The sequence below is a fragment of the Oncorhynchus keta genome, chromosome 8, assembly GCF_023373465.1.
Source record: "Oncorhynchus keta strain PuntledgeMale-10-30-2019 chromosome 8, Oket_V2, whole genome shotgun sequence".
Lineage (NCBI taxonomy): Eukaryota > Metazoa > Chordata > Actinopteri > Salmoniformes > Salmonidae > Oncorhynchus > Oncorhynchus keta.
Genome location: NC_068428.1, coordinates 7,803,900 through 7,875,988, shown reverse-complemented (window position 1 = coordinate 7,875,988; position 72,089 = coordinate 7,803,900).

Genomic DNA, 72,089 nt, shown 5'->3' with positions numbered 1-72,089 from the left:
GCTATTTTACATCTTCATGTTCGCGTATAATTAACCAATTTGTAATAAACAAGATTTTTTTGACTATTTGCAACTGCTCTTTTTGTTTGTTCGTGTTATATTTTGTTTAAATAATTGAAAAGTAGAGTATCTGAATGTAATTGGGGGTCAGGCCCTGATCTGTTTCACCTGTCCTTGTGATTGTCTCCACGCCCAACTTCCCCATTATCCCGTGTGTATTTATGCCTATGTTCTCTGTTTGTCTGTTACCAGCGTTTTGTCTTAGCTCCTGCTTTCCAGTCTCTCTTTTTCTCACACTCCTGGTTTTGACCCTTGCCTGTCCAAACTATGAGCCCGCCTGCCTGACCACTCTGCCTGCCCCTGACCCTGAGCCTGCCTGCTGTCCTGTACTTTTGCCACACCACTCTGGATTATCAACCCCTACCTGCCTTGACCTGTCATTTTCCTGCCCCTGTTGCTGTAATAAACATTGTTACGTCAACACAGTCTGCATTTGGGTCTTACCTGAAACGTTATATTGGGAGTATACCTGGTTTACTTTAGCCCCATATAAGGTCTAAGTGGAAGCCTGAATAGGGCCAACCTCTGGACCGGGAACCTAGGCGTGAACTCAGCTGTAGCTTTGTGCAGTATGTGGGTCAGACCTGGGCGGCACCATTTAAAAAATAAAAAGTCACTATATGGCCCAGATCCATACCCTTTAGAATTAATCATCTTAAAGTGTGTGTGCCAGAGCTGGACAACACGTTTCTTATTTGATGGTGCACATCGGTAAATAGCCCACCCAATTTACAAACCTCATCCCCATACTGTTTTTATTTATTTACTTTTCTGCTCTTTTGCACACCAGTATCTCTACCTGCACATGACCATTTGATCATGTATCACTCCAGTGTTAATCTGCTAAATTGTAATTATTTGCCTACCTCCTCATGCCTTTTGCACACAATGTATATAGACTCTTTTTTTGTTTTTTTGCTACTGTGTTATTGCCTTGTTTATTGTTTACTCCATGTGTAACTTTGTTGTTGTCTGTTCACACTGCTATGCTCTATCTTAGCCAGGTCGCAATTGTAAATGAGAACTTGTTCTCAACTAGCCTACCTGGTTAAATAAAAAATAAAAAACAGTGTGTGGGAAAGATCTGTGCCAGGCCCTTTTCACTTCGATGGTGATGCAGTATGTATGCCAGTTTTGGGCCGGGGACCCAAGCATATACTGGGCCAGAAAAACAAAGTACGTGGCCCACAGCTGTACCAGAAAAATGTTGCTATCTGGGGCCGAATCTTTAAATGGATGTTTTGAACTTCTAACATGGTAGGGATAATAAGGACAAGAGTGGATTGTGACAATGTCCACAAGAGCAGCCGCTCACCGATTTGTCAGCTTCTACCGCAGTTACACCTCCAACACCGCCTAAACAAGAACTATTCTAACGCTAATTACCGCTGATCTGATTGAATCCTCGCCTAAAATGAACCAAACCCAAACAAATAATATAGAATAACCACCTACTACTCCAGAAAGGGCTCTATAATGACTGCAATGGGCCATATAAGGACATGGACATTCAACAGTGTCAATCCTTTTCTGGCACAGACCAGTCCTGGTGCCTTATTGTAGCTGTGACAGTCTTTGTCTGGGGGCAGAGGTTCTTTGATTTATTACAGTGCCACAGTCATAATCTCTATATTTCTTCACTCGGTTTCATCCCAGTTCGACTGTCCTGGACCCTCACATCCATATCAGGCCCATCTCCCATCTTCTCCCAGTAGCCCAGAGAGATTCATCATAATTACAGCCACGACAGGTCTATTACCTCCACAGACTAACAAAAGGGAGGAAAAGAAACAATATTTTTCAAAGGAGACAAAAACATGTGAGGTCCACCTGATCATGCATTAGACGTTGTATGGTTGGGTTTATTTATTTGGACCCAGTTTCTAAAGCAGGCCTTACATTTATACGATTTGGGATCCACAACTAAATTCTGGGACTTCAGGTAAATCCTAAAGTTGTAGATCGCATAATGTGATGGGGTGAAAGACTAGCGATTATGGGGTCTTGCGCTCTCCCAATCCACATCTTAGGTCCCGATTTATCTTTCTACCATGCCAGAAATGTTCAGTCGTATCTTGTGTAATGAGGAGGTGCTTTGATGCGACTTGCAACTTGTCCGGCTACAGCCACAGAGTAGTAGGCGGGCCAGGACACATCTGGAAATCGCAGGAGTGGGAGGGGTCAAGACAGGTCACAATGTGAACACACCAGTTGCAACCTTTTGTACTGTGGTGAAGATGTGAAACAGCTAGCAAGAAACTGTGTCACCAAATCTAATTGCTGTCGCATGTCCTCACTTCCCACTGTGCACACACTTGTTGAATCAATGTGGTTTATACATAATTTAAATAAAATTACGTTAACTTCATATGGCTGCAGGGGCAGTACTGAGTAGCTTGGATGAAAAGGTGCCCATTGTAAACTGCCAGTTTCTCAGTCTCAGTTGCTAATATATGAATATTATTATTAGTATTGGATAGAAAACACTCTAAAGATTCCAAAACTGTCAAAATATTGTCTGTGAGTATAACAGTACTGATATTGCAGGCGAAACCCTGCGGAAAATCAAAACAGGAAGTGGCTTCTATTTTGAAAACTCCATGTTCCATAGCCTCCCTTTGCTGGATTTAAAGAGATATAAACCAGATTCCTTTTCCTATCGCTTCCTCAAGGTGTCACCAGTCTTCAGACATAGTTTCAGGCTTTTATTTTGAAAAATTAGCCAGAATGATAACATCGCGTCAAGTTTTGCTTGCGCAACAGAATTTGGACAGCCATTGTTTTCCCCTCTCCTAATGTGAAAGACATTTGCGGTTCATATATTATCGATTATATATTTTTAAAACAACCTGAGGATTGATAACAAAAAAAACGTTTGACATGATTCTGTTTACATAATGGAAACTATTTGGAATTTTCATCTGCGTTGTCGTGACCGCTCTTTCCTGTGGAATTCTGAACATAATGCGCCAGACAAACGGATGTATTTTGGATATAAAAAAAACATTTATGGAACAAAAGGAACATTTTGTTGTGTAACTGGGAGTTGTTTAACTTCTTCGAGATAGGGGGCGCTCTTTTAATTTTTGGATAAAAAACATTCCCGTTTTAAACAAGATATTTTGTCACGAAAAGATGCTCGACTATGCATGTAATTGACAGCTTTGGAAAGAAAAAACTCTGATGTTTCCAAAACTGCAAAGATATTATCTGTGAGTGCCCCAGAACTAATGCTACAGGCGAAACCAAGATGAAGTTTCATACAGGAAATGCCCCTGATTTTGAAGGCGCTGTGTGCCAATGTCTCCTTATATGGCTGTGATTGCACAAGAAATGAGCCTACACTTTCTGTCGTTTCCCCAAGGTGTCTGCAGCATTGTGACGTATTTGTAGGCATATCATTGGAAGATTGACCATAAGAGACTACATTTACCAGGTGCTCGCTTGGTGTCCTCCGTTGCAATTATTGCGTAATCTCCAGCTGCGTGCATTTTTCCATTTGGTTCAGAGGAGAAACCAAACTGCCACGAATGATTTATCGTTGAATAGATATGTGAAAAACACCTTGGATTGATTCTAAACAACGTTTGCCATGTTTCTGTCGATATTATGGAGTTAATTTGGAAAAAGTTGTAATGACTGAATTTTCTTTTTTTTTCTTAGCCAAACGTGATGAACAAAACGGAGCGATTTCTCCTACACAAATAATCTTTTTGGAAAAACTGAACATTTGCTATCTAACTGAGAGTCTCCTCATTGAAATCATCCGAAGTTATGCTTTTCTTGTTTTTGTGAAAATGTTGCCTGCTGAGTGCTAGGCTTAATGCTATGCTAGCTATCAATACTCTTACACAAATGCTTGTGTAGCTATGGTTGAAAAGCATATTTAGAAAATCTGAAATGACAGTGTTGTTAACAAAAGGATAAGCTTGTGAGCCAATATATTTATTTAATTTCATTTGCGATTTTCATGAATAGTTAACGTTGCGTTATGCTAATGAGCTTGAGGCTATGATTATGCTCCGGGATATGGGATTGCTCGACGCAAGAAGTTAAACATTCTTGAAAATGCAAGTGTCTTACACCCTTCAAAAGATTAGAATCTTGGTAATCAAACTACGTTTTCCAATTTAAAATAGCTATTACAGAGAACAAATACCATGCTTTTGTTTGAGAAGAGCAATCAACAACAGAAACATTTTCCGCCATGACAGTTTTTACACATTCACATCTGAAGGTAAAATAATGACTTACATTCTGATATCTTGCTCTTCTCTCTCTTCCTGAGGGTCCCAGTGATCAAATGAAGTGCCGTTTTCTTTGATAAAATCCATTTTTATAGCCTAAATCGAAACATTTTGTAAACCGTTTGTGCCGTGAATTCCATCTCTATCAATTTTTTTACGGAGCATTCGACGTAATTACACACCGTAAACAATAATTTATCTAGTCATAGTTGGTTTCAGTGCATTCCTCTGGATGTTTGAAACACAGCCAAACGTCATTGTTTTTTTACGGGGAGTATTGACCGAAGTGAACTGATTTGAAGACAACGAGCAATTACTACCTTGCGCACCAATAATTTTAGCGAAGCTTCGTTGATTGACTGTATTTCTGCCCATTGACCACTAATCTTCTTGACATCTAGCTGGGTAGATAGCCAATGAGCTGAGGTAAACACCAGTATGTAATGGTTTTGGGTTGGACCACCATTCCTGTTTGTAATCGCACGCGTATTGAACTCCATTCTCGCCATTGACTGCAGATTTGTTGCAGTCACACTTCTTATGCACAGCAGTATTTTTAAAAGTGTTTTTTCAACGATTTCATTGTAGACATTATGACGAATAAATCAGGAAAATTCGAAGTCTAATAAGTATACAGATTTGCACCAGATAATAGAAGAGATTGATCGGGAAAGTGAGACAGATTGTTTGTTTGAGGAATCTTTGAGTGAACACAGTTATGATTCAAACATTGAGGAGCTGTTTCTGCAAGGACAGGACATACTTCTGGACTGGTAAGTGCTAATGCCATTTTATGAAATATAAATATATACTTTTTTTTGCAAAAAAAAAATATATATTTTTTTGCAATTTGCAATGAAATGTGTAAAATACACATTGGCTATAGTGTGTGTGAGTATGTATGTGTACGACCCATAACCTGTGTGTGTTTCTTTGTTGGTTTGTGTGTGTGTGTGTGTGTGTGTGTGTGTGTGTGTGTGTGTGTGTGTGTGTGTGTGTGTGTGTGTGTGTGTGTGTGTGTGTGTGTGTGTGTGTGTGTGTGTAATATATATATATACAGAGGGGCAAAAAGGTATTTAGTCAGCCACCAATTGTGCAAGTTCTCCCACTTAAAAATACGAGAGAGGCATGTAATTTTCATCATAGGTACACTTCAACTATGACAGACAAAAATAAAAAAAAATCCAGAAAATCACATTGTAGGATTTTTAATGAATTTATTTGCAAATTATGGTGGAAAATAAGTATTTGGTCACCTACAAACAAGCAAGATTTCTGGCTCTCACAGACCTGTAACTTCTTCTTTAAGAGGCTCCTCTGTCCTCCACTCGTTACCTGTATTAATGGCACCTGTTTGAACTTGTTATCAGCATAAAAGACACCTGTCCACAACCTCAAACAGTCACACTCCAAACTTCACTATGGCCAATAACGAAGAGCTGTCAAAGGACACCAGAAACAAAATTGTAGACCTGCACCAGGCTGGGAAGACTAAATCTGCAATAGGTAAGCAGCTTGGTTTGAAGAAATCAACTGTGGGAGCAATTATTAGGAAATGGAAGATATACAAGACCACTGATAATCTCCCTCGGTCCGGGACTCCACGCAAGATCTCACCCCGTGGGGTCAAAATGATCACAAGAACGGTGAGCAAAAGTCCCAGAACCACAAGGGGGACCTAGTGAATGACCTGCAGAGAGCTGGGACCAAAGTAACAAAGCCTACCATCAGTAACACACTACGCTGCCAGGGACTAAAATCCTATAGTGCCAGACGTGTCCCCTGCTTTAGCCAGTACATGTCCAGGCCCGTCTGAAGTTTGCTAGAGAGCATTTGGATGATCCAGAAGAAGATTGGGAGAATGTCATATGGTTAGATGAAACTAAAATATAACTTTTTGGTAAAAACTCAACTCGTTGTGTTTGGAGGACAAAGAATGCTGAGTTGCATCCAAAGAACACTAAACCTACTGTGAAGCATGGGGGTGGAAACATCATGCTTTGGGGCTGTTTTTCTGCAAAGGGACCAGGACGACTGATCCGTGGAAAGGAAAGAATGAATGGGGCCATGTATCTTGCGATTTTGAGTGATAACCTCCTTCCATCAGCAAGGGCATTGAAGATGAAACGTGGCTGGGTCTTTCAGAATGACAATGATCCGAAACACACCGCCCGGGCAACGAAGGAGTGGCTTCGTAAGAAGCATTTCAAGGTCCTGGAGTGCCCTAGCCAGTCTCCAGATCTCAACCCCATAGAAAATCTTTGGAGGGAGTTGAAAGTCTGTGTTGCCCAGCAACAGCCCCAAAACATCACTGCTCTAGAGGAGAGCTGCATGGAGGAATGGGCCAAAATACCAGCAACAGTGTGTGAAAACCTCGTGAAGACTTACAGAAAACGTTTAACCTCTGTCATTGCCAACAAAGGGTATATAACAAAGTGTTGAGATAAACTATTGTTATTGACCAAATACTTATTTTCGACCATAATTTGCCAATAAATGTATTAAAAATCATACAATGTGATTTTTGGGATTTGTTTTTTCGAATTTTGTCTGCCATAGTTTAAGTGTACCTGTGATGAAAAGGCCTCTCATCTTTTTAAGTGGGAGAACTTGCACAATTGGTGGCTGACTAAATACCTTTTTCCCCCACTGTATATATATATATATATATATATATATATATATTCCATGTCAGATATATATATTTTCAATTTTTTATTCAAATGGAATGGAGTAGAACAGCAAACACACATGGCCACTGCACCTGCTACTCCTCTCCATTTCCATGTGAAATAGCCATTGGGTGCTGTTATGGGGAGGGCAGGCCCACAACAATGCCCGGAGTTGAATGGAACAGCACTTCCCCTTAGTGACTGTTCCCTCTGCTCTATACAATACATATCTGTTTATTTTATGTGATGATAAAAGGCTCATAAAATACAAATATACTTTAATGTTTTATTTCACAGTGATCGCGACTCTGACTGGGAGGCCCCGGTGCCAAGGTGCCCATCCCCCACTGGAGCGGGTTCATCCAGCCGGACTCCTGCTGTCTCCAGCTCCACACCTACCCCCACCCGACCATCTAGAGGTGTGAAGACAGTAACAAAGAAGCGGATGAAGGGAAGTGTGGAACCTGCTGGCAGAGAGGTAGATGGGCAATGGCACTCTGTGCTGCAGAAGGATGTGGAGCCACGTCCTCCAATATTCCGACCAAAAAGGCCACCAGGACCTCAGCTCGACATGACATCAAAATACAGCCCCATGCAACTTTTTCAATTGTTTTTCACCCTGGCAGTTGTTGATTCCCTGTTGTGTAATACTAACAAGTATGGGGCTAGGAAGCAAGCAGGATTGAAAGAGGCATGGAAGCCCATTTCCATGTCAGACCTTTTCTGCTACTTTTCACTGGTAATTTAAATTGGGCTGGTGAAGTTAAAAACGCTAAAGGATTACTGGAAAACATCACCACTCTATCAACTGCCTTTCCCCCCACTGGCATGTTCTATACAAGGTTTTAAATATATCACGGGCGCTTCACATCAGTTACCCAGAAATTGATGAGGAGAATGACAGGAGGAGAGGCACCGCAAGGTTTGACAGGCTCTGCAAAGTCAAACCTCTCTACCCCAGTTTGGTTGAGGCCTGCAAGATACATTTTTAGCCCACCCAGAACTTGTCCATTGTGCTGCCATCCTGTTAGAAGGTAACAGATTATTTTATTACAATGGTTAAATTGGATTTTCATTGTGTTCAATGGTGTTATTTGCCCCCTAGTGGAGCTTTCTGGTACTTAGAAAGACAATGCAAACAGGTAGTAGAGAATTTGTTCTGCACACATAGAAGCAGCTACGAACAACGCTATGGTGCAGGTCTTTCAATGTATTTATTTCTTGTCACGCTTCAGCCTTTGAAAATATTTGTTGTAAGTTTGATTCAAGCATTTAGCTAATGATGATAATCTTGTTATTGGTAGATTTGCTTACATATCAATGTTGGTTGGTTGCATTTACTCACAAATTGCAATGCCTTTAATGTATGTCGTTAGCTGTATTACTTTGCTCGTGCGTCATGCAAACTAATTGTAAAATAATACAATACTGTAGTTTTGTTACTGTTTCTCGTGTAATATGCTTTGTTTTCTACATAGATGGTTGTACATTATTAGAGGAAACAGCAGAGAAAGAGCATGGTGGGGAGCAAGGTGACAATGCTCTTCTATCTGTCACCTCAAAGTGTATCTGTGGTGAGGCAGTCAATCCAAGATCATGTTCAAAAATATGCCTAGTCAAAGCTTATCTGACTGGGAAAAGAGAGAAAGCTGTCAAAATATGTATGTAGTGTATGTATATAGTGCCTGATGAACAGAGTAACAAATCTCTGGCCAAGACAGAGTCTTTCAATCTCTTCAACATCAATGACAACTCTGCTCCATACACCATGAAGACGTGTTCTGGGGTAACAGAGACTTCAGGCAGGAAGAGCCGTCAACTTCATGGTGGAGTCTATAGATGGACACATGCAGCTCACTCTCCCTACTCTGATAGAGTGTGATATGATGCCAGACGATAGGATGGAGATTCCCTCCCCCGACATTGTGTATCATCATCCCCATCTGCAACCAGTTATGGACAAAATTCCAGCTGTGGACCCAGACGCTCCCATCCTCCTGCTCTTAGGACGCGACATATTAATTTTAAGACCTGGCATTTGACATGTTCCATTTGGTGAAATATGTTTTAGACCAACTGCCGCCCATTTGAGTGCTTTTTGCGATTGTCAATATGGTTAGCCCTGTGCCAACAAGATGCCATTAATTTTTGTCCATTTCATTGGGGTCATCCCTTGCCCGACACACTTTTCTAAATTGATGGGTCATGTGAAATATTGTTGATTATAATTGATTATTTAAGCGATTCATTTTATTGCTTTTCTGACTTTCGTGAACAACCTACATTGCTGCTAGCTGTTTGTAATGTTTTGTTTGCTGAGACAGATGTCCTGACATAAACGCTTGGTTTGCTTTCGCTGTAAAGCTTTTTTGAAATCTGACACGCCAGGTGGATTAACCATAATATTTGTTGTAATATTTGTTTAGTCTTTTCTGGTGGATTAAATTGAAATTGCATCCAAATTTCTATAGCTTGTTTAAAAATAGTAATCTTTGGAGATTATTTCATTTTCAAGTCACCGAATGTGAGAGGTTGTAATCTGAATAAAGGGAAAAAGGCCATTCTTGAACATGGGGTGAGACATTCTTACTAATCTGCTGGAGAACTACTTCGGATTAAGTATAACTTTTGTATGACTGAATCCTTTAGTGACAGGTCTAATGCTTTAATATTTAATCATTTCTGCCCTCCGAATTTGTATTCATTAACTTCTTGACGCTACCCATCCCTGATAATTGTCATCAACAACCGCTGAATTGCATAGCACCACAGTCAAGTAATATTACTAAAAATATTTATATTCATGAAATCACAAGTGCAATATAGCAAAACACAATTTAGCCTTTTGTTAATCCACCTGCCGTGTCAAATTTTGAAAATATGCTTTTACAGTGAAAGCAATCCAAGCGTTTGTGTAAATTTATCGATCGCTCAACAAAACATTATGAACACCTAACATCAAGTGGCTTGGTCACGAAAATCAGAAAAGCAATCAAATTAATTGTTTACCTTTGATGACCTTCGGATGTTTTCACTCCCGAGACTCCCAGTTACACAATAAATGTTCCTTTTGTTCCATAAAGATTATTTTTATATCCAAAATACCTCAGTTTGTTTGGAGCATTATGTTCTGAAATCCACTGGAAGGAGCGGTGACTACAACGCAGAAAATTCCAAATAGTATCCGTAATGTCCACAGAAACATGTCAAACGTTTTTTATAATAGATCCTCAGGTTGTTTTTAAAATATATCATTGATAATATATCAACCGCAACTGTCCTTTTCAGTAGGAGAGGGAAAGGCAATGGCTGCCCAAACTCTGTTGCGCCAAGCAAAACGACGCTGGCACCCGGACGTACAATGATGGGATGTTATCGTTCTAACTAATTTTTCAAAATAAAAGCCTGAAACTATGTCTAAAGACTCTTGACACCTTGAGGAAGCAATAGGAAAAGGAATATGGTTGATATCCCTTTCAATGGAGCAAAGGCAGGCTATGGAACATGGAGTCAAAATAGAGGCCACTTCCTGGTTTGATTTTCCTTAGGGTTTCGCCTGCAATATCAGTTATGTTATACTCACAGACAATATTTTAACAGTTGGAAACTTTACAGTGTTTTCTATCCTAATATCTCAATTATATGCATATTCTAGCATCTGGTCCTGAGAAATAGGCTGTTTACTTTGGGAACATTATTTTTCCAAACGTAAAAATAGTGACCAACAAACGGAGGTATTTTGGGTTTAAAAATAATCTTTATGGAACTAAAGGAACATTTGCTGTCTAACTGGGCGCCCCGTGAGTGAAAACATCCGAAGCTCATCAAAGGTAAACAAATAATTTGATTGCTTTTCTGATTTTCGTGATCAAGCTTCCTGCTGCTAGCTGGACATAATGCTATGCTAGGCTATCGATAAACGTACACAAACGCTTGTCTGGCTTTGGCTGTAAAGCATAATTTCAACATCTGAGATGACAGGCTAAGCTGTGTTTCACTATATTTCACTTGTGATTTCATGAATATTAATATTTACTAGTAATATTTTTTGACCGTTGCGCTATGCTAATTGGTGTAGTTAATGACAATACTCCGTGATCTGGAATGGGTAGTTCCAAGAGGTTTTAAAAAAGTGCTTTCTGCACCGTTTTTCGAAATTCTTTCGAATTTTGTGTCAATTATACATGTATAAGAACTGTATCAACATACTTTAGTCATATTTTATTATAATTTTTTAAACTTGTGCTTATTAAGGCATATGTTTTGTCCATTTGCAATATGATTTCATAGGAAGTCAAAAGACAAAGTCAAAAGTCACTTTTTTTGGGGCCAAATGCCATAAGAAATGTCCAAGACTTGTGTAAGTTTATTGATCGCTCGACAAAACATTATGAACACCTAGCATCAAGTAGCTTGGTCACGAAAATCAGAAAAGCAATTCAATTAATATTTAACCTTTGATGATCTTCGGAAGTTTTCACTCACGAGACTCCCAGTTACACAATAAATGTTGCTTTTGTTCCATAAAGATTATTTTTATACCCGAAATACCTCCAGAAATCCACAGGAAAGAGCGGTCACGACAACACAGACAAATTCCAAAAAGTATCCGTAATGTCCACAGAAACATGTAAAAAAAAAAATGATAATCAATCAAGCCCCACAGCCATGAGAATTTAAGGATAAGAGGTTGTAAGGCTTGTAGGATTGTTAGGAGAGGAGGCAGGGGAGGATGTTATGCCACGTACAACAATCTTTCTTTCGGTGTGATGTGGCAACTCGCTGTGGCGGGGACCACTCATGCTGGTGCTGAAAGAGAAAATACCTTTCCACATCAACGGAAGGACGTAAGGGAGAGTGGCTGGACTGTGCCTGGACTGGGCACCGGCGCAGAAGAAGGCTCCAGCCATGGAGCAGGACTGTGGACCGTCGCAGGAAGTTCCGGACTGTGGACCGTCACCGGAAGCTCTGGATTGGGGACCGTCACCAGAAGCTCTGAACTGGGGACTGTCGACAAAAGCTCTGAACTGTGAACCGTCGCCGGAAGCCTGGTGTGTGGAGCCGGCACAGTTGGCACCGGACTGGTGAAACGCACTTCTGGGCGAGTGTGAGGAGCCGGCACAGGACGTACCGGACTGGGAAGGAGCACTGGAGGCCTAGTGTGTGGACCCGGCACAGGTGGTACCGGACTGGTGACACACACTTCAGGGCAAGTGCGAGGAGCGGCACAGGATGTACCGGACTGGAACGACACACTGGAGGCCTAGTGCGTGGAGCCGGCACAGGTGGTACAGGACTGGTGACACACACTTCAGGCCAAGTGCGAGGAGGAGACACAGGACGTACCGGACTGGGATTGCGCACTGAAGGCCTAGTGCGTGGAGCTGACACAGGACGTCCTGGGCTGTGGAGGCGTACTGGAGGTCTGGTGCATAGAGCCGGCACATATGGTACCGGACTGATGACACGCTCCTCAAGGCGAGTGCGGAGAGCTGGCACAGGATGTACTGAGCTGTGGAGGCGTACTGGAGACCTGGTGCGTGGAGCCGGCATAGTTTTTAACCTCTTGCTCCTACCTGACACGCAGGCGTCCCATCTAGACATCTGGAAATGCAAATGCGCTACGCTAAATGCTAATAGTACTAGTTAAAACTCAAACGTTCATTAAAATACACATGCAGGGTATTGAATTAAAGCTACACTCGTTGTGAATCCAGGCAACAAGTCAGATTTTTAAAATGCTTTTCGGCAAAAGCATGAGAAGCTATTATCTCGTCGCTACACAATCCGCACAAATAAAATATAAAACATTCATTACCTTTGACCATCTTCTTTGTTGGCACTCATAGATGTCTCATAATCACTATTGGGTCTTTTTTTCGATTAAATCGGTCCATATATAGCCTAGATATCGATCTATGAAGACTGTGTGATAAACGGAAAAAAATAGCGTCTTATAACGTAACGTCATTTTTTTAAATTAAAAAAGTTGACTATAAACTTTCACAAAACACTTCGAAATACTTTCGTAATGCAACTTTAGGTATTAGTACACGTTAATAAGCGATCAAATTGATCACGAGGCGATGTATATTCTATATGGGGTACGTCTGGAAATAATGTCCGGGTAAATCTCAACCAAAATATCCGGTCGGAGACCTGAACAAATGGCTTGTCTCTTCTTCGTTTGACCAAGAAACAAAGCCTAGGCAAATGACAAGACTGTTGACATCGTGTGGAAGCTGTAGGTATTGCAACCTCAGCCCCATTTAATGTGGTTCGCCTTTATCAATGGGTTGAAGTGGTGGATGGATATATATTTCCATTTTCAGTGATCAGATTTTCCTGCGCTTTTCGATGAAACGCACGTTCTGTTATAGTCACAGCAGTGATTTAACCAGTTTTATAAACGTCTGAGAGTTTTCTATCCACACATACTAATCATATGCATATACTATATTCCTGGCATGAGCAGCAGGGCACTGAAATGTTGCGCGATTTTTAACAGAATGTTCGAAAAAGTAGGGGGTAGGAGTAACAGGTTAAAAAACCTCTTGATGCAAGCCATCCCGGATCTGGGATCGTGACTACGGCTCAAGCTCATTACCATAATGCAAAATGCAAAAAAATATTCTTAGAAATATTTAACCTCCACACATTAACAAGTCCAATAGCTCAAATGAAAGATAAACACCTTGTTCATCTACCCAGCAAGTCAGATTTCTAAAATGTTTTACGGCGAAAACACACCACATATTTATATTAGACCACCACCGAAACAAAAGACGAGAGGCAGCCATTTTGTCCCAGAAAATATAAAATGATAAAAGCAGGATTAAAAAATAAATCATTCACTAACCTTTTGAAAATCTTCATCAGATGACAGTAATAGTACATGTTACACAATACATTTTATTTTTCAATAATATGCCATTTATATCCATAAAGCTCTGTTTACAATCAAAAAATGCTACTCAAATGTCAGAAATGATGATAGCTCCGACAGATAACCAGATAACAAGCAATTTTGTCCCATTGATGTTCTTCGATCAGAAGACGTAGAAGGAGTCATACTTACCCAATACATCGTTTGGTTTCAAGTTGTGTGTCTCTGCATTCATATGCTAACAGCTTCAGCTGAAATGCACCCAAAATGACTTCTGGTCCCGCATTTGCGCATCAAAACTTCAAAATTACATATTATATGTCAGAAACTATGCAGAAACGCTGAACACATACAAACTGTTCCCAGATCGGTAGCTGCTTGGGAAGGGTGGGCGCGATCGCGCTGAACGTTCAGAAGCTTGTCCCAACTTTTCTGTTGCCAAGAGAGAGTTTGGGAGAATGGCTGCCCTGAGAGTTCTGCTTTACATAGATACATCATTTAAACGGTTTTAGAAACTTTAGAGTGTTTTCTATTCAATAATAATTATTATATGCATATATAATAGCAATTTTGGGAAAAAATATTTTCAGTTTACTATGGGCACGCACTTCCTCCAAAGGGGGCAGTAATTCAGCCCTAGCTCCAAGAGGTTGGATTCTCAAATACACAATTTATTTTGATTGGACTTTTTCTGGTTACTATGTAATTCCATATGTGTAATTTTATAGCTGTGATGTCTTTACTATTATTCTACAATGTAGAAAATAGTAAAAATAATGAAAAATAAGTAACTGGAATAAGCAACTGTGTCCAAACTTTTGACTGGTACTGTGTATTTAGGGAACAGGGTGCCAATAGGGTGCCATTTGGCTTGTTGATGGTCCCTTTGAAAACTGATATGATTTTCAGTCAGAATCTAAAGCATAGCGTAAAATAGGCCTACAGTGTCTGTATAGGTAGCCTACTGCTTTGTTAATCTTATGTGTAGTTCATTAGTTACATGGTTATGAATGTTGGCAAATTGTATTTGGCTGGCTTTCGTAGCTGGGTTTTTGTAGGCCTATGTTTGACATTTCAAACAGTACAGTTCCATGCGAAGCAAGGGGAAAACTAGGGTACAGACAATGTTTTTTTGATGGTCCTCCCTCTCAAAGTTCAAAATATCTGTTTTGTATTCATCATCATTGTGTCTGCTGCATCACAGGGCTTAGCCATCCCTGTTCATTTCCATCCTGATGGCCCAGCGTGATCTGCAGGATCATATTTATTATGCAGCATCAATAAAGAAGCTGTATTACTGCAATGGTGTTGGTGCAGGTTTCTTCATCATCTTTCAAATTCTTAGCTAATTGGAAAAGACTCCCTCCCTCTCATGCACTAGATAGGTTAGACAACTGAATGAACCACTATATCTGTGAAGGAAGGAGAAGGAAGCAATGTCCCTTGCTGGACTGTCTGATTATCCTGCCCAACATCACATCATTGGTACTAAAACACATTCCTATAACCCTTAATTACCAATATATGAATACATGCAATTTCTAACTGAATCACAACTTCACATATATTAATATGGTGTACCTATGTTACTACAAGAAGGATACCAAACATATTTTCAAATCAATTAATTCATTTTTTATCTGGAAGCTTTTCAATTATGGCAGAGAATACTGCCAGCAAGACTGGTTCCTTACAGCTGCAGCAGCCTCCCTAGCAGCCTCCCTCTCCTCTGCCAACCCGCTCAGTTCTGCCTCATCCACAGAAACTCTTTCTCTCACTCTCTCTCTCTCTCGCTCACTCTCCTCTCTTCCTTCTTCCCTCTTTGCATGATCCTTTAAAAACTTGAGGGTGTTGCTGCTCTTCCTCTGACCCTGGCCTGAATTCGAGGACTTGGAGCACTGCTGAGCCATCCCCAGATGAGGCAACCAGGGCAGGATGCATCATATAATTCCTTTGCACCAGAACCTCATCCATAAGTCCATACCACTGTCCTCTCTCCCTCTGTCATTGACCCCATTGGCGCTTCCTTCACCTCCTATCAACACAGCACATGGGGTAGAGCTAATGATAAGCAATTACCAATTCGCTTAGAGTAGTAGATGGACATAATTTATCAACCAAACATAAGATAATTCCATTTTGTGCCCCATTTGGCCACCAAAAATACAAAACTTGTGAACTATAAACCATAAGGACAATTGTACTGAGTCTTGAGGTTCTCCCTTTTTTTGAACTAGGGGCCTGTGATATCCCCTCCAGCCTCACGTCCTTTCAGAACATCCTGTCAATGGATACACAGTAGGACAAGGAAATAGAAATAATTTACACGTGAATATGATCACAAACATAACATGCACACACGTTTATACTGACTCCACACACACGCACACTCACATACAATCTTAATTCACGCTCCTGCTACTCTGTTTATCTTACATCCTGATGCCTAGTCACCTTAGCTCTATATATATCTACCTATATCATTCTAGTATTATTGCACATTGTAAATATGGTATTGGAACCGACCCTGTATAAAGATTCTTAGCCTTGAGAATAAGAGCATTGGGCCAGTTACCAATCGGTTGCTGGTTCAAATCCCAGAGCTGGCATGTTAGAAAAATCTGCCATTCTGCCCTTAAGCAAAGCAGTTATCCAACAACTTCTCCCTGGGTGCCGATGACATTGATTAAGACAGCCACCCGCACCTCTCTAATTCAGAAGGGTTGGGTAAATGTGTACGGCACATTTTGGTTGAATACATTCAGTTGTGCAACTGACTAGGTATTTTTCTCATGTGTTTTTGTTCTACCTTGTGTTATGTTTAGTACTACATTAATGCATTGTTGGGTTTTGGAGCTCGCAAAGGCATTTCACTGTAATTGAAAGAGATTAACATGAAGCTGATAAAACGTAAAACTAGCTATCTACATCAAAGCTTCACTGTAACGTTACTCACGACCAGGCAGACTTAGCTGCATTTCTCTTCCCAGTGAACAGCATGTCATTCTGCCCTCTCCACCGAATGAGGCTTTTAATGTCCTGCTCGGTCCTTGAAACAAACAATGTTCAAGTTAGTAAAGATACATTTCCCTTCCCATCTGTGTAGATACTGTAACCTTAGCTTCAGGATTTTAGCTGTCAGGAAGAAATGCCCAGTAAAAGTTGGATCCGCAACAACTCGTTTTATTTACTGTTACCAAACAAAGACTTCTGGCCAATTCCCCAAGCTTGTTCAAAGCGAATCCTTTTTCCCTATCCCTATAGATGGATGGCTGGTGAAGAGTTCATTATCTTAGACAAATCCATATTCCACTCTTCACATCTTCACCCATTCCTCGCCTTTTTCGCTCCTCCTTCAAATTGGTCATCAGTCATCGAAGACAGTCTTTTTTTCTCTCCGCCATTCGAGTCTAATGACATGAAAGCTAATTTTACACCCTCCAATCGTTCCATTTAATTACTGACTGTCCAAAGTCCTTTGCTTCAATCAATAACCACCATGTTGAAATTCTAGAGACGTTTCTGGAAAAAAGGTTCTTCCATGTGCACATAATAATGTGAAGAAGACGTCACGAATCAAGGACATGCAACAAAACAAGAAAAAACTGTGAATAAGTACATTGGACAAGACACTGGTGGTGAAAATTGGCCTCGGTATTAACATCTCTGTATATACATTAGCTGGATTTATACTGCTCCATTCTATATCCAGGGATGTAGTGGCACAAAATGTGGGTCAACACTGATCGTCTGTTGTGATGACAGGCGAAGAGTAACATTAAAGTTAATTTAGTGGAATAGGTGTGTAAACACTTTGCACCACATGAAAAAGGTGCATAACCAATGGAGGGTTCACCAATTAATAAGGGAGGGTTAAAGGGATGTTATGTTAAGGACCAATGTGGAGGGCAGGAGTTATAGTTTGGTACTTTAGAGTTTAGGTTGGTAAGATTAAAATGAGGGCCTGCAGCAAGAAGGAGGAGACAGGATTAAGGTGACAGTTATGGAGAAGATCAATAGAAGGTGGAAGGGCAGGAAACAGCTATGGAGAAAACCAATGGAAAGTGGAGGGGAGGGTGAGAATGTGTTATAGCATGGACCAATGGAAGGTGGTTGGTGACGAGTGATGGTGTAGCTGAGCGGCTGTGGCAGCTGTAATGGTAAGTGAGAGGTAATTAGACATAAAAGTCTACTATGCAGCACTCCATTCGCTGAACATAGTCCAGCAACAACACCGCCACATTTATCTTCATCTATTTAGCAGGCGGCACAGAAGCAGGACCAACATAAAACACTGTCTCCATCTCCCTTTTCATCCCTTGCTCCCTCCCTCTTTCTTTCTTTCTTTCTTTCTTTCTTTCTTTCTTTCTTTCTTTCTTTCTTTCTTTCTTTCTTTCTTTGTATCCCATCCCTGCCAAGATGGCAACTGAACATGTGTATCTTGTGCGCATCCGTTTGATTGGAAGTGTTTTTTGTTGTAATCTTTCGATTTAGTCAACAAATTACTTGGCTTATCGGAGAAAGCAAACAGATATCAATTGCTCCAGTGCCATTGCTGGAAGCTTCTCCACCTGTTTGGTTGAAAGCCTCCTCTCCTACCCAGCCTCTTGACACAAGCCTCTCCCATGTGGGTGTGATACCTAGGCTACTACCGTGGTGTGCTGCACTGGCTCCCACCTTTCAGTCTGCTCCCGACTACCCAGGCCTGCTCCCTCCCTATCTAGTACAGGTACCCCCGCCACTTGTCCAATTCTCCCCCGAGCTTCGCTCACTGCTCCAGCACACACAGCACACACCACAGTCTCTGATCCAAATTGTATCTTTAGCTGGTCTACTTGTGTTGACTATTACTCTGGAACTTGTATGCATTTAGATTTGTATTATTTGGCTTATTTTTGATTAGTGTGCAACCGCATAGGCTTAATATTTTTGATCCGATCTATTTTTGAGTCTTAAAAAAAACGTATGCTCATTTCTCATGTTGATTTATAGCCTAAAAATGAACATGTTGCTTTTGTTGCTATTGTCTACCCTTGACTCTTACTCTGATGATGATGCATTTAGGGCCGGATGCCCTTTAAATGCAGAAAATGTTGAGTGTTTTTCCAATGTTGCATCCTGGGAGAAACACTCCACTTGCTCCACTATTGCACTTGAGAACTCCCATTCGGCATGGGAGAAACCTCGCACTTGCGCTTACATGTCTGGATTGTTCTTTCAGTACATAACCATGTCTCTTGAATGTACACACCTTTTGAAATACGTTGTGTTAAAGATTCTGGCTCCTCTGGACTACGGTTATAAGTGCTGTCTGTGAATCCCAATGTTGTTAAATCTTGACATGCCATTATTTAGCTGCTTTTTACTATCAGGAAATGTGCTATCTAACCCAGGTCTTTTACATTTCTAGCCCATTTGAATAAAAAAATCATAATTGTCTTCTGAAACTTGATTTTGTGAATATTTTGATAAAAACGCAGACCAAGATGTATTTATGGTTTCTGAAACCTGGCTCAGGGAATCTATCCCTGACAAAGACATTGGTGATGGTTACAGTGTGGTGGTGTTAATATATTCATAAAATACATGTTTTCAGAGACCCTTCTGACTTCTGTTACCGAAACCTCATCTAGAATAGCTGGCTCTCTGGATTGTATTTTTAATTATTAGCCTTTTCTTACTTCCATAAAGCATTCCAGGATTGTACGATAAAAACAAGCCCTTTCAAACAATACAGAATTAAGGGTAGAGACAACCCTTGGTCCCCAGATGAACTAGCTGAGATCATAAGAAAACGGAATGGTTTGTGGGCTAAAGCAAGAAGGTCTGATTCCACTGATGATTGGATGGCTTTTAAATGTCTTTGGAATCCGGGTGTCACTATGATTTGAAAGCTGAAACAGACCAAATCTACTACTGATAATGAGAATAATCCTTTCAAATTTTGACAAGAGCTGAAAGGTTTCAAGTGTAAAATAAAATGCACAGCTCCCTAAACAACTGCTGGTTGACTCACAGTTGGAAACTGAAATAACCTTTATTCTGAACACTTTTAATCAATATTATATTGATGCAGGTGGATTATTTAATAGGGTTAAAGGTCAACATGAGTCATCCGCGAAATTACCTGACACTCTCGAGCACTCCTTCTACAGGTTTTCCTTCTCGCCATTCTCTTTCTCTGAGGTTCGTAGAGCCCTGAAAACAATTGAGGTAAAATAAATCATCTGGCCTTGGTGATCTACACCCCCGCATGCGACAATTAGCTGCAGAGATTATTGCTCCCCTTTAACATGCATCTTTAACCTCACCCTATAATGCAATGAAATGCCCAAGTTGTGGTAATCAGCAATTGTCCTACCTCTTTTGAAAGGAGGTGATAACACTCCACTGAATAACTATCTCTAAATGGTATATTCTGGCAAAGGTATTGGAGTCCCTAGTTAATAACCAGTTTAAGACGTACCTCCAGCAAAACAATATTTGAGTGGTATGCAGTCAGGTTTCAAGTCTAGCCACAGCACTGTCACAGCAACTTTAAAGGTTTTGAATGACATTCACTGTGGCCTGGATAAGAAGCTGCATTGTATCTGTATTCATAGACTTATCACAGGCATTTTACACTGTGTGTCCTGGTGCAGAGATTCAAGTGTATTTGGATTATTGGTCATGATCTGGAGTGGGCTGTGAACTGTCAAATTGAACCGAGTGTGTTAAGGCAGATGGTTGTAAGTCGGACACCGTAGAGTTGTGTTCTGTGTGCCTCAAGGATAAATGAAGTCCCCTGTTGTTTATTATCTTATAAAAAACTGATTTAGATAACTGATTTTTTTATGCCGGGATGCTGGCCTTCTAGGCAGAGTTGCAAAGAAAAAGCCATATCTCAGACTGGCCAATAAAAATAAAAGATTAAAAAATAACACAGACACTGTACTGGGGAGCTCTGCCTAGAAAGGCCAGCATCCCGGAGTCGCCTCTTCACTGTTGATGTTGAGACTGGTGTTTTGCAGGTGCTACTTAATGAAGCTGCCAGTTCAGGACTTGTGAGGCATCTGTTTCTCAAACTAGACACTCAAATGTACTTGTTGTTCTCTTGCTCAGATGTGCACCAGGGCCTCCCACTCCTCTTTTTATTTTACTTAGAGCCAGTTTGCACTGTTCTGTGAAGGGAGTAGTACACAGTGATGTATGAGATAGTCAGTTTCTTGGCAATTTCTCACATGGAATAGCCTGATGAGTTTCCAAAGAAATGTCTTTGTATCTGGCCATTTTCAGCCTGTAATCGAATGCTGATGCTCCAGATACTCAACTAGTCTGAAGAAGGCTGGGGGTGTATTACTTCTTTAATCAGTACAACAGTTTTCAGCTGTGCTAACATAAAGGGTTTTCTAATGACCAATTAGCCTTTTAAAAAGATAAACTTGGATTAGCTAACACAACGTGCCATTGGAACACAGGAGTGATGCTTTTCTTCCAAAAACAAGAACATTTCTAAGTGGCCCCAAACTTTTGAACTGTAGTGTCTATATACATTGCCCGTCCAAAGTTTTGACACACTGTCACGACTTCTACCGAAGGTAACTCCTCTCCCTGTTCTGGCGACGTTCGGCGTCGCTGGTTTACTAGCCGCCACCGATCCCTTTTTCATTTTCTGTTTTTTTTTGTCTGTGTTCCTTTTCACACCTGGTTTCATTTGCGTTTATTTCTTTGTGTATATAAGGCACCTGTTGCCTGCCTTAGTTCGTGCGGGATTAAGCTTGTGTGTATTTGCGCTCGATGATCTTTGATGTTTATTGTTTTCACTATCACGCACATGTATGTAAGTGTCGGAGCTGTGGTTGTTCCCTCCGTGCATTTGCACGAGTTTCTGATTCTTCGAGAGCATAGTTTTTGGATTTTCGTCTGTGCCATTTTTGTATTGGTGATGAGATGATATGATTAAACACGCTTCTCAAAATTCCCTGCTCTCCTGCGCCTGACTCCCACACCTCTCACCGAGATGCACCATATCACACACACTTACTCATTCCACTGTTTTTCTTTATTTTTACTATTTTCTACATTGTAGATTAATAGTGAATACATCAACACTATGAAAAAAACACATATGGATCATGTGTCAACCAAAAAAGTGTTAAAGAAATCTAAATATATTATCTTTGAGATTCTTCGAAGTAGCCATCATTTGCCTTGATAAGAGCTTTGCACACTCTGGAATTCTCTCAACAAACTTCATGAGGTAGTCACCTGGAATGCATTTATATTAACAGGTGTAACTGGTTTAAGTTGTAATTACCCATCCCGGATCCGGGAGCGTAATCATCATCTGACACTAATTAGCATAACGCAACGGACATAAATATTACTAGAAAATATTCAGATTCATGAAATCACAAGTTAAATATATTGAAACACAGTTTAGTCTTTTGTTAATCATCCTGTCATCTCAGATTTTGAAAATATGCTTTACAGACAAAGCAAGACAAGCATTTGTGTAAGTTTATCGATAGCCTAGCAAAGCATTTTGCCTAGCTAGCAGCAGGCAACCTGGTCACGAAAATCAGAAAAGCAATCAAATTAAATTGTTTACCTTTGCTGAGCTTCGGATGTTTTCACTCACGAGACTCCCAGTTAGATAGCCAATGTTCCTTTTTTCCAAAAATATGATTTTTGTAGGCGAGATAGCTCCGTTTGTTCTTCATGTTTGGCTGAGAAATCGACCGGAAATTGTGGTCACGTAAACGCCGAAAAATATTCCAAATTAGCTCCATAATATCGACAGAAACATGGCAAACGTTGTTTATGATCAATCATCAAGGTGTTTTTCAAATATCCATTCCATAATATATCGACTGTGACAGCTGTATTTTCAGTAGGACCGAGAGGAAAAATGGCTACCTCTGTATTTTACGCAAGAATCACTCTGAGAGCCATCAGGTGACCATGTACGCAATATAGTCGCTTACGCTCATTCTTCAACATAAATGCGTGAAACTACGTCAAAATGCTGTAGACACCTTTTGGAATACGTAGAAAAAAGGAATCTGGTTGATAGCCCATTCACTGCTCAATAGGGAGGCATCGGAACGCAGAGCTTTCAAAACATGAGTCACTTCCGGATCGGATTTTTCTCAGGCTTTCGCCCGCAATATCAGTTCTGTTATACTCACAGACAATATTTTTACAGTTTTGGACACCTGTTTTAGCTTTGTCGTTAAGGGGTATTGTGTGTCAGTTGTTAAGGGAAAAATAATTTCATCCATTTTGGAATAAGGCTGACACGTAACAAAATGTGGAAAAAGTCAAAGGGTCTAAATACTTTCCGAATGCACTGCATATACAGTACCAGTCAAAGTTTATGCTGATCCCTCCGCTTCTGTGGAACCGGACCGTGGATCATCGCCAGAGGCTCTGGACTGCAGCTCGTCGCTAGAGACCCCGGACTGGATGACCGTCGCTGGAGGCTGCGGGCGTCGCTGGAGTCTCCGGATTGGGGACCGTCGCTGGAGGCTGCGGACTGTGGACTGTCGCTGGAGGCTCCGGACTGGGGACCATCGCTGGAGGCTCGGGACTGTGGCCCGCCGCAGGAGGTTCCGGACTGTGGACCGTTGTTGGAGTTTCCAGACTGGAAACAATCACCAGAAGCTTTGTACTGGGAAATCTGGACTGTGGAGGCGCACTGGAGGCCTGATGCGTGGGACCGGTACAGGTGGAACCGGACTGATGACACGCACCTCAGAGCGAGTGCGGAGAGGAGGCACAGGACGTACTGGACTGTGGAGGCGCACTGGAGACCTGATGCGTGAGACCGGTACAGGTGGCACCGGGCTGATGACAAACACCTCAGGGAAAGTGCGGGGAGGAGGCACAGGACGAACTTGACTGTGGAAACGCACCGGAGACCTGATGCTGATGACACGTACCTCAGCATAACCGCTCTGCAGCGTTCTCAGCATTTCTCTCTGGAATCTTGAGTCGAGTTCCTCACTTGACTCACTGACTGGCTCCATGTGCCCCCCTCCTCAAATTTTCTTGGGGTTGCCTCTCGTGCTTGCTCCGTTGAGCTATCTCCTCATATCGTCGCCATTCTGCTTTCGCTGCCTGTATCTCCTCCTTAGGACGGCGATAACCCCAGTCCGTGTCCAGGGTCCTTTTCCATCCAGGATCTCCTCCCAAGTCCACTCCCCCTGTACACGCTGCTTGGTCCATTTATGGTGGAATCTTCTGTCACGATCATCATATGAGTGAGACCAAGGCGCTGCATGGTATGCATGGCGCTACATTCTCTTTAAAAAAAAAAAAAATCCAAAAGTTAGCGAGCGTGATACATCGTAGGATTTCATATGTGAAATGGTCAGAAAGTCAGGTCTCAAGGGTGAAATGTTAAAAATCTTCCTCCAAAAATGGTCAGTTATGCATATGTAGGAACTGTATGGACATAGGTTTGTCTTACTTCATGAGAGTTTGTCCATAAGGCCTATGTTTTGTCGACATCCTGTTTTTTTCCTGATCTGCCCGAGAACATGGACTACATGTCAGACAGGTCCTTCAGTGACTCCTGGAGAACCAACTCTTTGTGAAAGCCGAGAAGTGAGTTCCACCGCTCTTTAATCACCTTTCTGGGATATGTCATTGCTGAGGGCGATGTTCAGATGGATCCTGGAAAGGTGAAAGCAGTGGTGGATTAGCCTCAACCAACATCCAGGGTGCAATTCTACTGCCATTTAATTTGGGATTACAGCACCCTGGTTGCCCCCCTCTCTGCACTCACCTCTCCAAAGGTACCGTTCAAATGGTCTCCAGCTGTCGACAAAGCCTTTGTGGACCTGAAGCATTAGTTCACAACAGCCCCCATCCTCATCCACCCGGACCCTTCGCGTCAATTTGAGGTGGAAGTTAATGCTTCGGATGTTGGAATGAGGGCCATCCTGTCCCAGAGATCTGTCCAGAACCAAAAGCTTCATCCCTGTGCCTTCCTGTCCCATCGTCTCAATCTGCAGAGAATAACTACGATGTAGGCAATCAAGAACTCCTGGTCCATTGCCTACATCGTAGTTATTCTCTGCAGGATTGAGATGATGGGACAGGAAGGCACAGGGATGAAGCTTTTGGTTCTGGACAGATCTCTGGGACAGGATGGCCCTCATTCCAACATCCGAAGCATTAACTTCCACCTCAAATTGACGCGAAGGGTCCAGATGGATGAGTTGGAAGAGGGGAGGCACTGGCTGGAAGGAGCAGAACAGCCATTCTTGGTCTGGACCGACCATTAAAATGTCTCTGTACAGCCAAGCATCTCAACTCCAGGCTGGCCCGTTTGGCCATCTTGCTTACCAGATTCAATTTCACCATTTCCTACCGGCCAGGGTCAAACAATGTGAAGCTTGACACTCTCTCCCGGCTATACAGTTCCTCTGCCACATCCTTGACCTCCGAAACCATTCTCCCTACCTCATGCCTTGCTGCCACTGTGGATTGGGGTGTTGAGAACCTGGTTCGCGAGGTGCAACGCTCCCAGCCGCTCCCACTGGGAATGTGATGAAAGAAAAAAAGCTGAAATAATATATATATTATTTTAATTAAATATAACATTCAAATAAACGGAAAAGGTAATGTTCTGAACAACCAATTGAAAAATTGCGATAGGGGTTGGTGTTTCAAAATGCACTGCTGCCTTTCAAATACTTCACTCATTGCTTAAAATTAGAGGTCTTTGCGGTTCCAAACAGTTGAACCCTTTCCAAAATTGATCCATGGCTTTACCACCGGACATGCATAAATACATTTTCCAAAAGGCTGTTCGAAATGGTTGGGTCTCTCGGTTCGGCTCTGAGAGACCTGTTCGGATCCGAGAGTAGAAAGAGAGAGAAAGAAACCTTCCGCAAAAAATGGCTATAACAAATTACATAAACGGTTTATTTACCCTAGTTCTCTGTTAACTCCAGGACCACCGACAGTTTTGTTGTTGTTGCCTGATGCAGGACTCTCATGCCAGATGAGAGACTCTTAGACTGAAAATGCCTCCATTAGCTGCCACAGTTTAGGCTACCGATTATGGTGGAATTTACAAGATTATGTTATAATACTTTTATTGCATCAAATTGTTGTTTGTGGCAACAGAATAGAGGGTTCTTATAACTCTCTATTGTGTCTGTGTGATCTGAAAGTGGGCCTCTGGGAGATGACAGGAGATTTACAATGTTTTTGGGGATACCGCATTCCAGAGCATGAGTTAATGTTTCTGTACTGGGGTAAAAGGGGGAGATGACTCCAGTATTGAGTTCGGGGGCCAGACACTGGTCTCCAAACAATGTTTGGACACTGTCTGCTGTAAAATATAAGCATCTTTCATACAAATCTTAACCTTGTGACTCATTCCATGCATCTGTTGTGTGTCATGTAGACTGAAGGAGGTTGGACTTTGCTATAAAATGCTTTGTCTCAAACCAGCTCATTGAGTTCTCATTGATCACCTCCAGGGGTGATTACCGACCAGCTCCATTTCTGCAGTATTTAAATAATAAAGTTTGATTGTTTTGAAGAAATCTAAAAGTCTTTCCTTTTGATTACAATAATTCCACCACACGATAGATCAGAGTTCTAACTCCCCCTTGTGATAGTGTAGTCCAATGACAGAATGGCACCATCTACCACAAACGGTCGCGGCATAAGCTCGTAACTTTTAAAGGAATAACCACTGTAACCCATTTCACTGTTGCTGACAATTTATGTTTGAGACTTTACTATGCCGGACAAACTTCTATCTTCAGACACTTCTCTCTTTGACGAGAGCCCAAGCACCTCCCCAGTGTTTCCCCAGATCAAGTATGAAAACGTTGCTTGTCTCTAGTCAGAATAGCCCTTGCACAAACTTTTTCTCCCATGCACATTTTCTGGCTGGCTGCACTTCATTGCTGTTTTCCTTACAAATAATAACATAGGACATGTGTGCGTTCCTATCAATTTAAGTGCCTTTTTCTGTATATCATGTTGTCATTTCTACTGTAGCATACATACAGCATGTATGGAGCATAATGTATTTACAGTTTTAAGATTTTCAAGTACTGGTGGCAAACTATGCATTCTGATTATTGCATAGATTATAATGGACAGTTATGATGTGTGTAAGCCAGCAGCATACCACCCTGCATACTACTGCTGGCTTGCTTCTAAAGCTAAGCAGGGTTGGTCCTGGTCAGTCCCTGGATGGGAGACCAGATGCTGTTGGAGGGCCAGTAGGAGACATTCTTTCCTCTGGTCTGAAAAATAACCCAAATCCCCAGGACAGTGATAGGGGACACTGCCCTGTGTAGGTTGCCGTCTTTCGGATGGGACATTAAACGGGAGTCCAGACTCTCTGAGGTCATTAAAGATACCATGGCACTTATTGTAAGAGTAGGGGTGTTAACCCTGGTGTCCTGGCTAAATTCCCAATCTGGCACTCAAACCATCATGGTCACCTAATCATCCCCAGTTTACAACTTGCTTATTCATCCCCATCCTCTCCCCTGTAACTATTCCCCAGGTTGTTGCTGTAAATGAGAATGTGTTCTCAGTCAACTTACCTGGTAAAATAACAGAAAAAAAAAAAAAACACTTTTTCGAAGGTTGTACCGATTATGATGAGCTAAGCTATTTTCCAGCCTTGTGTTGCGCCATGTTTGTTGACATTATACAATGCATGCTGGGTGTCACATAATTGTCACTCAGACCAAATATGTTCTAATTAGGTGAAGGAATGGTTCACTAAACTTTTGAGTAAACTTCCAGAAGTGAATGAAGGGAAGTGAATGATTGTAGATGACACCCTCCCTTCAATATGCATACAGCAAACAGACCAGAACTCATTTTGTCTCCTCTTATTATCTTTGGTTGACATGAAAAACATTGTGGCGCTCACGAACTAGCCATTGTCGAATCACTTTTCATTTTTAGATGTTTTTTTTCTAAATTATTTTGATAATTGATGAGCTCACCCGTGATGTGATAAATTGTAAATAGTATTGTGGTTTCTGTCAGATGAGAGTTAGCTAAATATGACCACTTGTATTACAGGTAATTTTTCTTCAGTTAGCGTTAGGACTAATGTAGTCTACATTTTCCGGTTTGGATGATTGCATTATGCTGTCCATACTTCTGTGAATGTCTGAACAACATAACTTTGTGCAAAATGTTTCTGTGAAAAAACAGTTTGGCCAGCTCAAACGTTGACTGTTGTATCAATCGAAACTAGAATTTCTGAATGAGCATTCTAATCACCCCGGTTTGAGCGTAAGCTGCAGGAACCACTATAGAATGATCACACAACAGGTGTTGGTATGTGTCAAAGAGATACATCTTGACAAGGGTAATCTATTTGCGTGCAGACAGTCTGTCTCAACACATTCTACGAGCCCCTCAAGGATACACATGCAGCGGCACCCATAATACTATTTCACTCAATGTTTTCTTAGGGGTAAAACACAATTCACTCACAACGCAATTCACAATCTTCGCAGTCTCAAAACCCTTGACCCCTAATAAAGGTTATTAGTGCAAATATAGACACTAATGTTGAATTGGAGGATAGTGTACTAAAGTAAACTGAAAACATTGTATCGGTTGATGTCATTCACTTAGTAAGTTCTTGCCTGTGGTTAAAATGTCAGGAAAAGTAATCTTGTAAAATGTCCGTCCAGATTGCATGGAGCCAAGTCTTGTGAATCATTTTAGACAATGTGGCGGGGTAGTTCATTTGCTTCAGATGTAGGATCTTGGTTTAATCATGCTGTTACAGGAGAACTTTTCTGCAATGCAGGAAATGTAAAACTTGAGGTGTATTTGAGGTTGAAAAGGCTTCTGAAATGTGTAATTTCCACTGTAAAATGTATGACTCCCTTTATTATTGCTCTGCTCAAATTAAAATCCCATATCTGTTTATGGTAAATTTAGTATTGGATGACAGCACTCTTGCAGCCCTCCCTTTTCAAACAGATTGTGTTGAATATCTCCTTAGGGGAGAGTGGGTAAGTTGAGCCAAAGTTATTTCTAGGAAACCTCTTCTAACAATATTGACTAAATAGCAAAAAATAGTTAAATTACCTTAACTGCTCAGTCCCTTGGTCACTCTCCTGTAATTGGTATTCTCTCCGTTCTAATTCTAATTTAGCCATTTCTTGAAATTGTCAATCACCTCTGGACCTGATGTGTCACTGTGTGAATGTTGTACAGTTCACAGAGCTTAACCAGGTAGATTCAGAAATGTGATTCCATTTTCAATACTTTTGTAAAATTAAGCCGGTTCATAGAGAATATAGTACAAGTCTGTCAAAGAGAGTATAGTGCAATAGTAAATTTACCTGCGATGATTCTCGATATGAGGTCTGTCTCATATGCTGATGAGAAATCATGACTTGTCTAGAGTTTTAGTTCTCCTTATATACCTTTTTTCATGGGAAGCTCGCAAGGGCTGGGGTACATAATTGACATATTTGGCTTGAGGTTAACAATTTACATATTTGGCTTGAGGTTAACAATTTACATATTTGGCTTGAGGTTAACAATTTACATATTGTATTCTCTGTTCCTCCGACTTTTTAGCTATATGCAGGGCCGTTTACTAACCTAACAATGTTGCAACATCTTTCTCGATATGATGTTATTTCAAATCTATACCAGTCAGCACAGAGTCCCATAGTTGTTCTTCCGTGTGTTGATCGGACGTTTCCACTTGATCGAACTACGAGGTTGTCTCCGCTCCGGTGGTGGTGAGTCGAGGTTCAGGAGAGAGAAATCAATGATATCCTCCTGCTGTGTCTCCCCCTGCTGTTCAATGGTCGCTGATGTCGTCCATGGCCCAATGAAGTCCCACTTATGTTTAAGAGGAGCTAGCCTCTTATGGCTGCATCCCTTGTTCTCAATTTCCGCCTGAAGACATAACCTAATCTAACTGCCTGTCGCTCAGCCCCAGTGTCCTGCCCCGGCCTTACTTATCTTTGTTTTCTTTATTATTTTGGTTAGGCCAGGGTGTGACATGGGTGATTTATGTGTTTGGGCTTGTCTAGGTTTTTTTGTAGATTTATGGGGTTGTGTTCTTTTAGGTGTCTAGGTAAGTCTATGGTTGCCTGGATTGGTTCTCAATCAGACGCAGGTGTTTATCGTTTATCGTCTCTGATTGGGAGCCATATTCTTTGGGTATTTTGTGGGTGATTGTTTCCTGTCTTTGTGTTTTATGCACCAGTTAGGACTGTTTCAGCTTTCACGTTTATTGTTTTGTAGTTAGTTCATGTTAAGTGTCTCTTATTAAAGAACCATGAACTATAACCAGGCTGCGCTTTGGTCCGCCTCTCATTCCCAGGAAGAAAGCCGTGACACCCAGAGGCAAGGATATGCATATTCTTGGTTTCATTTGAATGGAAATATTCTGAAGTTTGTGGAAAAGTTAATTGTATGTCGGAGAATATACAGTGCCTTGCGAAAGTATTCGGCCCCCTTGAACTTTGCGACCTTTTGCCACATTTCAGGCTTCAAACATAAAGATATAAAACTGTAGTGTTTTGTGAAGAATCAACAACAAGTGGGACACAATCATGAAGTGGAACGACATTTATTGGATATTTCAAACTCTTTTAACAAATCAAAAACTGAAAAATTGGGCGTGTAAAATTATTCAGCCCCTTTACTTTCAGTGCAACAAACTCTCTCCAGAAGTTCAGTGAGGATCTCTGAATGATCCAATGTTGACCTAAATGACTAATGATGATAAATACAATCCACCTGTGTGTAATCAAGTATCCATATAAATGCAGGTTTTCTTCAATCCAATCTTCCAATGATATGCCTGCAAATATGTCACAATGCTCCAGACCCCTTGGGGAAACGATAGCTCATTCCTGTCGCATTCACAGCCATATAAGGAGATAATGCAAAACGTAGCCTCAGAAATCCTGTTCATTTCCTGTTTGCAGAAACATCTTGATTTTGCCTGAAGCTTTTGTTCTAGGGCACTCACAGTGAAATTCTTTGCAGTTCTGGAAACGTCAGAGTGTTTTCTTTCCAAAGCTATCAATTCCATGCATAGTCGAGCATCTTCTCGTGACAAAGTATTGCGCTTAAAACGGGCACGTCTTTTTATCCAAAAATGAAATACTGCCCCTAGAGTCTGAAGAGGCTAAAAGGATCGGTATCCCGCTAGCGGGACAACTTCCTGTGACACTGGAGGGTACGTAATTCAAATAAATTCTAAGAAATAATATGGATTTTAAATATTTTGGTACATATACTGTAAGTGTCTTATGTCGGCTGAAAGCTTAAATTCTTGTTAACTTCTTGCGTCGAGTAATCCCGTATCCGGGAGCGTAATCATAGCCTCAAGCTCATTACCATAACGCAACATTAACTATTCATGAAAACCGCAAATGAAATGAAAGAAATATATTCACTCACAAGCTTAGCCTTTTGTTAACAACACTGTCATCTCAGATTTTCAAAATATGATTTTCAACCATAGCTACACAAGCATTTGTGTAAGAGTATTGATAGCTAGCATAGCATTAAGCCTAGCATTCAGCAGGCACCATTTTCACAAAAACAAGAAAAGCATTCAAATAAAATAATTTAACTTCGGATGTTTTCAATGAGGAGACTCAGTTAGATAGCAAATGTTCAGTTTTTCCAAATAGATATTTGTGTAGGAGAAATCGCTCCGTTATGTTCATCACGTTTGGCTAAGAAAAAAAAAAGAAAATTCAGTCATTACAACGCCAAACTTTTTTCCAAATTAACTCCATAATATCGACAGAAACATGGCAAGCATTGTTTAGAATCATCCTCAAGGTGTTTTTCACATATCTATTCCATGATAAATCATTCGTGGCAGTTGGGTTTCTCCTCGGAAGCAACTGGAAAAATACATGCAGCTGGAGATTACGCAATAATTGTGACGAAGGACACCAAGCGAGCACCTGGTAGATGTAGTGTAAAATGGTCAATCTTCCAATGATATGCCTACAAATACGTCACAATGCTGCAGACACCTTGGGGAAACGACAGAAAGTGTAAGCTCATTCCCTGGCGCATTCACAGCCATATAAGGAGACATTGGAACACAGCGCCTTCAAAATCTGGGGCATTTCCTGTTTTCAGTTCTGTGGCACTCACAGATAATATCTTTGCAGTTTTGGAAACGTCAGAGTGTTTTCTTTCCAAAGCTGTCAATTATATGCATAGTCGAGCATCTTTTCGTGACAAAATATCTTGTTTAAAACGGGAACATTTTTTTGTCCCCCAAAATTAAAAGAGCGCCCCCTATATCGAAGAAGTTAATCTAACTGTACTGTCCGATTTACAGTAGATATTACAGCAAAAACATGCCATGCAATTGTTTGAGGACGGCGCCCCCATCCAAAATATTTTTCCACCGGCACAGGTTTCATACATTCACATATAAAGATCAAATATTCACTTACTTTTTGAAAATCTTCCTCTGATTTGCCAACCAACGATTCCAAGGGATAACAAGTAGTGTCGTTTTGTTAGATAAAATCCTTCTTTATATTTAGTTCAGATGACACCATTGATTTGAATAATCAACTTGCAGGGAAAGAAAAATGTACTCCTAAACTTTGTTTCAACAAGTCAAAATACATTTCTATTTACTCCACAGTTACCATGAAATGTAATCAAACTATAATATTTCTATTGGAAAGAAGTATGTTCAATAGGAAATCAATTTTAGCAGGTGCGTCAATTTCTTCATGGCGCACGCAAAAACACGGATTTCCAAGACTGTGTCCTTCTACTAAAATTGTTATTTCTTCTTTGTTTTTCAAGTTATAATCCTGAAATCTTGAACGTAGACTGCTGACACCCTGTGTAAGCAATAGGAATTGTGTACACGGAGATAATTTACAATATGACCATTCTCTTGCATTTCTAAGAAGGTGGTCTCTCAAAGAAAATAATATTCTGTTTGGTTTTTCTTTGTTTTTTCTCCTACCATATATATTGTGTTAAATTCTACTACATTATTTTAACATGACTACAAACTTCAAAGTATTTTCTTTCCAATGGTATCAATTATATGCATATGCATATCCTGGCTTCAGGGCCTGAGCTACAGGCAGTTTACTTTGTGCACGTCATGGAAATGGTGAAAAAAGGGGCCTAGCCCTAAGAAGTTTTAACCCAATTGAGATGGTTTGGGATAAGATGGACGGCAGAAATTCCAGAAATGTACTTTTAACAAAGCACACATGTTATTTGAAATGCATTCCAGGTGACTACCTCATGAAGCTGTTTGAGAGAATGCCAAGAGTGCGCAAAGCTGTCATCAAGGCAAAGAAGAATCTCAAACATGCAATATATTTCAATCTGTGTTATTTCCTAGTTTTGATGTCTTCACTATTATTCTACAATGTATAAAATAGTAAAATAAAGAAAACCCTTGAATGAGTAGGTGTTTCCAAACTTTTGACTGGTACTAGATCCCTTGATCACCTCTCCTACTCTGAGAGGCATGATACATATCAAATCAAATCAATATGGCCCTTATCGCTGTCTTGACTCAATTCGAGACCATATAAGTTCTCCGTAGGGAGTACAAATGTGTCTGAGACGAGACATATACTCAAAATGTGACCTGTTTCGATTCTGCAAGACTCATATATATGTTGCAGATGATCTTATCCAAAGCAACTTGCAATAGAGTGCATATTTTTCTTAGTTTTTCCAGGTGGGAATTGAACACACAACCCTGGCATTGCAAGCACCATGCTCTGCCAACTGAGCCACACATGAAATGTATGACTGCTGCATGCACAAAAATGTACATTCAAGAACATGTTGCCTATAAATATACATATATATATACATATACATTTTTATATGGCTCTGCAGTTTTTGAGAACATGTTCTTATTGAAATATTGATCATTTGATGTTACAAGAATGTATTGTGATAAAACCGATCTAACACAGATACAGTAGGACACCAGGGCTATATGAAAATAATTAATTCAACTTAACAAAACCAATACTTCAGCAACCTCCCCTTACGGGGATAATGACACTGAGGCTTTTTCTAAAATGCTTGGAGAACACAACTCCATACGAAATCTTTACAGATCCTTGATATCCTTCGGCTGTATTTATGAACTGCCCTCTTCAATTCAAAACCACAGGTTTTCAATGGGGTTCAAGTCCAGAGACTGAGATGACCATTGCAAAATTGGGATTTTGTGGTCACTTAACCAATTATTTGTGTATTTTGATGTGTGTTTGGGTAATTGTTTTGCTGAAAGATGCAGTTTATATTTTTTATACTATTTCCCCAATTGTTTTACCATACAAATGTTTTGCTCATCTTTATCAAGAGTGCCAATAATTTTGGAGGTGACTGTAGATAGCTCCAATGGGCTGAGAAACCAATGAGTGTAGTAACTTAACAACAAAGTAGAGGATGTTGGACCACAACAGGGGGTCAGATAGTAGACGTTATAGTAGACGTAGATACCTTATTAGTCGTGTCCTGTTCCTTTTTCTTCGCTTACTCCACTTTTTGAAAAGCCATTTTATAAACTTTATTTTCCTTATTTTTTTAGGCAGTCATGACTCCACAACAAACACAGCCAGACACATGCACACAAGTATTCAACATTCAAACACACACACCAAGAAACACACACACATATCTCTGTTCTCTAGATAAGAGGTGACAGTATCTCCCGCGCCAGGTGTGCTGTCGGCAGTGACTGTGATCCCAGGCACAGACGGAGATCTTCAGTCGGTTGCACAGTGGGAAACAATTGACAAAGCTTTTTCAGCCAGTCATTTTCTCACCCTTCCAACGGTCTTTTATCGTTTATAAGAATGGCTTAGTTTTTTAATCTATAAATATCATGTTTATCTAAACTGTGATGCATTTTCTCGTCATTTTGAGTGTTTTGACAGAGTGAAAAACTATTGGGATTTTCCCCTTCATATGAGTGTAGCTAAGCTAGCCAATTTTGTAAGTAAGCCAATGAGACAGGATGGTGTCTCAGATTACATTCATTTTAGTTCTAAAAGTTTTGAGCCGAAAATTGTTTATTTGGTTTATTTAAAGACTCTCAGAACATGAGAAACAAGATTCTCTGGTCTGATGAAACAAAGATTTAACTCTTTGGCCTGAATGCTAAGTGTCACGTCTGGAGGAAACCTGGCACCATCCCTACTACGGTGAAGCATGGTGGTGGCAGAGATGTTTTTCAGTGGCAGGGACTTGGAGACTAGTCAGGATCGAGGCTAAGATGAACGGAACAAAGTACAGAGAGATCCTTGATGAAAACCTGCTCCAGAGCGCTCAGGACCTCAGACTGTGGTGAAGGTTCACCTTTCAACAGGACAACGACCCAAAGCACACAGCCAAGACAATGCAGGAGTGGCTTCGGGACATGTCCCTGACTGTCCTTGAGTGGCCCAGCCTGGGCCCGGACTTGAACCCGATCGAACATCTCTCTGAAGAGACCTGAAAATATCTGAAAATGCAGCAACGCTCCACATCCAACCTGACAGGGCTTGAGAAGATCTGCAGAGAAGTATGGGAGAAACTCCCCAAATACAGGTGTGTCAAGCTTGTTGCGTCATAATCAAGAAGACTCAATGTTGTATTCGATGTCAAAGCTGTGGAGTAAACGGTCTGAATACTTATGTAAATGTGATAATTCCGTTTTTTTTTTAATCAGTAAACATTTTCTGAACTTTTTTTGCTTTGTCATTATGGGGTATTGTGTGTAGATTTATTTAACTAGGTAAGCCAGTTAAGAACAAATTATTAGTCACAATAAATGTCTACCGCGGCCAAACCCTAACACATACGACGCTGGGCCAATTGTGCACCGCCTCATGGGACTCCCAATCACGGCAAGTTGTAATACAGCCTGGAATAGAACCAGGGTCTTTCGTGACAGCTCTAGCACTGAGATGCAGTGCCTTAGACCACTGCGCCACTCGGGAATAAGGTTGTAACGTAACACAATGTAGAAAAAGTCAAGGGGTCTGAATACTTTCCGAAGGCACTGTATAGCCCAGAAAATGATGCTGATTCATGATTTTGACTGACTGAAAAACGCTGCCTGCTTGTCTGTCCGACACATTCATTACTATGCAACAGCTGGAGATCAAATTTGAATATTGAAGCAATGTTGTAAATGTTGAAGAGACAAACAGCAAGATTTACACACATCTCCGCTGTTGAAAACTAAATGTTAGTCTGAAAGAAATGTGACATAATGTATAGATGCTTTTTATAGTGGTGATCAAATTTATAAATTGCCTGGCTGGGCTAACGGGACAGTGGATTGCGAAGTCAGATGGAACTGAGTAAATAGGCATTTTAACGTCATAGATTTAGCCTGTGTGTCACGCCCTGGTCTAAGTATTTTGTGTTTTTCTTCATGTATTGGGTCAGGCCATGGTGTGGCATGGAGTTTTTGTATTGTGGTGTGTTTTGTCTTGGGGTTTTGGTGTGTATGTATTTGGGATTGTAGCTAGTGGGGTTATCTAGCAAAGTCTATGGCTGTCTGGAGTGGTTCTCAATCAGAGGCAGGTGCTTATAGTTGTCTCTGATTGGGAACCATATTTAGGCAGCCATATTCTTTGGTTGTATTGTGCGTGATTGTCCTGAGTGTCTTGATGTCCTTAGTCTGTGTTAGTTTGCACCAGTTAAGGCTGTTTCTGTTTTCACTACGTTTATTGTTTTGTAGAGTTTGTGTTTTGGATTCGTGTTACGTTGTGTGATTAAACATGGATTGCAATATACACGCTGCAGTTTGGTCCGACTCTCCTTCACCACATGAAAACCGTGACACTGTGGTAACTTGTGGAATAGACACCAGCTGGAATGCGGTTTTAACCAATCAGCATTCAGGATTAGACCCACCCATTGTATAAATGAGCTTATGTCTGGCACGACTTCTGCCAAAGTCGGCTCCTCTCCTTTCTCCGGGCGACGTACGGCGGTCGACGTCACCGGCTTTCTAGCCATCGCCGCTCCATTTTTCATGTATCCGTTTGTTTTGTCTTGTTCCTGTAACGGCTCTCTTCTATCTCCTCCTCTGACGAAGAGGTAGAACAAGGATCGGACCAAAATGCAGCGTGATGATGATTCATGATGTAATTTTAATGAAGGAAAAAACAATACAAGCGGAAACTACAAAATAATGAAAAGTGAAAAACCGAAACAGCCCTATCTGGTGCAAACACAAAGACAGGAACAATCACCCACGAAAACACTCACAGAATATGGCTGCCTAAATATGGTTCCCAATCAGAGACAACGATAATCACCTGACTCTGATTGAGAACCGCCTCAGGCAGCCATAGACTACGTAACACCCCACAAAACTCCTAAGACAAAAACACACCACAATAACCCATGTCACACCCTGGCCTGACCAAATAAATAAAGAAAACACAAAATACTAAGACCAAGGCGTGACAGTTCCCTGCACACCTGGTTTACATTCCCCAATCAACCTACATGTATTTATTCCTCTGTTCCGCATCATGTCTTTGTGTAAGATTGTTTTTGTTACGTGTATTTTGTCTATTGGTGATTTTGTTACGTGCCAGACATTTGTCTATGTTCCGTGTTTTGGGCACGTTGTTTGTGCTTTTGATATTTTACTGAAATGAAGTGTGCGCCTGTTCACTTCACTCTGCTCTCCTGCACCTGACTTCGCCTCCAGTACACATCAAGCGACAATGTCAGTCATCAGTAACAAAGAGGGTCTCTTTTCCTGATCCTAAAATCTGCTCCCGCCTTCATCCCAGTCATCAGCAATGTGTTCACAATTACAATGATAATTTAATTAATATGGCAAATTTCAGAAAATGTTATAAAGCATAAACATACTATAAACGTAAACACATTGTTTAGAAGTAGGCTATGGTGTTATGACGATATTATGACAGGTTATGACAAGTTGTCAGCTGTTATATCGTGGTTATGACCATGTCATAACTTCTAATGATGCTTGGTGTCAAATAGACAGCATAGGGTGGCTCACAATTGGCCCAGCGTCGTCTGGGTTTGGCCTGGGTAGGCCGTTATAAATGAGAATTTGTTCTTAAACTGACTTGCCTAGTTAAATAAAAGGTTCAAAAAATACAATTAAATTAAACAAATAAAGTGTAACCCAAATATCACTATCATGAGCTTATGATCTCTTCCTGAGGTGTAACATTTAATGTGTGTGTGTGGTGTCTGTGTTCCTGTGCCTGTGTGTGCGTGTGTCAAAGTATGAGAGCATATTTTGTTTCTGTAATAAGCACTCTATGTGGCGCTTGTCCTCACTGGATGGAATTGCCTACAGCATCTTAAACAGCGAGGCACAGCTCCGAGACACTTGAGCGCAGGTGTCTTGACTACAATTTTCATTCTGCATTATTCAACAGGCTCTTCCACCTTTAAAATAAGTCCTATCCCATCCATTATTAAGGTGCTTTTTTACTCTGGCAGGAGGTACTTTCAATTATTCAAAGGCAATATAGAGCATGGCAAGGGGTTAACAGGACTTTTGTTCGCACTGAACGGCAGCAAGGTACGCCTGTGGGGTGGGGTGGCGGTGGGTGGGTATAGGATTGATGACACAGGTCTAGTGGTGGGGTGAGAGAATGTGTCACCTGGGGATAAAGCTGCAAGAGAGAGAAACGGGGAGGGCGGTAAAAAGCCTCTGGAATGACTGGGATGTTTTAGTCTTTCCTAGCCACACTGTCACAATCAGTCAACGTACCATGCCACTGACCGCTGGTTGAGTCACAAACGGTATGGTTGAAGGGATTGCATTGTTTACCCTCATGTGCCATGGAGCAGTCTGCCAACAAGGATTCAAATTCCATCATAACATTTCCATTAGCATGACCTTGTTAAATATGGTGTTATCCACAGAAAATGACACTTCCAGAGAGATTGTCATCCCAGTTTTACAACATGCCTGTTGTGTGCCCCCTAGTTATCCACTTGAACAATGAAAATGGAGAATATTTATTTTACAGATAATATCAAATATATAAAGGTTGACCATCAGTGCCTAAAATAATGTGTTGCATGATGCTTCTGCTCCCAACACAGGTCAAGTACTCTGTGATCCAAGTTCAGTACTTTTCTCCAATATGCATATAGGCATGAGTTCAGTTCATTGACTCATTCAAGCCTACATTGAAGACTGTTAGCTATATATTCACATTTACAGAGATTATGGGCTTAGGATCAATCCACGTTATACGGAACCAACTTTTCTGATCATTAAGTTCTTATATTAAGCATAATTTTGCAATGTTATCTTTAAATGATTCATTTATTTGATGTTCCATCCCTTCAATGTATAATGTAATATATATGAAATTAAGAATTTAACTGTCCATAGCAATGAACGTGATCAAGATGTACATAATAAATGCATTTATTATGTACATCTTTATCACGTTCATGGCTATGTTCATGAACGTTCATGTTGTAGTTTCAGCTTGTATTTCATATATATTACATTAGAAATTGAATCAATTGAATCATTTGTTGAAGGATGAGGACCAAGGTTCAGTGTGGGGAGTGCACATTTTACTTTATTGTAGAATGACGCCGAAAAGAAGAAAAAAAAATATACAAAACAAACCGTGAAGCTAAAGGCAATAGTGCCCGCAAACAAAGACAACTTCCCACAAAGAACGGTGGGGAAAAAAGCTACCTAAGTATGGTTCCCAATCAGAGACAACGATAGACAGCTGTCCCTGATTGAGAACCATACCCAGCCAAAACATAGAGTGCCCACCCCAACTCACGCCCTGACCAAACCACAATAGAGACATAAAAAGGATCTCTAAGGTCAGGGCGTGACAATGTCTCATTAAATGTAATAAAATTGTATTAGATCGTTGTCTATTTCAGTTTAGCCCCGAATGATTATATATCAGAACTGACGATCAAATTCTAATACTAATAAAATGCAACAACCAGCATATCTCAAGGCTTATACATCTTAACACTATCTTAAAAAAACAATGTATGAGAGCAGATCTGTCACGGTTTTCATATGGTGAAGGAGAGTCGGACCAAACTGCAGCGTGTCGATTGCAATCCATGTTTATTTAAACAAACGTAAACACGCCTAAACACTACAAAACGAAAACAGCCTATACTTGTGTCAACATACATCGAACAAGGACATCAAGACAATCACCCACAATACAACCAAAGAATATGGCTGCCTAAATATGGTTCCCAATCAGAGACAACGATAAACACCTGCCTCTGATTGAGAACCACTTCAGACAGCCATAGACTTACCTAGAACACCCCACTAAGCTACAATCCCACTATCTACACACCACATACAAAAACCCATGTCACACCCTGGCCTGACCAAATACATGAAGAAAAACACAAAATACTACGACCAGGGCGTGACAAGATCGTAACATATAGAAACTCCTGAGTTAATTGATCGAGGCTGAGTTCATACACTTACTAGTACACTGAGCAGTCATCATTATGGTAAGGAATGCTTCTTAAGACAGTGATCAACCTTACAGTTGGTAAATCCCAAGTTTAACACTTTCATTAGAAATGCTGCAGCTCCCCCTATTGGTATGTATAAATTGAGCCTATTAGAGGATGAAATCAAAGTTCCACAGCTCTTCATACTCTTCTCTGTAATGTGTAGCCAGCCAGGAAACAACAAAGCCAGAATACATTTGTGCTACATCGAATGGTATCACTGTCAATGATCTCTGACTGCAGTTTGCCTTAATGGCCCAAGGTGCATTCCTATTCCCTTTTTTGTTCATTACATTTGGCTAGGGCCTATAGGGTTCTGGTTAAAGCTTAAAGCTTGATGCTCAGGTCAACAGTTTGAGAGCTTTAGAGTAGCGTGTTTTCTTTGTGGCTACTTTCTTGTCCTTCGTATTTGTATTGATTATGGATCCCCATTAGCTAATGGGAAAAAGCTACTCGTCCTCGGGTCCAGCAAAATTAATGCAGTTTATACACTTTTAAAACACCACAATACATTCACAGATTTCACAACACACTGTGTGCCCTCATGCCCCTATTCCACCACTACCACATATCTACAGTACTAGATCCATGTGTATGTATGGTGCGTATGTTATCGCGTGTGTGTGTGGAGAGATTGATGTGTCCGCGCCAATGTTTGTAATGCTTCACAGTCCCCGCTTTTCCATTTAAAAAAAAAAAAAAATGTATTCGTTTTTTAAATGTAATTTTATTGCTTTTGTCAGTTACTTGATGTGAAATAGAGTTCCATGTAGTCATGGCTCTATGTAGTACTGTGTGCCTCCCATAGTCTGTTCTGGACTTGGGAACTGTGAATAGACCTCTTGTGACATGTCTTGTGGGGTATGCATGGGTGTCTGAGCTGTGTGCCAGTAGTTTAGACAGACAGCTCGGTGCATTCAACATGTCAATACCTCTCATAAATAAAAGCAGTGATGAAGTCAATCTCTCCTCCACTTTCAGCCAGGAGGATTGACATGCATATGATTCATATTAGCTCTCTGTACATACAAGGGCCAGCTGTGCTGCCCTGTTCTGAGCCATTTGGAATTTTCCTAAGTCCTTTTTTGTGGGACCTGACCACACGACTGAACAGTAGTCAAGGTGGGACAAAACTAGGGCCAGTAGGACCTGCCTTGTTGATAGTGTTGTTAAGAAGGTAGAAACTAGAGCCTGTAGGACCTGCCTTGTTGATAGTGTTGTTAAGAAGGTAGAAACTAGAGCCTGTAGGACCTGCCTTGTTGATAGTGTTGTTAAGAAGGTAGAAACTAGAGCCTGTAGGACCTGCCTTGTTGATAGTGTTGTTAAGAAGGTAGAAACTAGAGCCTGTAGGACCTGCCTTGTTGATAGTGTTGTTAAGAAGGTAGAGCTTCGCTTTATTATAGAAAGACTTCTCCCCATCTTAGCTACTACTGCATCAATATGTTTTGACCATGACAGTTTACAATCTAGTGTTACTCCAAGCAGTTTTGTCATCTTAACTTGCTCAATTTCCACATGATTTATTAGAAGATTTAGTTTACATTTAGGGTTTAGTGAGTGTTTTGTTCCAAATACAATGCTTTTAGTTTTAGAAATATTTAGTGATAACTTATTCCTTGCCAATCACTCAAACTAACTGCAGCGTTTTGTTGAGTGTTGCAGTCATTTCAGTCGCTGTAGTAGGTGACGTGTACAGTGTTGAGTCATCCGAATAAATATAAACTCTGGCTTTACTCAGTCACTGGCTTTTCGTTAGTAAAAATTGAAAAAAGCAAGGGGCCTAAACAGCTACCCATGGGAAATCCTGATTCTAACTGGATTATATTTGATAGGCTTCCATTAAAGAACACCCTCTGTGTTCCATTAGAGAAGTAACTCTTTATCCACATTATAACAGGGGGTGTAAAGCCATAACACATACGTTTTTCCAGCAGCAGACTTTGATCAATAATGTCAAAAGCTGCACTGAAGTCAAACAAGCCAGCCCCCACAATAATTTGATCATCAATCATCAATCATCATTCATTTGTGTAAGTGCTGTGCTTGTTGAGTGTCCTTCCCTATAAGCAAGCTGAAATACTGTTGTCAATTTGTTTACTGTAAAATAACATTGTATCTGGTCAAACACAATTTTTTTCAGAAGATTACTAAGGGTTGGCAACAGGCTGATTGGTTGGCTATTTAAGCCAGTAAAGGGGGCTTTACTATTCCCGGGTAGTGGAATGAGCTCTCTAGTAGGCTTAAATTGAAGATGTGGCAAATAGGAGTAGCAATATTGTCTGCTATTATCCTCAGTAATTTTCCATCTAGATTGTCAGACCCAGTGGCTTGTCATTGTTGATAGACAACAATCATTTTTTCACCTCTTCCACACTGTGTTTCTGGAATTCAAAAGTACAATTATTGTCTTTAATAATTGGGTTGATATACATGGATGTGTAGTGTCAATGTTTGTTGCTGGCATGTCATCCCTACGTTTGCTTATCTTGCCAATTAAAAATCATTAAAGTAGTTTTCAATATCAGTGGGCTTTGTGATGAATGAGCCATCTGATTCAATGAATGATGGAGCTTTTTCATTTAAGGTGCCCCAAAACTTTTTGCTATCATTCTTTCTAAAAGGTATATTTGTTTCATAGTGTAGTTTTTTTTTGTATTTTTATTTAGCTTAGTCACATGATTTTTTAATTTACAGTACGTTTGCCAATCAGTTGGGCTGCCAGATTTAACTGCCATACCTTTTGCCTCATCCCTCTCAACCATACACTTTTTCAATTCGTCATCAATCCAAGCGGATTTAACAGTTTTTACAGTAATTTTCTTAGTGAGTGCGTGCTTACTAGTAACTGGAATAAGTAGTTTCAGAAATGCGTCAAGTGCAGCATCTGGTTGCTCCACATTACACACCACAGACCAGAAGATATTATTTGCATCATCAACATATGAATCACTACAAAACTTCTTGTATGACCTCTTATACACTATATTAGGCCCAGTCTTTGGAACTTTGGTTTTCCTAGATATGGCTATTATATTGTGATCACTACATCCTATGCATTTGGATATGGCTTTAATTAAAGCAAATATCTGCAGTGTTAGTAAAAATGTGATCAATAGATATTGATGATTTAATTCATGTGCTGTTTGTAACTACCCAGGTATGTTGACTAACAACCTGATCCAGGTTGCAGGCACTGGTTACAGTTCAAAGTATGTTCCTGAGATGGCAGCTTGATGATAGCCAGTCAATATTTAAATAACCCAGAAAATATACTTCTCTGTTGATATGACATACTTGAGTCCTTGGATCTCGTTTGGATGTAGGAATGAGATAGGGCTATTTTTCAATTGTTTTGGTTTTTGTTAAATTCAGATCAAGGGAGTTGACAAAATCTGGCTTTGGTTCTGGCTCAATGAATGGGTTTCATTATTCGAGCCGAGGGGCTGTATCCGGTTCCACCGTTCCACATACCTCTAAGGCATGTGTGCACTTTTTTAAATGCATATCACAGATAGCTTAATTGAGGAAATACTGCTTGAGTGAAATCTATCACATCATTTCAAAAGGTGAGATGGATTTTCAAAGCAAACATATGGTGCAATATAGATGTAATGCCCGGGGTGTAGTGGAGGAAGAAGTCAGACGCAGGTAACAGAGAGTTCAGAGTAGCGATACTTCTTTATTCACCACACAGGTGAAAACAACGCCACTCAAACAAATGCCCCAAAACATTTCCCACCTGAGCCCCCTTCAATTCAAACCACCGGTGTTCAATGGGGTTCAAGTCCGGAGATTGAGATCGTCTTTGCAAAATGTTGATTTTGTGGTCAATAATCAATTTCTTTGTGGATTTTGATGTGTGCTTGGGGTTATCGTAATTGCTGTAAGAGCCACCTGTGGCCAAGTTTCAGCCTCCTAGCAGAGGCAACAAGGTTTTTGGCTAAAACATCCTGGAACTTGGTAAAGTTCATGATGCTGTTGACCTTAACAAGAACCCTAGGACCAGTGGAAGAAAAATAAGCCCATAACATCAAAGATCCACCACCAATGTTACAGTAGGGATGAGGTATTGACGGCGCATGCATTGTTCTTTAGAAGGTCAAACCCAACATTGGTGTGCGTGGTCAAATAGCTCATTTCATATAATCTGACGTATAATCTGGAGTTTGCTAAACGGCATTGACACTTGGATCGGAATCAGGGCAATGGTCATATGACATAGAAATAGAGCTCTTTGTTTCACGCCCTGACCATAGAGACCCCTCGGGGATCTTTATGGTTTAATAGGTCAGGGCATGACTATGTATGGTTCCCAATTGGAGGCAGCTGATAATCATTACCTCTAATTGGGGATCATACTTTTAGTGTGTTCTTTTTCCCACCTGGTATTGGGGGATATTGTTTTGTATGAGTGCCTATGTGCGCTACATATTTTCACCATCGTTATATCTTTGTTTTTTTGGAAATTTCACTATCAGTAAAATGTGCACCTCTATTCACGCTGCGCCTTGGTCCAATTATTCATACGACGGTCGTGACTGAATATCCCCCCCTAGTCAGGACCAAGCAGCATGCCCAGGAGGTGAATGGAGCAGTTTGAGAAGGGATATCGGAGAGGGATGTTGGCTAGGAGTATGCTGCATTGCGGGCGTTTTGTAGAGCGTGTCATCAGTCCAGTGCAACCTGTGTCGTCTCCACGCACCAGGCCTCCAGTGTGCCTTGACAGCCCGGTACGTCCTGTGCCGGCTCCCCGCACTCGCCCTGAGGAGTGTGTCACCAGCCCAGTGCAACCTGTGCCGGCTCCACACACGAGGCCTCCATTGCGCCTCCCTAGCCCGGTACATCCTGTGCCGGCTCCCCGCACTCGCCCTGAAGAGTGTGTCACCAGCCCGGTGCAACCTGTGCCGGCTCCATGCACCAGGCCTTCAGTGCGCCCCCCAAGCCCGGTACATCCTGTGCCGGCTCCCTGCACTCGCCCTGAAGAGCATGTCATCAGTCCGGTGCAACTTGTGCCGGCTCCCCGCACTCCTCCACCAGTGCGTGTGTACAGTCCGGAGTATCCAGCGACGATTCACAGTCCAGAGCTTCCAGCGACGGTTCACAGTTCAGAGCCTCCAGTGACGGTCCATGGCCCGGAGCTTCCTGCGCAGGTGTCCAGTCCAGGCACGGCGTCCAGTCCCGCTCCATGGCCGGAGCCTTCCTCTGCACCGGTGCCCAGTCCAGGCATGGCATCCAGTCCGGCTCCATGGCCGGAGCCTTCCTCTGCGCCGGTGCCCAGTCCGGCGCATATAATGTATAGATATATTTATTTATTATCAAACTTCATCCAGATATTACACCTTTGATGTGTATGGAGTACAACATTACTAGTTAGCTTGTAATCTCCAAACAATTACACCAGTGTTCGTGGTGTATAATAATAAAATAATAATAAATATAAATATATATAAAAATATAAAATAATATAAAATAATATAAAATAATGTGTATAGTGTAATATAGGTTATAGCCAAGAGAGGAGGATGTGGTGGCTTGTTAGAGCACAGACATTCTAATTTCAGTGGTGCTCATAAGGACCCCTATAACAACTGAAATGTGGCCACACTCAAATATTTTGTCATTTTTTTTCTAACCCTCAGTGGTCAATGTGTGATAAGACTTACAGCTGCAAGTCTCTTGGGGTTTGTCTCTATAAGCTTGGCACATCTAGCTAGGACTGGGAATTTTTGCCCATTCTTTATTAAGGCAAAACTCAGCTCCTTCAAGTTGGATGGGTTCTGCTGGTGTACAGCGATATTTAAGTTGTACCATAGATTCTCAATTGGATTGAGGTCTGGGCTTTGACTAGGCCATTCCAAGACATGTAAATGTTTCCCCTTAATAAACCACTTGAGTGTTGCTTTAGCATTATGTTTAGGCTCATTGGCCTGCTGGAAGGTAAACAGGTTTTCCTCAAGAATTTCCCTGTATTTTGCTCCATCCATCATGCCTTCAATTTTGAACAGTTTCCCAGTCCCTGCCGATGAAAAATATCCCCACAGCATGATACACCATGCTTCACTGTGGGGATGGTGTTCTTGAGGTGAGTAGAGGTGTTGGGGTTGTGCCAGATATAGTAGCATTTCCCTTGATGGCTCTGTGGAGTGTATGACTTAAAGTGGTCCTACGAACAGATACTTCAATCTCCGCTGTGGAGCTTTGCAGCTCCTTCAGGGTTATCTTTGTTGCCTCTCTGATTAATGCCCTCCTTGACTGGTCAGTGAGTTTTGGTGGGTGGCCCTCTCTTGGCAAGTTTGTTGTGGTGACATATTCTTTCCATTTTTAAATAACAGATTTAACTCCATGAGATGTTCAAAGTTTTGTATATTTTTTTATAGCCCAACCCTGATCTGGACTTCTCCACTACTTTGTCCCTGACCTGTTTGGAGAGCTCCTTGGTTTTCATGGTGCCCTTTGCTTGGTGGTGCCCCTTACTTAGTGATGATGCAGACTCTGGGGCCTTTCAGAACAGGTGTATATATATTGAGATCATGTGACACTTAGATTGCACACATGTGGACTTTAGTTATGTGACTTCTGAAGGTAATAGGTTGCACCAGATATTTATTTAGGGGCTTCCTAGCAAAGGCGGTGTATACATATACTTTCTCCAGAAGTGGGTGGAGCGTCTGCCATACCTCTACAACCCTCAACCTGAAATAACAGTGGACGAGCAACTGATTCCATTCAGAGGTACATTTTTATTTTCATATCTGTAATGTAAGTGATTTTCACTGTTCATTTTATTATGTATTGCTCTAATACCATTGGTTTATGTGATTAGTATCAGTGTCACAGAAAACAATTAATGATCGTAATCTCTTGTCAAAAAAGGTTGCTGTCCTTTCCTGCAGTATATGCCCAGCAAGCCAGCAAAGTATGGCATCAAGATATGGGTGGCCTGTGACGCACAATCCAGCTACGCTTGGAAGATGCAAGTCTACACAGGAAAACCGACCAGTGGAGGCCCGGAGAAGAACCAGGGGATGTGGGTTGTGCTTGATGTGACAGTTGGACTGATGGGGCACAATGTCACGTGTGACAATTTCTTCACCTCTTATGAACTCAGCCAGCAGCTCCTGAAAAGGAAGATCACATTGGTTGGCCCAGTTAGAAAGAACAAGCTTGAGCTCCTGTATTCCTCAAAACAATGGGGAGAGAGAGAGGCCTTCTCATCAAAGTTTGCCTTCACCCCCACCACTACTCTAGTTTCTTACCTCCTAAAGAGGAACAAGGGCACACTGCACACAGCGGCTGAGATCAGTGATTACGAGGACAGGAAGCCAGCCATCATCCTGGAATTCAACCACAACATAGGAGGCGTGGACAACCTGGACAAGATGACTGGAATTTACAGCTGCAGGAGGATGACTGTCCGATGGCCCCTGGTCATCTTCCATTACATCATTGATGTGTCCTCATACAATGCCTTTGTGATATGGAACAAGATCAACCCTACCTGGATTCCTGAGAAGCAGAACAAGAGGAGGTTGTTCCTGGAGCAGATGGGAATGGCACTTTCCAAACCCCACACATTCAAAGAAGGGAGTGCCTCCTCCACAGCAGCCTCTGCAACGCTTGTGAAGGCTGTTCAGGGGGCTGAATCTTGTCCTGATCCACCTGAGGCTGCAGCTGGGGAATGCAAGAGGAGATGACAATTCTGCCCCGCAAAGAAGGACTGTAAAACAAATACTATTTGCTGCACATGTGAGAAATACATCTGCATACTGACCTACATGTGGTAATTAGAGTTGATTTATTTATGTTCACGTTTTTGTTTTGTATCTATTATCTTATTTTATTCTTATTTATTGTTGTTGTTTACACACCTTGTGGGTGGGGGGCAATGGTTAAAAAAATGGGAGAAGACTAGTATTTTGTAGTTGAGTTCCTCCTTGTACAGTGGATATAAGAATATATGACTATGTTGCCAAAAAAGTTCAAAACTGTTATTGTTTCCCTTCAATCAAATGCATTCAAAACTACTTTCTGCACATTTCTGCTACTTTCTTAGGCTTTACAAGTGCTATCTCTTGCTAAAAAAAAACATGTTTACACCTACACAGGACCTTAAGCAATAATAATATCCCGGGATAATTGACATCAACAACCACTGAATTGTATAGCGCCACATTCACAAGTGCAATATAGCAAAACACAGCTTAGCCTTTTGTTAATCCACCTGTCGTGTCCTTTTTTGAAAATATGCTTTACAGCGCGACAAAACATTATGAACACCTAGCATCAATTAGCTTGCTCACGAAAATCCGAAAAGCAATCAAATTAATAGTTTACCTTTGATGATCTTCAGATGTTTTCACTCACGAGACTCCCAGTTACACAATAAATGTTCCTTTTGTTCCATGAAGATTATTTTTATATCCAAAACACCTCCGTTTGTTTGGCGCGTTATGTTCAGAAATCCACAGGAAAGAGCGGTCACGACAATGCAGGCAAATTCCAAATAGTATCCGTAATGTCCACAGAAACATGTCAAACGTTTTTTATAATCATTCCTCAGGTTGTTTTTAAAATATATAATCGATAATATATCAACCGCAACTGTCTTTTTCAGTCGGAGAGGGAAAGGCAATGGCTGCCCAAACTCTGTTACACATACAAAACGCTGCAGGCAACTGGCCATACAATTATCTTTCTCACTCATTTTTCAAAATAAAAGCGCAAAACTATGTCTAAAGACTGTTGACACCTTGAAGATGCGATAGGAAAAGATGTCTGGTTGATATCCCTTTAAATGGAGCAACGGCAGGCTATGGAACATGGAGTTTTCAAAATAGAAGGCACTTCCTGGTTTGATTTTCCTCAGGGTTTTGCCTGCAATATCAGTTCTGTTATACTCACAGACAATATTCTGACAGTTTTGGAAACTTTAGAGTGTTTGCTATCCGATACTAATAATAAGATGCATATATTAGCAACTGAGACTGAGGAGCAGGCCGTTTAGTTTGGGCAACTTATTCATCCAAGCTACTCAATACTGCCCCCAAGCCATAAGAAGTTAAGCTGCTTTATTTTAGTGTTTAATGAAGGTGGGTCATTTTTTTACAGAATGTTAAGACTATGCAAGGGTCTGTTATCTGGCGTCAATTTAGAATATGATTCACAGAATAATCTCTCAGTTTCCTGGGCGAGTTATGATATGATTTATAGTGACATACTTTTTCACCATACACAAATGAATGTGTACACTGCATTTTTCTGCACAAACTTCAGTGAGGCTGAATTGTTGTTGTCTGTTGACTCCTAAAACACATACACAGAGGTGGAGTTAGTGAGTAATTTTTGAAAAGTCGCATTGTCTGTCTGTCATGGATCAATGTATAGCTTCGCTTCATTAGCTACACCCAATCTCTTAACTTTGAAAGCAAGCTAGCTCGCTAATTAAAACATAATTATGTTTTGTCCTTATAACTTTACCTGAACTGCAGTTTGCACGTTTTGAAATTAATTTGCAGCATTTTGTATCACATTGGCCAGAAAGAACATTCCATTTGACAGCTAGGTTGATTACTTTGGAGACCACCTTTTGTTCCCAACGCAAAGCTGTGTGGTAGCTTTAGTGATTTAGCTTCAGTGATTTATTCACAGAGCTATATAATTTATTAACTTACTTCATATGGATTTACTTCACCGTACAGTTACCTATGCTATAGCTAGCTAGCCAGCCTGCCAAACTTTTACAGCTAGCTAGCTACACTCTTGCTGTAGTGCTGATGTGCACGTCTCCAGAAAATGTGTCCCAGCTGTGTTGACATTTCACCTATCCACGTCATCAGAATAATATCTATATTATCTTACTCACCATAGCAACAGGTTGCCAAGTAAGGAGTCCAAACTTGTTAGCTCTAACATGTTGGTAGGTAGGTGGTTCCAAATGAACTAATGCCAGCCTTATAACTGACTCAGTCAGAAAGAACGTACACGTCATTGACACGGATTTCATCGAAGTTCCCACTTCGGATTTCCCACAAAATCAACATTTTGCAATGGTCATCTATATCTCCGGACTTGAACCCCATTGAAAACCTGTGGTTTGAATTGAAGAGGGCAGTCCATAAACACAGACAAAGGATATCAACGACCTGGAAATATTCTGTATGGAGGAAAATCATCTAAGATCCATCCCAATGTGTTCTCCAATCTCATAAAACATTTTAGAAAAAGGCTGTGTCGTTATGCTCGCAAGTATTGAAAACAAGGGATCCAATAATTTTGACCCCTATCTTAGATTTGTTTTATTACATGTTAAACAAAATCTCTTTCTCTGAGCAATTGTATTTTTTGCATACAATGTGTATTATTTATTTTAAAATAGTATTGTTTGCTTAACTTTATCAAGGGATCCAATAATTCCGGGCCCAAATGTGGACAGTGAAGCTAAAATAACAAATGTGGCTCTGTACTCCAGTTGGATATGAGGCGACAGTCACATTTTATTTGAGGTTATTTTCATACATATCTGTTTTACTGTTTAAAAAACTGTTACTGTTTAAAAAATAAAGCACTTTATGTATCTAGTCATATGAAGTCATAAGTATTTGGACAAAGTGTATTATAGTGTATTAAAGTAGTCAAAAGTTTATTATTTAGTCCCATATTCCTAGCATGCAACGACTACATCAGGCAAATCTACAAACTTTTTGGATCACTTTGCAGTTTGTTTTTGTTGTTTTTCTGGAAATATGTTTATCCCAATAGGAAATGAATGGTGAATACTGTAGTGTCAATTTTATTGTTAAGAATGTAATATGTTTCTGAACAGTTCTACGTTAACGTGGACGATACCATGATTTTCAGATAATTATGAATAAATCATTACAAATGATGATCATACCAACAAAATCATGAATAAAGATCATACCCCCCAAAGAATGCTAACCTCCCGTGTTATTGGTTAAGGTTGAGAGATTAGCATGTTTCGTTGTAGCCTCTGAATGGTATCTCACTCATCAAGCCATTATGAGGATTCCTTTAGAAGTGTTCAGAAACATCTTATCTATTTAGAGTGAAAATTACACCAGTCATCATTCACCATTCAGTTACTATTGGGCAAAACATAACCCTAAACAATGCCACTTTTATATGTTTACATACCCTACATTACTCACCTCATATGTATATACTGTACTACATACCATCTACTGCATCTTGCCATCTTGATGTAATGTATCACTAGCCACTTTAAACAATGGCACTTTATATAATATTTACATACCCTACATTACTCATCTCATATCTATATACTGTACTCTATACCATCCACTGCATCTTGCCTATGCCCTTCTATACCGTAACTCATTCATATATTTTTTAATGTACATATTCTTCTTCATTCCTTTACACTTGTGTGTATAAGGTAATTGTTGTTAAATTGTTAGGTTAGATTACTCGTTGGATATTACTTCATTGTCGGAACTAGAAACACAAGCATTTCGCTACACTCGCATTAACATCTGCTAAACATGTGTATGTGACCAAAACAATTGATTTGATTTTAAAACTTCTTGATACTACCCATCCCGCATGCAGGAGCGTAACATAGCCTCAAACGAATTAGCATAACGCAGCGGACATAAATCTTCCTAGAAAATGTTCCTATTCATGAAAATCACAAATTAAATATATTGAGACACAGCTTAGCCTTTAGTTAATCACACTGTCATCTCCGATTTTTATTAAATATGCTTTACAGCCAACGCTAGACAAGCATTTATGTAAGTTTATCATAATGCTATGGCTAGGCTCTAATAGCATCAGGCAACATTTTCACGAAAGTAAGAAAAGCAATCAAATTAAATAATTTACCTTTGAAGACCTTCGGATGTTTTCACTCAGGAGACTCCCAGTTAGATAGCAAATGTTCCTTTTTCCCCAAAATATTATTTTTGTAGGCAAAATAGCTCCCGTTTGTTCATCAGGTATGGCTGAGAAATCGACCGAAAATGCAGTCACTACAACGCCAAACTTTATATATCCGTCGAGACAATTGGTTTCTCATAAGAAGCGATTGGAAAAATGGCTACCTCAGTACTTTACGCAAGATTTTCTGTGTTTTCTATTCAAAGCTGTCAATTATATGCATAGTCGAGCATCTTTTCGTGACAAAATATCTTGTTTAAAACGGGAATGTTTATTATTCAAAAATGAAAATACTACCCCTTAGTTAGAAAAGGCATACGCAAATGCATACGAGTTTGTTTCCTGTTAAGGGAATTTTTGATGACTAATTATGTATACATATTATTATTATTATATTTCAAATCAGGACTGACTAATCCGAATACTATTATGTTACTGTACATGTATGAATTTTCTCTCTTGCTCCCAGTATTGAATATAATGTAGTCAAGAGTTTAGAACAATGACGGCCTGTTCCTTGGTACAAATGAATGAACTATCTCCAGATGGCAGGGAGAGACTGTCTCTTGCTCCAGACTGTCTAGAATGCTTATCTACACTGACTGACCTTGGCTCTAGGCGAGGAGGGAAGGCTTGAGATCTATAGAGCCTTTCTACCAGTGTCAAGAAGAGACGGAACATTTAGAAAACGCTGACAGCATTTTTTTCAGTTTATAACCTGTGGTAAAATGTGTATGAACTCAGTACTCTCTTGAATTAAAGGCTGTTATTTGACTTTTAAGTCCGGGGCTCTGTCCATTCTTATAAAATAAGGGTCTTACAAACCCCTATGCATTGACAGTGTTTAATTTTGATTGGGAATTAAAACAGAGGAATTAAATTCCTTCAAAAATTGGTCCTTCGAGCCGGATCTAAAAATCCATCCCTGCCATCTGGAGGTCGTACGCCGGAAAAAAACGTGCACGTTAATAAAAACTAATAACAAAGACCTGGCTTCAGGATTGAGGTTAATTAAAAACAGGGCCGGTGTGTTAACCCAGATGACAGGGAGGTGACAGATCCAAACGAACAGTGCTTTTCCCAGTCGGCAGCAAGTCAGTAGCCTTTACTCTCGATTCTGGGGGATTTGAGTTCTTTGATTGATGTTCTAAAATTTTCAGAATTCATCAATAATGGGAGCTTTGCTATTCCCACAGGGTTTTGTATGACCAACATACACTGGGTTTTGTATATCCGATATACACTGAGCAGGTTTGAAAATAACCTGTGGTAATGTGCACTACCGTAAATAAACTAAACTTAATCATGAGAGGCACATCCGCCCGAGATTAAGACGGGATATTAAATAGGTGCTGGGGGATAGGACGGTGATCTTGTACAAATACTGGCCGTCGTGAGATAACGATTATTAGCGTTCTTTAAAAGCCCTCTGACACAACCGGAAAATAAGATATTAACTAGGGATTTACAAACCCTGGGCTTGTAGTTGTAAGGTAGGACCTAATATCTGATTCAACAGTCAAAGCTATTGATAAGATTTCCATAAAATAAGACACACACATAGTCAGACAGAAAAGTAACTAAGTAATGGTAAATTGCAAATTTATAGAAGTACACGCACATATAATGTAAAATGAAATAAAGAAAGGCATAGATAAGTGAATTAAATACCATAGCTAAGCAACGGTAAGGATGTTTAGAAATTCCTCAAAAGACGTGTCGGAAAATAGCGGGACATTACCGTTATAGGAGCACAAAGATAATGGAAGGGAGGCATCCAAAATCTGACTCAGACAAAGAACCTGAATGGAAGCTGATATTACTAATATAGCCAGGAAGGGTTTTAAATTAGGACGATTTTCTGGGAATTCCCGGTGTCAATGTTTTGCGACTACGGACAATTATAATAATATAATTATTGTCGGGGAAACACAATAATTTTAATAGCGGGACACCAAGGTACGTACTTCAGCTTTGAAACCGATAGACTAAAATTGATTTTAGATTGTAATTCACCTATTTGCATGTTTTGCCCAAAAAATACGGTCGCCAGTGTTAGTATAAAATATGAACTGAAACTTTAAAATGTGTTTTAGATAGAATTGAAAAAATAAGTCATTAAAAATAATGGAGAGACAATTTCGATGTAATACGCTATTTTGCCCAAAATGATCTGGTGGAATAATGTATTCAGATGGGAGTTATATTTAAATAAATGTATCATAGAAGAGAAAGTCACCTAAAGTTAAATGTAGGGAATAACGGAGAGATACGATTCAATTTCGTGCTATCCGGACGTTATAGCTATTTATGAATCGACTGACATACGATAAATTTAGCACAAAACATGGTACGTTTAAATTTTAGGGTATAGTAAATTGAGAAGTTTGGTTGGTTTTACTCTGATGATTAGAATTTAAAACTGAACTCAATCTGAATAGGGAATATATATTTTACAGAGGCAGGCAGATTTGTGGCGTTGTTTTCTGAAAAGATGCTACAGCTTGCAACGGAAGTGCTAGACACTCAATGGGGCTATATAGTGCAACACTTTGGACTATAAAATAGGTAAGAATAGTTTAATCGTAAAAAGTTGTGATTGTTTTTCCGAGTATTGATTTTTGGTTAGGAAACGCCAGGGAATTCGAACTAGAAGTAACGTATTCTAAAAAACACTATCTATTTTTCTTTACGGGGAATAAGTATATGTCTTATCTTAAAGGGACAGTGCATGTTTATCACAGTGGTTTGAGGGTATGGCAGTGTATAAAATATTTTGAAGATAGACTGAATGAGTTACATGAAACATCGAGAGATTTAAAACAAACGATGTGAAGGGATTATCAGAATTATTGGGTTTCGTTGTTGTAGTAAAAGTTTGGCTAAAGGGGATTTCCCTGCTCCCAGTGACAAGGTATTTTAAAGGGGTACACTCACATATGGATTATTATGAGTTTTAATTAGAAAAGTGAATAACGTATTGGGAATAGAGTCGTAATTAAAATACTAAGTCAAAGACGAGACAGTTACTAGATCAAAATGAATTCTAAATTGTTTATGAAGAGACAGTTACGATTTATACCCATCGAAATGTTTTATAAAAAAATCAATGATTTTAGATAGTCAAACAGTGAGACATGTAGTTCAAATTTGGAAACATGAGAAAAAGAGCTACAGACAGATAGGGGGAAAAGGCAGACAGAAGAGCCCTCCCCCGCACTGCAGAGACCTTGAAGGTTGGAGAGCAGAGAGGAGAAGTTTTAGAAGTGGAGCCAGGACGAGCAAAGATACAGAATGTACAGTTACTGAATGGAGACAAAAGGGAGAATTGGACATACATGATAATGTCAGAAAATAAGGATAATTTACTAATCCCACCTAAGCCATTATTTAGGGTATATAAGGTTGTTACCTGGGCAGAGCCAGGTATCAAAAGGGGGGTGGGTAAGTTAGTGGCCTATTGGATAAGAAACTAATAATAATAAAAAATAATAATGTTTAGCTAACAAATAGGCATATAAGTTAAAGATATAATCAGATAAAACATATGAGAAACTGTTTGTTAACCAAGCCTGTATGTCCAGGATTTTATGCATTACAGGTGAACTACAGGTGAAGTCACTCAATCCAGTCCCAGAGGCTTGTTGGGGGGACCATACCAAGGACTCCTGGTGACAGCTAGCTGAAAGATCTACCCGGATTCATATCGCATGGTGGGAATAAACAGAAATGAAGAAAATCCTTCCTGTCTTTTCATCCCTGTTTTTGTTCATAGAAGTGAAGGTGTGTCTGGCTCTTGCTAAGTGATATGTTCTCAGGGAAAGGGTGGGGCTTCACATGGAAGCTGTTCGTCTAAGCTGTCTTATCGTGGGTGACATATTCCTGATACAGCACGTCCTACTTGAGTATGCGGAGAGTGGTAATTTGACCCATGGTTTAGACGATGAGGATTTTGTTCCAAAAAGAGCATAAGAGATCCCTAGATCTGGGTAGACAGGAAGTTATAGTAGAGGTTGGGAAGGATCTCTCAATGGAGTTTTATGTAGACCAAAATGGAGTCTCTAACTACATGGCAGTCTAGGACTCTGAGCCATTATGGCATATATCGGTGCAGGTTCCCATATTGATCGTGGACACAGGTCATAGCTCATTTGGAGAGAGAGGGCTATATGAATCCACTCACCCAGTATGGAAGAAGGTAGAGTATAGTGAAGGTGAGAGTTTTTGATTGTAATCAGGAGAGAGGGATGTATTGCATAAAGATACGACTAACCCTTTAAACAGAAATTAAGGAGGATCTAGGGTTGTGGTATGGATATGACCAGGTCTTGGTCGACACCCTAGTACGGTTCTGGGTGGAGGAGTTTAGGCCGGTATGGTAAAGCTGTTCACGAAAGCAGGAATGCCAGATAATAACAGTTGTATTGATTTGCACTATTTATATCCCCAGGTTCCCCTTAAATCAAGACTTCCTCCCTTTACAGTGACCGGAGGAGATTATTACCATTTGGCCCAGTACAGTACTCTTGGAAAATGATGTCAGGGCGAGGTTTTACTGACAGATTGGACAGGATTATGCTCCCTTGTACATTTGGGAATGCCTTTCACACTCATTCAACACCAAGACATGAAGTTTAGCCAAATGGGAGAAAAGAGCTACTCCATCCGGGTCTCTTATTGACAAAGTATACACTGATAACATTGGGGTTCCAGGGGGTGTGCCAGATGAGTCAAAGCAAGAAATCAGATCCTAGCAGGATTAGAGTTAAGCATTTCCGGGTGGTCTACTCTCAATAAGAACGTGGACTGGATTAATTATATTTATTATAATCAACAGCGCTTTAACAATTATACCAGAGATGCTATTAAAGGTTTTGCAGAACAGACTGAAGCAACCAATCTGATGGATTGGCAGAATAGAATTGCATTAGATATGTTAATGGCTGAAAAGGGAGAAGTATGTGTGATTATCGGGACCATGTTTGTGCTTACATCCCAAATAACACAGCTCCGGACGAATCAGTGCCCGAAGCCTCAGCTGGTTTGACCACCCTGGCTCACGGTTTGGCAGAAAACTCTGGGGTGGATACTTCTCTGACTAATTGGGTTTGATAGTGTGTTCAGAAAATGGAAAAAAATATTATGAGCACTGTATTATGGGCTACATTCACCTGTGTGACTGTTTAGTTTTATGGGTCTGTTGTCTAATTCCCTGTGTATGAGGCCTTATTTCCAGGACTCTGGAGAAATTGATGACAATAGATGGTGAGTTACCAGGGGATTCCAGGTTCAGACCCGCGGAGTGCTGATTGTATGTCTACAGGACAAGTGGACGAATCTGGATCCTTCAGTTGCGGGGAATTTATGTTTGAAGAGACCATTTTTTATGTTTATGGAGGCTAGGTTGTATCACGTTTCAATAATAGACTGTTTTTTTATGAAGATTGTAGCGAAAATCCTGACAAGAAGAGTTATGATTCTGATGTAGGCCTGAGAAACAATTATGGTGAATGCAAGTGTTGGGTTATGTTTAGGTGATGTTTTGATGACAAGAAATATCTCCAATAAAAATAGAAACAGGCTTTTTAATATTACAATATAACTACAATGTGTGATTGACTGTATAATATTTAGTGTACATACATTACATAGGATTTCTGGTTCATGAATACGATTTGACTTTGCTCTATGATGGCGAGGTATGATGACGAGGAGGAAGGCAACTCATATATATTCCTTATATCTCTCAAAAACGCAGCATGAACCTGACTCTCCACTTGGTTCGTATAGGGAGCCAACTAGTCTATAAAAGCTGGATACAGTTGAGAGAGAGAGAGAGAGAGAGAGAGAGAGAGAGAGAGAGAGAGAGAGAGATCACTGCAGTTGGGAGACGCCCATATGCTTCCTGGCCAAACACTAAGAAAGTGGAGAAAAATGTGGTCTACTGTTACACCAAGTCTCATGGGTGGGTTTCAAACTATCCAACTGTGTCAGGTTACTTCATGGTTAATGACTTTACAATTATCAGAGTCAATGGTTAAGCTTGCCTTTTAGCCAAATGCTCAGTTGATGGCATTAAAATGTAAATCTCGCTCATTAAAATGTAAAACTCTGACGAAGAGGAGTAGGAGGAAGGATCGGAGGACAGCGTAGTAAGTGTTCGTGGTAAGGACAGTGTGGTAAGTGTTCATCTTAGTTTTTAATAAGAAACGTGAACACTGCAACAAAAACAATAAACGACAATGTGAAATAACTCAACTGAAACAGTACCGTGTGGACCAAACACTGACACGGAAAACAAACACCCACAACTCAAAAGTGAAACCAGGCTCCCTAAGTATGATTCTCAATCAGGGACAATGATTGACAGCTGCCTGATTGAGAACCATACCAGGCCGAACACAGCAATCCCAAATCAATCGAAAAAAGAACATAGACAACCCAGACAACCCACCCAACTCACGCCCTGACCATACTAAAACAAAGACATAATAGAAGAACGTGACAGGGCTCTAGGTACGTAACCAAAGGGAAAGAATCAGTTATATTTAGGCAGACGTAGACACTAATAACTGTCCCTTGATGTTTCAAAGAATGGCAAACACCTGCAAAATTTTAAAAAAAGAAAAGAATGGGATAGATAGCTGGTGATTACAGATTGTGGGATAACATTTGGGGCATTTACATTTCTTCAAACATTTTAACTGAATCTTGTTTCACAATGAGGCTTAGATATGTGATCACATGATCTTTGTTATGATCGTCTGTTATAACCATTTTGTGTTTAACTGCAGATTAATTAAAACTGCATTGTTGGTTTGGGCTAGTAAATTAGCATTGCACAGTAAGTTCTACACTTGTATTCAGCGCATGTGACAAATATAAATTGATTTGACATTGGAGTTGCTTACCAAGAAGACAGTGAATGTTCCTGAGTGGCCAAGTCACAGTTTTGACTTAAATCCACTTAAAAATCTATGGTAAGACCTGAAAATCAATGATTAACAACTAATTTGACAAAGCTTAAAGAAATTTGAAAAGAATCATGGGCAAATGGTGCACAATCCAGGTGTGGAAAGCTCTTATCGAGACTTACCCAGAAAGACTCACAGCTGTAATCGCTGACAAAGTATTGAGGGGGGTAAATACTTATGTAAATTAGATATTTCTGTATTTATTTCCAGTAACTTTGCAAAACGTTTTTTTAACACGTTTTCACTTTGTAAATGGGTAAGAAAAAAACATATGTAATACATTTTGAATTCAGCCTGCGGCGTTCTGGATGAGTTGTAGGGGTTTAATGGCACAGGCAGGGAGCCCAGCCAACAGCGAGTTGCAGTAATCCAGACGGGAGATGACAAGTGCCTGGATTAGGACCTGCGCCGCTTCCTGTGTGAGGCAGGGTCGTACTCTGCGGATGTTGTAGAGCATGAACCTACAGGAACGGGCCACCGCCTTGATGTTAGTTGAGAACGACAGGGTGTTGTCCAGGATCACGCCAAGGTTCTTAGCGCTCTGGGAGGAGGACACAATGGAGTTGTCAACCGTGATGGCGAGATCATGGAACGGGCAGTCCTTCCCCGGGAGGAAGAGCAGCTCCGTCTTGCCGAGGTTCAGCTTGAGGTGGTGATCCGTCATCCACACTGATATGTCTGCCAGACATGCAGAGATGCGATTCGTCACCTGGTCATCAGAAGGGGAAAGGAGAAGATTAATTGTGTGTTGTCTGCATAGCAATGATAGGAGAGACCATGTGAGGTTATGACAGAGCCAAGTGACTTGGTGTATAGCGAGAATAGGAGAGGGCCTAGAACAGAGCCCTGGGGACACCAGTGGTGAGAGCGCGTGGTGAGGAGACAGATTCTCGCCACGCCACCTGGTAGGAGCGACCTGTCAGGTAGGACGCAATCCAAGCGTGGGCCGCGCCGGAGATGCCCTACTCGGAGAGGGTGGAGAGGAGGATCTGATGGTTCACAGTATCAAATCAAATCAAATCAAATCAAATTTATTTATATAGCCCTTCGTACATCAGCTGATATCTCAAAGTGCTGTACAGAAACCCAGCCTAAAACCCCAAACAGCAAACAATGCAGGTGTAAAAGCACGGTGGCTAGGAAAAACTCCCTAGAAAGGCCAAAACCTAGGAAGAAACCTAGAGAGGAACCGGGCTATGTGGGGTGGCCAGTCCTCTTCTGGCTGTGCCGGGTAGAGATTATAACAGAACATGACCAAGATGTTCAAATGTTCATAAATGACCAGCATGGTCGAATAATAATAAGGCAGAACAGTTTAAACTGGAGCAGCAGCACAGTCAGGTGGACTGGGGACAGCAAGGAGCCATCATGTCAGGTAGTCCTGGGGCACGGTCCTAGGGCTCAGGTCCTCCGAGAGAGAGAAAGAAAGAGAGAATTAGAGAGAGCATATGTGGGGTGGCCAGTCCTCTTCTGGCTGTGCCGGGTGGAGATTATAACAGAACGTGGCCAAGATGTTCAAATGTTCATAAATGACCAGCATGGTTGAATAATAGTAAGGCAGAACAGTTGAAACTGGAGCAGGAGCATGGCCAGGTGGACTGGGGACAGCAAGGAGTCCTCATGTCAGGTAGTCCTGGGACATGGTCCTAGGGCCCAGGCCAGTTGAAACTGGAGCAGCAGCATGGCCAGGTGGACTGGGGACAGCAAGGAGTCATCATGTCAGGTAGTCCTGGGGCATGGTCCTAGGGCTCAGGTCCTCCGAGAGAGAGAAAGAGAGAAGGAGAGAATTAGAGAACGCACACTTAGATTCACACAGGACACCGAATAGGACAGGAGAAGTACTCCAGATATAACAAACTGACCCTAGCCCCCGACACATAAACTACTGCAGCATAAATACTGGAGGCTGAGACAGGAGGGGTCAGGAGACACTGTGGCCCCATCCGAGGACACCCCCGGACAGGGCCAAACAGGAAGGATATAACCCCACCCACTTTGCCAAAGCACAGCCCCCACACCACTAGAGGATATCTTCAACCACCAACTTACCATCCTGAGACAAGGCCGAGTATAGCCCACAAAGATCTCCGCCCACGGTACAACCCAAGGGGGGCAACCCAGACAGGCCGACCACAACAGTGAATCAACCCACCCAGGTGACGCACCCCCCAGGGACGGCACGAGAGAGCCCCAGCAAGCCAGTGACTCAGCCCCGTAACAGGGTTAGAGGCAGAGAATCCCAGTGGAAAGAGGGGAACCGGCCAGGCAGAGACAGCAAGGGCGGTTCGTTGCTCCAGAGCCTTTCCGTTCACCTTCCCACTCCTGGGCCAGACTACACTCAATCATATGACCCACTGAAGAGATGAGTCTTCAGTAAAGACTTAAAGGTTGAGACCGAGTTTGCGTCTCTGACATGGGTAGGCAGACCGTTCCATAAAAATGGAGCTCTATAGGAGAAAGCCCTGCCTCCAGCTGTTTGCTTAGAAATTCTAGGGACAATTAGGAGGCCTGCGTCTTGTGACCGTAGCGTACGTGTAGGTATGTACGGCAGGACCAAATCAGAGAGGTAGGTAGGAGCAAGCCCATGTAATGCTTTGTAGGTTAGCAGTAAAACCTTGAAATCAGCCCTTGCTTTGACAGGAAGCCAGTGTAGAGAGGCTAGCACTGGAGTAATATGATCAAATTTTTTGGTTCTAGTCAGGATTCTAGCAGCCGTATTTAGCACTAACTGAAGTTTATTTAGTGCTTTATCCGGGTAGCCGGAAAATAGAGCATTGCAGTAGTCTAACCTAGAAGTGACAAAAGCATGGATTAATTTTTCTGCATCATTTTTGGACAGAAAGTTTCTGATTTTTGCAATGTTACGTAGATGGAAAAAGCTGTCCTCGAAATGGTCTTGATATGTTCTTCAAAAGAGAGATCAGGGTCCAGAGTAACGCCGAGGTCCTTCACAGTTTTATTTGAGACGACTGTACAACCATTAAGATGAATTGTCAGATTCAACAGAAGATCTCTTTGTTTCTTGGGACCTAGAACAAGCATCTCTGTTTTGTCCGAGTTTAATAGTAGAAAGTTTGCAGCCATCCACTTCCTTATGTCTGAAACACATGCTTCTAGCGAGGGCAATTTGGGGCTTCACCATGTTTCATTGAAATGTACAGCTGTGTCATCCGCATAGCAGTGAAAGTTTACATTATGTTTTCGAATAACATCCCCAAGAGGTAAAATATATAGTGAAAACAATAGTGGTCCTAAAACAGAACCTTGAGGAACACCGAAATGTACAGTTGATTTGTCAGAGGACAAACCATTCACAGAGACAAACTGATATCTTTCCGACAGATAAGACCTAAACCAGGCCAGAACATGTCCGTGTAGACCAATTTGGGTTTCCAATCTCTCCAAAAGAATGTGGTGATCGATGGTATCAAAAGCAGCACTAAGGTCTAGGAGCACGAGGACAGATGCAGAGCCTCGGTCCGATGCCATTAAAATGTCATTTACCACCTTCACAAGTGCCGTCTCAGTGCTATGATGGGGTCTAAAACCAGACTGAAGCATTTCGTATACATTGTTTGTCTTCAGGAAGGCAGTGAGTTGCTGCGCAACAGCCTTCTCTAAAATCTTTGAGAGGAATGGAAGATTCGATATAGGCCGATAGTTTTTATATTTTCTGGGTCAAGGTTTGGCTTTTTCAAGAGAGGCTTTATTACTGCCACTTTTAGTGAGTTTGGTACACATCCAGTGGATAGAGAGCCGTTTATTATGTTCAACATAGGAGGGCCAAGCACAGGAAGCAGCTCTTTCAGTAGTTTAGTTGGAATAGGGTCCAGTATACAGCTTGAAGGTTTAGAGGCCATGATTATTTTCATCATTGTGTCAAGAGATATAGTACTAAAACACTTGAGCGTCTCTCTTGATCCTAGGTCCTGGCAGAGTTGTGCAGACTCAGGACAACTGAGGTTTGGAGGAATACGCAGGTTTAAAGAGGAGTCCGTAATTTGCTTTCTAATAATCATAATCTTTTCCTCAAAGAAGTTCATGAATTTATCACTGCTAAAGTGAAAGTCATCCTCTCTTGGGGAATGCTGCTTTTTAGTTAGCTTTGCCACAGTATCAAAAAGGAATTTCGGATTGTTCTTATTTTCCTCAATTAAGTTAGAAAAATAGGACGATCGAGCAGCAGTAAGGGCTCTTCGGTACTGCACGGTACCGTCCTTCCAAGCTAGTCGGAAGACTTCCAGTTTGGTGTGGCGCCATTTCCGTTCCAATTTTCTGGAAGCTTGCTTCAGAGCTCGGGTATTTTCTGTGTACCAGGGAGCTAGTTTCTTATGAGACATTTTTTTAGTTTTTAGGGGTGCAACTGCATCTAGGGTATTGCGCAAGGTTAAATTGAGATCCTCAGTTAGGTGGTTAACGGATTTTTGTCCTCTGGCGTCCTTGGGTAGGCAGAGGGAGTCTGAAGGGCATCAATGAATCTTTGTGTTGTCTGTGAATTTATAGCACGACTTTTGATGTTCCTTGGTTGGGGTCTGAGCAGATTATTTGTTGCAATTGCAAACGTAATAAAATGGTGGTCCGATAGTCCAGGATTATGAGGAAAAACATTAAGATCCACAACATTTATTCCATGGGACAAAACTAGGTCCAGCGTATGACTGTGACAGTGAGTGGGTCCAGAGACATGTTGGACAAAACCCACTGAGTCGATGATGGCTCCAAAAGCCTTTTGGAGTGGGTCTGTGGACTTTTCCATGTGAATATTAAAGTCACCAAAGATTAGAATATTATCTGCAATGACTACAAGGTCTGATAGGAATTCAGGGAACTCAGTGAGAAACGCTGTATATGGCCCAGGAGGCCTGTAAACAGTAGCTATAAAAAGTGATTGAGTAGGCTGCATAGATTTCATGACTAGAAGCTCAAAAGACGAAAACGTCATTTTTTTTTTTTGTAAATTGAAATTTGCTATCGTAAATGTTAGCAACACCTCCGCCTTTGCGGGATGCACGGGGATATGGTCACTAGTGTAGCCAGGAGGTGAGGCCTCATTTAACACAGTAAATTCATCAGGCTTAAGCCATGTTTCAGTCAGGCCAATCACATCAAGATTATGATCAGTGATTAGTTCATTGACTATAATTGCCTTTGAAGTAAGGGATCTAACATTAAGTAGCCCTATTTTGAGATGTGAGGTATCATGATCTCTTTCAGTAATGACAGGAATGGAGGTGGTCTTTATCCTAGTGAGATTGCTAAGGCGAACACCGCCATGTTTAGTTTTGCCCAACCCAGGTCGAGGCACAGACACGGTCTCAATAGTGATAGCTGAGCTGACTACACTGACTATGCTAGTGGCAGACTCCACTATGCTGGCAGGCTGGCTAATAGCCTGCTGCCTGGCCTGCACCCTATTTCATTGTGGAGCTAGAGGAGTTAGAGCCCTGTCTATGTTGGCAGATAAGATGAGAGCACCCCTCCAGCTAGGATGGAGTCCGTCACTCCTCAGCAGGTCAGGCTTGGTCCTGTTTGTGGGTGAGTCCCAGAAAGAGGGCCAATTATCTACAAATTCTATCTTTTGGGAGGGGCAGAAAACAGTTTTCAACCAGCGATTGAGTTGTGAGACTCTGCTGTAGAGCTCATCACTCCCCCTAACTGGGAGGGGGCCAGAGACAATTACTCGATGCCGACACATCTTTCTAGCTGATATGCACGCAGAAGCTATGTTGCGCTTGGTGATCTCTGACTGTTTCATCCTAACATCGTTGGTGCCGACGTGGATAACAATATCTCTATACTCTCTACACTCGCCAGTTTTAGCTTTAGCCAGCACCATCTTCAGATTAGCCTTAACGTCGGTAGCCCTGCCCCGGGTAAACAGTGTATGATCGCTGGATGATTCGCTTTAAGTCTAATACTGCGGGTAATGGAGTCACCAATGACTAGAGTTTTCAATTTGTCAGAGCTAATGGTGGGAAGCTTCGGCGTCTCAGACCCCGTAACGGGAGGAGTAGAGACCAGAGAAGACTCGGCCTCTGACACCGACCCGCTGCTTAATGGGGAAAACCGGTTGAAAGTTTCTGTCTGCTGAATGAGCGACACCGGTTGAGCTTTCCTACAGCATTTCCTTCCAGAAACCGTGAGAAAGTTGTCCGGCTGCGGGGACTGTGCCAGGGGATTTATACTACTATCTGTACTTACTGGTGGCACAGACGCTGTTTCATCCTTTCCTACACTGAAATTACCCTTGCCTAACGATTGCGTCTGAAGCTGGGCTTGCAGTACAGCTATCCTCGCCGTAAGGCGAGCACAGCGGCTGCAATTAGAAGGCATCATGTTAATGTTACTACTTAGCTTCGGCTGTTGGAGGTCCTGACGAATCGCGTCCGGAGTGAAAAAGTTGAGGAAGAAATAAATAAATATATGAACGGTAATTAAAAAGTGAAACCCGTAAAGTTGTCAGGTAGCAAAATAGGTTGGCAACAAAACGCACAGCAATTCGAAAACAAGCCGATAGGTCTAGAAGGATGAGAGCAGAGGAGAGAGTTAGCTTTAGCAGTGCGGAGCGCCTCCGTGATACAGAGAAGAGCAGTCTCAGTTGAATGACTAGTCTTGAAACCTGACTGATTTGGATCAAGAAGGTCATTCTGAGAGAGATAGCGGGAGAGCTGGCCAAGGACGGCACGTTCAAGAGTTTTGGAGAGAAAAGAAAGAAGGGATACTGGTCTGTAGTTGTTGACATCGGAGGGATCGAGTGTAGGTTTTTTTCATTTATTCTTGACATCACATCCCTACCAGACTTTCACCCATTTAATCCCATCTTCCAAAACACACCATCTTTCTTGTGTAACCCCTACTTTATTTTGATGTCTTAAACCTTTTTTTTCCGACTGCGATGTTGACAGCTGCTTGTTTTGCTAAACACTGTCAGTCTGTCTGACAGTCTGTCTGTGGGGTTGGATGGTGACGGTAGTGATAGTCTGATAGTCACTTATAAGTGACAGGTTTTACATTCAGACAATCTGCCCCATCTACTGCGCATGCAAGCACACACAAACCCACATAATAATACACTGTCAACAGAGGGTGATAGGAGCTTTTACATATCAAACATTTAGGAGAAAATCAACAGCTGAATTCAGGTCCTTATTGGCAGTGAATTTCACTGCATAACTGTGTGTGTGTTGGTGGTGTGTGTGTGTGTGTGTGTGTGTGTGTGTGTGTGAGAGAGAGAGAGAGAGAGAGAGAGAGAGAGAGAGAGAGAGATCACTGACCTCAACCCAGAATCTCTCAGAGCGTTCACAGTCAGTCCACTAACACCCCTATCAGACCACAGCAAAATCACAGTCTACTTAAACAGAGCAATACTCAACCACGAGGCATCAAAGCCAAAGGAACTGAGTAACATTAAGAAATGCTATAGGTGGAAGGAATGCAGTTTGGAAACCTACCAAAAACAATTAGGCAACAACAAATTCAATCCCTTTTAGACAATTTCCTGGGTAAAACGTTCCACTGTAACAGTGAAGGTGTAAACTTGGCAGTAGAAAATCTTAACAGTATATTTGACCTCTCAGCTTCCCTATCAAATCTAAAAATCTCAAATAGAAAACCGAAGAAAATTAACAATAATGACAAATGGTTTGATGAGGAATGCAAAAATCTAAGAAAGAAATTGAGAAACCTGTCCAACCAAAAACATAGAGACCCGGAAAACCTGAGTCTACGCCTTCACTATGGTGAATCACTAAAACAATACAGAAACACACTACGGAAAAAGAAGGAACAGCATGTCAGAAATCAGCTCAATGCAATTGAAGAATCCATAGACTCTAACCACTTCTGGGAAAATTGGAAAACACTAAACAAACAACAACACGAAGAATTATCTATCCAAAATGGAGATGTCTGGGTAAACCACTTCTCAATCTTTTTGGTTCTATAACAAAGAACAAAGAGCAAAAACATATACATGATCAACTACAGATCTTAGAATCAACTATTAAAGACTACCAGAACCCACTGGATTCTCCAATTACATTGAATGAGTTACAGGACAAAATAAAACCCTCCAACCCAAAAAGGCCTGTGGTGTCGATGGTATCCTCAATGAAATGATCAAATATACAGACAACAAATTCCAACTGGCTATACTAAAACTCTTTAACATCATACTTAGCTCTGGCATCTTCCCCAATATTTGGAACCAAGGACTGATCACCCCAATCCACAAAAGTGGAGACAAATTTGACCCCAATAACTACCGTGGAATATCGTCAACAGTAACCTTGGGAAAATCCTCTGCATTATTATTAACAGCAGACTCGTACATTTCCTCAATGAAAACAATGTACTGAGCAAATGTCAAATTGGCTTTTACCAAATTACCGTACAACAGACCATGTATTCACCCTGCACACCTTAATTGACAACCAAACAAACCAAAACAAAGGCAAAGTCTTCTCATGCTTTGTTGATTTCAAAAAAGCCTTCGACTCAATTTGGCATGAGGGTCTGCTATACAAACTGATGGAAAGTGGTGTTGGGGGTAAAACATATGACATTATAAAATCCATGTACACAAACAACAAGTGTGCGGTTAAAATTGGCAAAAACACACACATTTCTTCACACAGGGTCGTGGGGTTAGACAGGGATGCAGCTTAAGCCCCACCCTCTTCAACATATATATCAACGAACTGGCGCGGGCACTAGAAAAGTCTGCAGCACCCGGCCTCCCCTGCTAGAATCCGAAGTCAAATGTCTGCTGTTTGCTGATGATCTGGTGCTTCTGTCACCAACCAAGGAGGGCCTACAGCAGCACCTAGATCTTATGCACAGATTCTGTCAGACCTGGGCCCTGACAGTAAATCTCAGTAAGACCAAAATAATGGTGTTCCAAAAAGGTCGAGTCACCAGGACCACAAATACAAATTCCATCTCGACACTGTTGCCCTAGAGCACACAAAAACTATACATACCTTGGCCTAAACATCAGCGCCACAGGTAACTTCCACAAAGGTGTGAACGATCTGAGAGACAAGGCAAGAAGGGCATTCTATGCCATCAAAAGAAACATAAATTTCAACATACCAATTAGGATTTGGCTAAAAATACTTGAATCAGTCATAGAGCCCATTGCCCTTTATGGTTGTGAGGTCTGGGGTCCGCTCACCAACCAAGACTTCACAAAATGGGACAAACACCAAATTGAGACTCTGCACGCAGAATTCTGCAAAAATATCCTCCGTGTACAACGTAAAACACCAAATAATGCATGCAGAGCAGAATTAGGCCGATACCCACTAATTATCAAAATCCAGAAAAGAGCCATTAAATTCTACAACCACCTAAAAGGAAGCGATTCACAAACCTTCCATAACAAAGCCATCACAAACAGAGAGATGAACCTGGAGAAGAGTCCCCTAAGCAAACTGGTCCTGGGGCTCTGTTCACAAACACAAACACACCCTACAGAGCCCCAGGACAACAGCACAATTAGACCCAACCAAATCATGAGAAAACAAAAAGATAATTACTTAACACATTGGAAAGAATTAACAAAAAAACAGAGCAAACTAGAATGCTATTTGGCCCTACACAGAGAGTACACAGCGGCAGAATACCTGACCACTGTGACTGACCCAAAATTAAGGAAAGCTTTGACTATGTACAGACTCAGTGAGCATAGCCTTGCTATTGAGAAAGGCCGCCGTAGGCAGACATGGCTCTCAAGAGAAGACAGGCTATGTGCTCACTGCCCACAAAATGAGGTGGAAACTGAGCTGCACTTCCTAACCTCCTGCCCAATGTATGACCATATTAGAGAGACATATTTCCCCAGATCACACAGATCCACAAAGAATTCGAAAACATATCCAATTTTGAAAACTCCCATACCTACTGGGTGAAATTCCACAGTGTGCCATCACAGCAGCAAGATTTGTGACCTGTTGCCACGAGAAAAGGGCAACCAGTGAAGAACAAACACCATTGTAAATACAACCCATATTTATGCTTATTTATTTTATCTTGTGTCCTTTAATTATTTGTACATTGTGTATGTATATGTGTATATATATATATATATATATATATATGTGTGTATATATATATATATATATATAATATGACATTTGTAATGTCTTTACTGTTTTGAAACTGTTGTATGTGTAATGTTTACTGTTAATTTTTGTTGTTTTTCACTTTATATATTCACTTTGTATGTTGTCTACCTCACTTGCTTTGGCAATGTTAACACATGTTTCCCATGCCAATAAAGCCCTTGAATTGAATTGAATTGAGAGAGAGAGAGAGAGAGAGAGAGAGAGAGAGAGAGAGAGAGAGAGAGAGAGAGAGAGAGAGAGAGAGAGAGAGAGAGAGAGAGAGAGAGAGAGAGAGAGAGAGAGAGAGAGAGAGAGAGAGAGAGAGAGAGAGAGAGAGAGAGAGAGAGAGAGAGAGTTTTGTTTCAGACAAAATAAGAAAAAGGGGTTTTCATCACCACATGCTATTTGCATTATGGGTAGGGGAGGGTGGGGTAAGTTAAGTTATTTTGTACATTCATCATAACTCCATCAAGGGTAAGTATGTTTTTGGAAATAATATAGTATTCTGAGTATGGGATAAATTGAGCTGCGGGACAGGGTAAGTTAAGCCTACGCTTTTTTGTATTGAATGAGATATTACAACTACCTTTTTAGAATAATTTCTATATTTGATATCCATTTTACAAACACAATTCAACACAATCACTATTGCTATTGCTTAGTCTTGTAATAATTGTAAGTATCTTTTAACACCGGTTTAACACCTAACAAAAACATATATTTTTAAATCATTTTAACATAGGCCGGGGTCTGTTGTTACTTCATATCCCCTTGATAATGCCTTGCATTTTTCCTAGGAAGAAAACATTTACATTTGCTCAACTTGCCCCATGGCCACTGGCTCAACATAGCCCAAGGCCAACATTTTGACAATATTATCCCACACAGCTACAAGGATGCACTTTCATGCTAGGCTTAGGAAGCTTATAGGGACCTCAACTGATGTATAGAACAATAATACAATGATCTTCTTTGGTTAAGATACAAGCATCATGAAACCTCTAACACAATAAATTAAATTAACTTTTTTCTAATCAAATTTGGCTACTGGTTTATCTGCCTCACCTTAAGTCCATTCTCGTGGGAAGCTGCTATAGACCAGTAAGTGCTACCAGTCAGTATCTGGATAATGAGTGAAAGGCTTAATAATGTTTGTGATATCAACAGATAAGTATATTTTCTGATTTAAATATTGACTGACTCATCAAGCTGCCCAATCAAGAAATTATTTTTGTTAAAAAAACTGTAACCAGTGCCTGCAACCTGGTTCAGGTTGTCAGTCAACCTACTAGCCCATTTACAAACACCACATGAATGAAATCATCAACATGAATTGATCACAGCAGGCTGTATCGCATCCGGTCGTGATTGGGAGTCAGATAGGGTGGTGCACAATTGGCCCTGCGTCGTCCGGGTTTGGCTGGGGTAGGCCGTCATTTTAAATAAGAATTTGTTCTTAACTGACTTGCCTAGTTAACCTCTAGTGACACCCCATCCCGTGAACGGGACCGTTGTCATCATCTGAGAAGAATTAGCATAACGCAACGGACATAAATCTTCCTAGAAAATATTCCTATTCATGAAAATCACAAGTGAAATATATTGGAACACAGTTTAGCCTTTTGTTAATCACCCTGTCATCTCAGATTTTCAAAGTATGCTTTACAGCCAAAGCTAGACAAGCATTTGTGTAAGTTTATCGATAGCCTAGCATAGCATTATGCCTTGCTAGCAGCAGGCAACCTTGTCACGAAAATCAGAAAAGCAATCAAATTAAATTGTTTACCTTTGATGAACTACGGATGTAAAACTACGTCCCAATGCTGTAGACACCGTTGGGAAAACATAGAAAGCGTAATCTGGTTAATAGGGCATTCACAGCTCAATAGGGACGCATCGGAACGCAGGGCTTTCAAAAGAGTCACTTCCGGATTGGATTTTTCTCAGGCTTTTACAGTTTTGGAAACTTTAGAGTGTTTTCTATCCTAAGCTGTCAATTATATGCATATTCTAGTATCTTGTCCTGACAAAATATCCCGTTTAATTTGCGAACGTTATTTTTCCAAAAATGAAAATACTGCCCCCTAGTACCTACAGGTTAAAAGGTTAATGAAGATTATAATGAAAATCCTAAAAAGAAGATTCATAAAACACAGGACGAGAAAACTGTCCATTGTGCCAATAGATGGTATGCACTCACATGAGATTTGCCGTGATGTTGACAGAGTGGCATGGGAAGTTTATTTCTTAGACTGGGTTAAGATGTCAAGATCTCAATTTTGGGACACATCCTCAGCAGTGTCCCTTCGAATCAGTGGGTGTTTCGGCCTTTAATCACTAAACACCCTCATCAAAGGTGGCCAGCTAAAGGGTGATCAAGCCTTAGCTTGTATCCCATGCCCAATTAAGATTTCCCACGGGACTATGCAAGGCAGGGGCGTCCTCCTCCCTGAGCCAGCCCTACAGCTGACCGCATACCTCATGTGCCCTCCTCAAGTTGCAGGGATCTGAATTGGGTTCTCAGGTGGGGCTGGGGGTCATGAGGTTATAGCCCACAAGGGTCCTTCCGTTTGATCCAGATCCACTGACTGCCTCTTTCAGCTGCTTGAGAAACTGCTCTGACGGTCTGCCACAGAGCCTGTCCATGGATTCCAAGTTCTTTCAGTAACCTGATGGTGGAAGAAGCCATGAATCCTCTGCATCCCACTTCAACT